Raw genomic sequence first — 69,431 nt, 5'->3', positions numbered from 1 at the left:
ATTTGATTTAGTCAATTTTAATTTGATTTAATCAATTTTAATTTGATTTAATCAATTTTAATTTGATTTAATCAATTTTAATTTGATTTAATCAATTTTAATTTGATTTAATCAATTTTAATTTGATTTAATCAATTTTAATTTGATTTAGTCAATTTTAATTGGATTTAGTCAATTTTAATTTGATTTACTCAATTTTAATTGGATTTAGTCAATTTTAATTGGATTTAGTCAATTTTAATTTGATTTAATCAATTTTAATTTGATTTAATCAATTTTAATTTGATTTAATCAATTTTAATTTGATTTAGTCAATTTTAATTTGATTTAGTCAATTTTAATTGGATTTAGTCAATCAAAAATGTCACGTGACGCGAAGATTTTAATTGGTCGAAAAGTGATTTTTTGGTTTTTTAGTAGTCACGAGCGCAATAATTTTCAGATTTTCAAAAATAAGGTGTTGACCTATTCTTGACATTCACACTTAACAAATAATGTCAAAAATTTTGCGATACGACGATCCATCATGAAATTATCGTCGATTGAAAATGATCCGAAACTTATTTCCGCGACTGTACCTACAAACTCCCACAAGTACCCGGGGCAAGTACCCACAAGTACCTACAAGCACCCACAAGTACCTACAAGCACCCACAAGTACCTACAAGCACCCACAAGCACCCACAAGTACCTACAAGCATCCATAAGTACCTACAAGTACCCACAAGTACCAAAGGCAGTTGGTTACATAATTTATTAGTGTGGGGGACCTTTTCCAACTTAACTTGTTAGCTCACACAAAGCTAGGTCCCCTTGTTTTTCAACCACCACGAAATATGAACCAAATAGGTTTAAAAGTGCTAACATCATAAACTGACTCTTTACACTGCTTAAATATCGCAGATTGGAATGGTTTTGAAAATTTAAATTTAAACATACTTAGACTTAATTATAGTCAATGAAAATTGCTTAGCGGAATGTTAGGTGTTGTACCTTCCATTTAAAACCGTTTTCAAGTCTAACAAACGTATAGTTTTTCTAAAATCGAATTAACCGGAATGTTTTTTTCTTAAAATTTCCCATGTTATTTCTATGGGAAAAATTCCTGTTTTTCATCGAAAGGTGTGATTAATTTTATGGAAATGAAAACCACCCTTAGCAACTTTATTTTTTATAAAATTAACTAATTAATGGATCTCTTTGAAATTTTAACCACATATTGTGGGCCAGAATTGTAGTTCTGTGGAATTTTTTCAAAACAGTTAATGCCATACAAAAAAATCTACATCCAAACAAAAAACCCTCCTTATACATTAAGAGCAGTATGAAGTCATATCTAAGAGAGCTACCGCTCTCTCAGAATTCTCACGTTAACTATAATCATTCATTTGAAGTTGAATTTAACGTACCTATTGGAAGACCAAGAATCAAACAATATGACTATCTGAGGTTAAATTTATTTATTTATTTATTGAAGTATACATATTCGCTAAGCCTTTTTATGCCTAGGCTTCTGTGCAAATAGAAAAAAAAGTTATGAATGAAAACATGTATTTAAATAGCAAAAAAAAGGGGGGGGGGAGTGGGAGAACAAAATTTTAAGAAGTTAAACTATAAAGAATAGAAAGTTTTTGACGAAACGTATGACGATTTTGAATGTGAACTAAATTAGATGGTAGATTATTCCAGTCATGTATGGCAGTGAAGGTGAAATGATTGAGGCGAAAATTTGATTTAACGAGAGGCTTGACTAATTTGAGAGCGTGACCACGGGTGATGGTGGTGGATTTGGTGAAAAATTCACCAGTCTCCAAATCGAGGCGCCCGTAGAAAAAGTCGTGTAAAAGGCACAGGTTGTTCACGCGATGTCTCAAAGAAACTGATTGAATCCGCAATGCAGCTAGGCGATCGGGCGCGGGAAGTCTTGATAGGCGTTGCGGAAGCTTAGAAAAAGCATTTTGAGCCTTTTGCAGGATCTTGGCATCACCTAACAGAGATGGTGTCCAAATCGGCGATGCATAGTCGATTATCGGAAGAACCAGAGAGTTATATAACCCACGAATAAGTTTCTCCGACCGATGGTGTATATTTCGTCGAACCAATCCAGTGGTGGATTTGAGACGCTTACAGACTTTGTTGGATTGGCTTGAAAATTTCAACTTGGTGTCCACAAGAACCCCTAGATCCTCTTCCGTCGGGAGCGAACGAATTGGGGTACCATTTATGAGGTATACGTTGTTCGGGTTATGACGACCAAGATGAAGAACCGCACACTTATTGGCATTGAAGCGCATATCGTGATCAAGTGCCCAATTCGCAACAGCGTCCAAATCATCTTGTAGGAGGCGACAATCAGCCATATTGCGAATGCGAAAGGATAATTTAGTGTCGTCCGCGAATAAAAGGACAAGAGCATGTCGCACGACAGACGGAAGCGAGTTGATGTAGATGTTGAATAATAGGGGCCCAAGAATGGAACCTTGGGGTACCCCACGCTTCACAGCACCCAAAGAAGACATTTCGCCGTGGAGAACCACTCGCTGGGTACGACCGCATAGGTACGACCTCAACCATTCCAAAGCGTCTCCAGTGACGCCCGCTAATTCCAGTGTATGCAGCAAACCAGTATGAGAGACAGTGTCGAAAGCCTTTGAAAAGTCCAAATATATTACGTCAACACCTGAACCATCGTCTAGCCATTTCGTCCACGTAGTTGTGGCAACGAGCAAATTGGTAATGCAAGACTTCGAGGAAGGAACCCATGTTGAGCCGGGCTGAAGAAGTGGATGGTTTCCAAATGAGCACGCAACTGAACGTGAACAAGCCGTTCGGCAATTTTAGGAATGTGATTCAACACACTTATAGGTCTGTAGTTTGAGGGATCCGTACGCGACCCATTCTTATGTAAAGGCGTGATGTTGGCCTCTTTCCACTGGTCCGGGAGAGTGCAAGTAGAGAAGGAATAAGTCAATAGCTGATGAACTGGTGCCAGTAACTCAAGTGCAAGACGTCGTAGCAAAAGAGGGTGAATACCGTCTGAACCAGGAGACTTATTCGTAGGTAATTGATGGAGTTCGACGAAAATAGCTTCAGGTAGACAATAAAAATGGGCAAGAGTACGGGTAGGTACAGTAGAGGGAAGCATAGTGCGGTCGACAAACGAGGGACAAGAAAGGTGACCAGAATCCGAAACCACCGATACGAAGAACTCATTTAAAGCATCAGCCGCATCCCGAATAGATGTGGTTTGAGAGCCATCTGATCGAGTTATCTGTGTAATTTTGTGACGGCATTTTCTAAAACGATTTATGTAATTGTAGAAACTTTTCGGATTTTCCTTTAAACGGGTGGCCAATATGTTTTCTTGCTTCCGTCGGAGTTTGCGAAGATGATTAGTGTTGGAGTTTCGAAATGTCTTATATAAATCGTACTGGGCATTCACAACGCGCTCACTGGCATGCTGACGCTTTAGTTTAGAAAGTTTATTCCAAGCTGCTTGCTTAAGTTGACGGGAACGAATTGTACGAGCAGCTGGTAAGGGCTTTGGCAATTCCCTGCGAAATGGGATAAAAGCAGTTATCCTAGCCTGCAATACCGAATGGAAAGCAGTCCACAAGGCATTGATATTGTCAGCGGAAAAGACGTTGCCCCAGTCAGTGTTCAAAAGGTAGCCGGAGAAGGAATCATAATCTCCCTGGTAGAAGTTGCGTGTAGGGCGAAAAGTATCGGACTTGGCACTAAGGCTGGTTTCAAAAAGCACAACGCAATGATCACTAGTACCCACAGGAGCATGTATCGTCGGGTTGAAGGATAGAATGGGATCCGAGCAGAAGATAAGGTCTAGGACAGAGTCATTCATAGACGCTCCGCCCAAACGCGTGGCATCCAATACGATTTGGGTCAAACTGTTGTCGATAATGCACTCTAAAAATGACTTGGCATGCTGGGAGGCCCCCGGGTAGGGAATAACCGATGTCCAGTCCAGTCCAGGGTAATTGAAATCCCCAAGAAGAAGAAGCATATGATGGTTAACGTCACAAAAGTCTGTGAGGGCCTTGATGTAGTTGGTAGTGAAGACATGATTGTTGTACATCGGATTCGGTGAGCGATAGACAACAGAAACAACCAATGTAGTTGACTCCAGTACAAGTAAAACGGCCAATGAGTCAACACCCGCATAATCACCAGCCTGAGGGAGAATAGGATCCAATGCCCGAGACTTAAAAGAGTCCAATAGGTATAGGGCAACACCACCACCTCTTGAAACACCGCAGCGGTCCGCACGGTAAAGCGTAAATGAGGGGATGTTGAATTCACTATTTAAATGCTCGGATGTCCACCAAGTTTCAGTTAATGCGACAATAACGGCGTTATGACGAGAAATTAGAGTCACAAGTTCAGTAAATTTATAGTTATTGGCGATACTGCGTGCGTTTGTTAACAACCCCGAGAAGGAAGACCGAGTATCATCACTTGATAGGCGCTGGAGCGGAAGCGACGATAGCGGTGAGTAATGCGAAAGAGAAGGTACTTGATTATGTCGTGTAAATTGTGGCGAGGAAGAACTGTAAGTCGACACGCATCGTAAGAATAAATCAGGTGAGGGTACGAAAGGTGTAGCGAGATAGTTTAGGTGAGACCCTTTCGAAATAGTAGCAAACGGAATTAGTTTTTTGGCGCAGACGCAAACGGTGGTAAACTTCCCAACGGCACAGCAGCTAGCGGTGTAGCACGTGACAACATAGACGTAGTGGTAACAGTAGCAGCAGTGGTCGAAGTTAATGTAGCACGGGGCGAATGAACGATGGATCCCTGATGTATTACAAGAGTGGTTTCGCCCCCTGCACTGCGACGTTTAAGCTCCTGGCGCAGTTCAAAAAATCTTCGTTGTTCTTGAGGCGGTCTATCCAGCGAATAAGAATAATTGAAACCGTAATGACGATCCTTGCGTAAGGCATGTAGGCGCGAGAAAAAGTATCGACGGTCATGAACTGTCAGAAAACGAAAAGCCAATGGACGCGGCCTTTGAGAATCCTTTGAAAAACGCCCCAAACGAGAAAAGTGAACCTGTTTGATGTCCGAGACGGTGTAACCGCAGTCACGTAGAAGGGTCCTGCAGAAGTTCTCGTCATCATCAAGTGAATCAGTATCAGCTACGCCATAGATCAAAATGTTACGCTTCCGCCGCTCAACATCAAAACGATCAGTGGTATGGGACCCATTAACGACGGATCTCCCATCAGCTCGAGGAAGTAGATTCTCAGCGCAAGGTGACGGAGTCGAACGAAGAGAAGCCTTGAAATTGGCCGACAATTCTTGTAGACCGTGCGAGTTTGATTCACTTTTAGCACCCACCGAGTGTATCTCATTTCTCAGGGACTTCATTTCACTGCGAAACTCATTCAGGTCAGATACAGCAGTTGAGTTGTTACAGGACTGAATATGTAGATGCAACGAACGAGAAGTATTCTCGCAAAGGACTCGGACAGAGTTAATGTCACCTTGCAGAGTAGTCAAAGAGGTGGTAATCGAACTTGAGTGTTTGTAAAACTCCTCAGAAAGGTTGGACAGGACCTCAGGCAGCTTCGCTATTTCGGGAGGCAAAGAACCTCCGGATGAAAGTCCGGCACTTGAAGTTTGAAGCGTTGCGAGAGATTCTTCGATGCGTCGTATGGCAGATACATTGTCATTCACAATTGTACGCAGGTCTGGAACCAGGAGAACACAACTTGGGCAAAGAAACGGTAAATGCTTTGCCTGGGTGGCATCCAGACTGCAATGGTCCTTGCAAAGGCTGTCAGGCAAATGAACGCATCCGGAATGGCAAAGAGAACGACACAAACCACAAGTAAACGCAGTTTGTCCATCGGCAACACTTAACGAACACATCGAGCACACATGATGGTCACTTGTGGTAGTACATGACTTGGTAGTGACGGACGACAACGCCCTGCGAACCGAACGACCCCGAGTCATAATGGTAACATCAAGGTCAGAATCCGCAAAAGTGGAGACAACCGAAGTGGAAAGAGAGCGTCTTCGAGGCATATTAATGGGTGCAAGGTTGTAAAATTGAAAGAAAACACTAAGCCTTGGCTCGAGAAGAAACGAGTTTGAAAGTTGAATTTAAACTTTTTTAAAAAACGGCACGAGCAAAAAAAACATGCGACCGCGCGCCGCGTGAGTTTCCCGCTCAATGACATCAAATTCCCTTCTAACAAACTCAATTTCAACATGGATAATTAATATACCCATGGATTAAATAACTCGACATTCAATAGTTTACAATTACGTTTCGGCTTAGATTCAATTTCTCGAGTTACCATTAATTCAGTTCTTTTTAAAATTAATTTCAATATCAAAATTAGTTAAATCCTCACGTTAGTCCTTATTACCGTTAATTTTTAGTTCTATTTAACATTAGTTTGACTATAAATATTAATTCTAACATACCGAGGCAACATTCATGATTAATCACAATTAAATATCTCAAACCAATAACCACTTTGTCAACGTGACCAACCAAGGCTTAACTACGCCAATTTTTTTCAACAAGCCTGATAACCGAGGCTTAGGTACACTTGTATTTTAAGTAAACAGCACACTCACTAAACATTGCAGATCATTCGTAACTAATAATTACGTGGCCCCTTACATACCCTTTCAATTTCAGAAATTTATGTTTAACCCACTTTTTAAAAGAAACGAAACCTTGGGCACTGCCATTCCAAGTAACTGCCAACTAACACTTTTTGCGACTCTAGTTCCAGCAACAATGAAAAGGTTATTTTTTTCACAACAATTTCTTTCCACCCCCACCCCCATAAAAAAGGGTGAAGCGCCACCTAATAGAGATATGTTACTGATCTTTAAAAATTCACATATCATTAAACATATTTTCCAAAAATAATAACAATTAACATTATTTGTTAATTAGTTTCCGTTCTGAAAAAAATAACCAGCAGTTCAAAGGTTTGAAACTTGTTAATATTACTTATGTTTTAAAATGAAATGTGAAAATTTTCAAATATAAGAATCTTCTGACACCTAGAACGTTCATGCTTCAAGTTGATATATAATTAGTATACTTTCGAACTTTTATACTTTATCATTAGTTTTGGCTAAAATATACCCGTGTCTTTGACTTTGTGCTCCGCTTTTAGAAATATTCTTAGTAGTCTTTGTATCACAAGGTTGCTTTTAGAAATATTCTTAAAAGTCTTTGTATCATAAGGTTTTTAAATATTTTTAGGTTAATAGTTTCAAATATTTATAACTACACTAGTCTTAAATGGGTAAATTTTGTTTAAAAGTTCTTTCTTTAAGGGAGACTAAATTTGTCAGCCATTTTTTATCGATTTATATTGATAAAATAACCTCAAATCATTAACTTAACAAAACGTTTGCGTTAATTATATATATATAGATGTTCAAAGTTTCAAAAGTTGAAATGCTGAGTTTAACTCTCATTTTTGGAAATAACTTTCTTCTACATTCTAGCTGCCTAAAATATTATTTCAACTTATGACCCATGGAGGGCAATGTTTCACTTGTTGCTATTCATGTAAAATTCAGCATTTGGGTAACTTATTCTAAAAACATTTTACCGTGAAAAACTGAGACATTTTAATAAAGGTTAGATAGACTTACCCCTGAGATATAGACGTCATTTTGATTTTTATTGAAGATTATTAAATAAATGTTGATCAACATTTCTTTTGAATCTTCATAAACACTCTTGGTAACAGAAATTTTTCCATACGGTAGTATATATCACAGTGTATTTAATTTGAGGGTTAATTAACACCGCACACTTTGTGTGATTGATGTAAAATTCAGCATTTAGGTAACTTAAAAGACTGATAACTGATAATTACGTGGCGCAATTATGGGTTCGACAACGTGACCAACCAACACGAATTTTCTCAACAACGACATAACCGAGACGACTATTAAATAAATGTTCATTAATTCTCACGTTATCAATTCAACAATTAGTGTTAACAACTCCGACAATTTGAGGGTTAATTAACACCGCACACTTTGTGTGATTGATGTAAAATTCAGCATTTAGGTAACTTAAAAGACTGATAACTGATATTTACGTGGCGCAATTATGGGTTCGACAGTGTTAACAACTCCGACAACGTGACCAACCAAGGCTTAAATACACCTATTTTTAAACAGCCGTTCAAACCGACCCTGTCCGTCAATCCGGTAACTGATAATGACGTGTCGCAATTAAACTATACTAACTTCCTCAATCGGTTAATTTTAATTTTAAACTTAGACTATATAATCATTTATAAAATTATCACTAATCTAGCTAAACTTGGGGTCTTGGACTGCTCGCTTAACTATCAGACGAGTTTGACTTTGACTCTTTATAAACACGTACCAGGGATGCCAGATTGAAAACCTTGAACCCGCCAAAATGAAATTGGAAACAAGCCCCAAAAAACCGCCAATCGGTATTTCGAAAAGAAGCCCAAAAAAACGGACTAAAATTCAATTCAATTCAATTCAATCAAGTGTTTATTGCGTGTCCATAACACCTTTCGGCTTTTTACAATGGGTCACGACGTCTTAAATTAAAAATCTAAAATTTAAATTAATGTAAAACAAAATGTAAACGTTTCGTATACAATATCTAAACAAATAAAATAAAAAAAAGAAAAGAAAAATATTCAATTAACCAAGTAAAATAATTTTCAATATAAAAAACAAAAAATAGGTCCAAATCTTTATAATCTTTCTAGTCATTAGTTTTCGTTGTTGCGGATTATTTTTTATTCAATTAAATAAGTTATCCTTCTTTTTAAAATATGTTTTTATATAAAAAATTGAGTGAGTAAATAAGTCTAGATCTTTATAAAGGTTTCCAGTTACTTGTATTCTAGAAATTGGATTGAGTTGCTGCGGTTTGTTGTAATAAAAATTGGATTTTAGGCGCGTGGGACGGTTAGGGACATTAATACAAATTTTCGATAGCAAATAAGGACTGTTTATTTTGCTTATTAATAATTTCTTTAAAAAACATAATTCAAGCATATGCCGCCTATATCTCAACGATTGGAGTCCCAAGTATTCCATTACCTTATTATATTTATATTGAGTTTCACATTTGAAATTAAAATAATAGTACTCTATAAACTTTCTTTGGACTCGCTCAATTTTATCCAGATTTGTCTTGCAACAACCTCCATAAATTAAAATATTATACTCAAGTATGCTTCTAACGAGAGACATGTATAATAGTTTAAATACTTTTCCTGAATTTAAAGATTTGGCAATTCTTAGGGACATTGATAGCGTCTTTAGACCACGAGAAGTAACTTGAGATATTTGTTCATTAAAGTGCAATTTATTATCAAGAATTGTACCTAGATCTTTATGGTAATCAACTCGAGATAAAACAATACCATCAAGAGTGTAATTAAATAAAAATTTATTAGTTTTTCGTGTATAAGAAACAATTGTAGTTTTCTGACTATTAAGAGGTATTTTGTTGTCTTTACTCCATCTATTAACGCCATCAATGTCACCTTGCAAGGCTAAGAAATCAGTATGCGACTTAATAATCCTATAAAGTTTAGAGTCGTCAGCAAACTGAGAAATCTCTGAAGAATTAATATATTCCGACAAATCATTAACATAAATCGTAAATAGTAAAGGTCCTAAAGCAGAGCCTTGTGGAACACCAACAGACGTAGCATACGACTGCGTAGTCATTTGTCCGTTACACTTAATTATATTAAGTCTGTTTTGTAAAAATGATTTTAAGATTTGCAAGATATCACCACTCATTCCATAATTGCCAAGTTTACTAAATAAGATTTCATGGTCCATTAGATCAAAGGCTTTACTGAAATCAAGAAACACACAATCGACTTGCTCACGCTTAGTCAGACTGTGTGTTACCTTGTCCATAAATTCCATGATATTAGTAGCTGTTGAACGACCCTCACAGAATCCATGCTGTGTTAAACTCATTACTGGTTTAAACCAGTAACTAATTGACTTGTGTAATACCATTTCAAAAATCTTGGCAATATGCAGATTAGGGCAATTGGCCTATAGTTACTACTATCTAATTTAGAACCTTTCTTAAAAACGGGAACTACAACCGAAGTTTTCCACTTATTCGGAAATTTGCCTTGACTTAATGACTCATTAAAGATATGCGTCAGGATTTTAGCTAAAATATCCGAGCATCCCTTAATTATAAAGGCCGGTATACGGTCAATCCCTGTGGAAAACTTAGGTTTTAATTTAGTAATGGCCTCTCTTACATCCAATTCTGTAATCGTTAACTTATTGAGATAAGAGCAAATCTTAGGTTTGTGTATAAATTTACTAGTGTTAACATCAGTATGAGCGACATTAGTGATATTATTTACATCTTTCTCTAAATTAAATTGTTCACGAAATACTTCGGCAATTTCATCAGGAGCGGTAAGTAGTTTTTGTCCACTCTTGATCGATATGTTATTGTCAACTGGTTTCAGCCTGGAATTAGCATAGGTCCATAGTTTTTTTGGGTCTTTTTTAATATTATCGACTATTGTGTACGCATTCTGTTGTTTGTCGTTTTCTAACAATAAAGCCGCTTCCTTTCTTAGTGCCTTATATTTTAGAAAGTCAGCTTGATTTTTTCTCCGCTTAAATTTTCGATGAAATACTTTTTTCTGGGCAAGCACTTTCCTTAACTGTTTGCTAAACCAATGAGGGTAGCGAGATTTAGGTAAATAGGATTTTACTGGAATATATTTCTTCATAGAATCGCGCACTGTATCAGTTAGCGTGGCCACCGCCACATCAATGTTTTTTTCACGCAGCGTTGAGGTCCAATCGAACTGATCAAGATACTGTACAGCCCATGATAATCGCCTGCTTTGTAAGCTAGATATTTCTTTGACTCGTGTTTTGGAGAAAATTCGGCTAGTATATTGATAATCATTGGTTGATGGAATTTATCCGGCTTAACCAAAGGCGCCGAGAGTGTTTCGCTACTGATATGGTTAATGTTGGTAAGTATTAGGTCTAGAATGTTACCGTGACTGTTCCGCAACTCGTTAACTTGTGTTAAATTTAGTGTGTTTATAAATTCAAGTAAAAGCTGTGCCTTCGGTTTTACTGCTGATATGCATGCCGTTGCATCACCATAGTCCCAAACTACGCCCGGTAAATTGAAATCTCCAACAATAATGACCTCTCCTTCAAATGCCATTAATTTGGACTGAATGGATTCAAAATAGTTACCAAACTCCCATTTGGAGGCAGAGGCAGGTAAGTAATGATTGCCTATAAGTAGCTTTCTATGTTTACTTGTTTGAATCTCGATCCACACGCAGTCGTTTATATGTTCTAGGTCAGATCGGCGAGTTACTTGAATGTTATTACGGCATGCTATTAATGAGCCTCCGCCTCGAACATCTCTATCATTTATTGAAGGACGATCTGCACGAAAAACACGATAAGTGCTTGGGAAATAGTCTTCATTGAATGACGTCAAATTGAACCAAGTCTCAGTGAGACATATGATATCACTCTCACTCAATGTAGCATTTAAATAGAATACTTTAGACTTTGTTCTTAGCCCACGGACATTTTGGTATGTTATACTTAATTTACCATTTAAGTTATTTTTTAATTTAGTCATAAAAGATGATGGCATATTATTCAAGTAAGGTTAGAGGTTCATATTCCTTTAAGATTAATCTTTTTCCTCTTCAGGGTTTGTAGAGTCAATTGATGTGTTACTTAGGGCTATTGGTTCTTCTAATATTAAAGGGTCACCTGTATTATTGTTGTTGTTTATAAAAGGTAATACACATGTTTCGTCCAATATTTTATCGTGATTTTCATTATATTTTTGACTTTGTCGGAGCCAGCCTCTGTATACGGAATATATAGAGTCAGAAGGCCAAGATTCCTCGTTGTTCAGTTTATCAAATTCATCGTTACCAAGCGCTATGTGGTACGACGCGTAAGATGGAAACCTAGTTTTCAACCTTGTGACTACCTACGTTTTTAAAGAATGTTCTTTAATAAGCCAATTCTTAAAGTCCATCTCTGAAAGATTTGGATCAATACGTGATACGAAAAAAGCCTTTTTCCGAATGACTTTTATTCTTTCAGGCAAAGATTTTATAGCCGAAGATGTGTTTTTACCAATTGAGGTAGCATTTTTTTTCTGATTAGATATTGTTCTCGTTGCTGCGTATTTTGATCCATTATTATTAAACCCAGTATTATTATTATTAGAGTTTATTGTTCTCCTCAACGGCCGATGTGAAGTCTTGTTACTTACGGGGTTTTGTTTGTTTCTAGTTACCACGTCACTATATGTACACATTGGAGAAGTAATATCTGAGTCATCTTTTAACAAAACTTTAACAATATTATTCACACTATCTGTAAGTGTGCTAATCTGTCCCGTAAAGATGGAATTTTGTAATTTTAGTTCCTTTAGTTCGTTTGTAAGAGGATTCAAATCTGTAGACGTTTTTGGAGCTACCATATGACTAGTTGAATTATGTATTAATATGTTTGTTTGTGTTTTTAGTTCCTTGATTTCTGTATGAACAGCTGCTACGATTTTAGACAGATCATTGTTCAAATATGTGGTAATTGTTTTGTATAGTATAATATTAATTAAATTAAAGTATAATATTAATTAAATTAAAGTAATAATATTAATTAAATTTAAAGTATAATATTAATTAAATTTAAAGTATAATATTAATTAAATTTAAAGTATAATATTAATTAAATTTAAAGTATAATATTAATTAAATTTAAAGTATAATATTAATTAAATTTAAAGTATAATATTAATTAAATTTAAAGTATAATATTAATTAAATTTAAAGTATAATATTAATTAAATTTAAAGTATAATATTAATTAAATTTAAAGTATAATATTAATTAAATTTAAAGTATAATATTAATTAAATTTAAAGTATAATATTAATTAAATTAAAGTATAATATTAATTAAATTAAAGTATAATATTAATTAAAGCATAATATGGTAAACTTTGCCTGCTTATTCGTTTCTCTCTACATTCAAGACTGATAAGGTATTAGGAAAAGAACTCTAAGCTTCAGACGTGACTTTGAGGCCGACTTAACGTCATATTAACGTGGTAGTGGGCGATTATTTAATTTCTCTCCCTTAGCGCGAAACACGCCTAGACTCGAGATGGATTTCTATCCCAGCTCATATCTTATAAAAGCACTTGTACCTTACAAGAAACGGTGGCGCAGTTCTAGCGTGCCGGGTTTCCGAACCGTAGCGTTGACGTTGGTGCGTTCGAGTCCCGTCGGGGATTTGGAAATTTACGAAATAAAATAATATGAAGGTTAGCTACCCTAGGTCCATCTGTTAGCGTTTTAGAGCATTATTTATGAATTATGAACAAATTTGAATAAATTAACGCGAAAATGGACAGGGTTAAGACGCCCAACCAGCCGTAACATAGGTAATAATGGGGGTAATATAGGGGGGAAAGGCACTAAAAAAAGGGGTAAATGGGGGTAAAAGAGGGGGGAAAGGGGGAAAAAGTGGGAGTAGTAAATCATCGGTATAAATGCATTACTTTTTAACGCCATCTATGGCGGTAAAAAGTAAAAATGCGATTCACTTGTCGGCGTTACGCTATCACGCGTTATCATAGCGCCAAATGTCGGGGATATCGTATCGCCATCTGTTTGCTAGCGTTAGAGCTTTATCACGAACGTTATAAAACGTTTTTCCGATATTATACCCGCAAAAATTCAAAATGGCTGCCATCCGTGATGCTTGTTCAATTATTGCGCGCTGATTAAATTGAGGAAAGAACAAATTTAAATAGAGAAAGAGTTTTTAGAGATGATACCCAAGCGTTTGAACTGCCGGAAAAATATTTTCGAATGATTTTTTTGTTAGCTACCACTAACCATAGTTTAATTGAGGCTCTGCGAGTCTTACTGGGCCAAGGCCCACAATTTTTCAATCGATAGTTCAGTAAGCATTTGTTTTCTGCTTTTATTATGTAGGTTCAATACTTATAATAGATTTAAAATGTTGCTATTTTATTATAAGAAGCTATTTATTATAGTACTGAATAATAATTCCAATGAATGAATGAATGAATATTTATTTTCTCTCCATTACTACAAATGGATCCCTTTTAGATCAGGGAGGAACAATGGTTCGCAAGAACGATATCAAAATTAATAAGCGTTTCATGTTACAGGTTTAAAAAATAAAAATAAAAATCGTGTACAATGAACAAACAACTGGGAAACCCTCTCAACATCAATAATTAGTCCGTAGTATTGCGGGAACGGAAATTATACCAAGACAATAGTATATTTTTAGCACAGTCAATAAAATCAAATTTCAAGTGTTGAGTAAAACCAAGAAACTGTTCCATATAAGCCCTTTCATTTTGACAAAGGATCTGAAATCAGAGTATGAACTTAAACTTGAGATTATAAAGGAATGTAGAAAAGAATTTCATAACGAAATTGACGAAGCGGCCATTGAACAGGCTGTCCGAGATTTCGAAAGTGAAGCTATTGAAGCTGATCTTACTAATATTCAATCTGAATTGGAACATCGAAATGAAAAAGATAGATCTTTAATTGTTGAAAATTCTGAATTTCCAACTAATACGGTTCAGGAGTCTATAGGAAATATTACCCGTGATATTCTTGATGGTAATGCGGAAAGAACTATTGCTCCGTCAGTGACGTTAGTCAGTGATTCTGAGTACAATGTACTTGTTAGAATGCTGAATGTGAAACAGAAAGAAATATTTTATGAAGTTCTGCATCATTTAAAATGCAAAGAAACGCCTTCACTGCTATTTGTTACCGGTGGCGCTGGTGTTGGAAAAAGAGTTTTGAAGCTGTTACTAGATTTTACATTAAGCAGCCAGGGTCTAATCCCTCGGAAGTTAAAGTTTTGCGATGCGCCTTTAATATAGGTGGCACTACTTTGCATAGTACCTTTTGTCTACCCGTTTGCCAATTTGCCGGAAACACTTCCAGGCTAGAAAGTGAAACTCTTCACAATTGTAGATTGATGTATGGTCAAGTGAAATTGGTAATTATTGACGAAATATCAATGGTTGGAGCCAAGTGTTAACGCGAGATTGCAAGAGATAATGGGTGGTCCAGATTATTTCGGTGGTGTATCTGAACTGTTAGTTGGAGATTTTAACCAACTTAGACCAGTCCGCGATCATTTCGCTTTTCAAGGTCAAAGTGATAATGACAATCCCTTTGCGTCGTTAATTGGAAGAACTCCAGTTTGCTTCATTTGCTGCAATTATCTCTGCTTCAGTGGTAGAGGATGCTACTGCTGCTTGTCTTTGACTTAACCAGGAGATTGCTCCTCCGGAGTACTTGGCTACAACCCCAGAAAATGAGCGTCCTGTCTTCAGACACAAAATCTTTAGGCGTGTTTTTGGTAGTGGTTTTTTCATGTCTGCGGTCTGTTGCTCCGTGAAGATTTGTTGAATAACAAGCTCTCCTTTGGATATCTTTTCTCGGATGAAAAAGTGCTTGATTGAGATGTGCTTTTTTCTACGATGAAATATCGGATTTTGTGCCAGTCCGACTGCTGCAGAATTGTCAACTTGAATGATTGGAACCTGTCTTAGTTTGACAATTCCTTCAAAGAGCCTGCTAAACCAAATTGCTTCTTTAGCTGCTTCATTTGCTGCAATTATCTCTGCTTCAGTGGTAGAGGATGCTACTGCTGCTTGTCTTTGACTTAACCAGGAGATTGCGCCTCCGGCGTACTTGGCTACAACCCCAGAAGTTGAGCGTCCTGTCTTCAGACATCCTCCATAGTCTGCGTTGCTGTAAACCTCCAGAATGCCTTTCTTTTTATCTTTATGATAAACTATTCCCAGGTCCAGGGTACCTGCTATGTAGCGAAAAACTCTCTTGACTCGTACAACACCTTCAGATGATGGATTTTCAAGTGATCTTGACATAAACCCTACGCTGTACGCCAGATCTGGTCTTGTACCGAGCATTAGGTACATCAGGGCTCCAATTGCTTGTCGATATGGGAATTTCTGAACCTTTTGCTCAGACTTCTGCTCATCTTTCCCTGCTTTAAGGTCTCAGAACCTTTTAGCATCGGAGTTGAAACTGGTTTACATTCTGTAAAATTGAAGCGCTCTAAAATTTTCCTTGCTTGCATCTTCTGATGAATTTTTATTAAATTTTCTTCTTGTTGAATTTCAAGTCCCAAAAAATACGATGCTACTTTTGAGACAATCTTGAATTCTGATTTCAACTTTCCAATAAAGCCATCTAATTCTTGTATGTCTGTAGCTGCAACTAGACCGTCATCGACGTAGATCACCAGTAGGATCCTTTGTCCATTCTCCTCTTTGACGTATAAGTATGGATTGGCATCACTGACCTTGAATTCAAGCGCGTGAAGGAAGGTTCCAATGCGCTTGTTCCAACATCTTGGTGCTTGCTTGAGTCCATATAGGTTCCTCTGAAGTGCAAAGACCCTTTCAGATCCGTCTTCGTAGCCTTGGGGCTGTTTCATAAACACTGTTTCTTCAAGTTCCCCATATAGGAAGGCTGTTTATACATCGAACTGTCTTAGATGCTGTAACGTTGACTAAATCTTTTGGCTACCACTCGTGCTTTGTACTTATCAACTGTGCCATCAGGATTCCTCTTCAGTCGGAAGACCCACTTACAGGGAATCGCCTTTTCACCCGAAGGAAGGTCTGTCAAGCTCCAGGTCTAATTGTTCTTCAGTGAGTCTATTTCTTGATCCATGGCTCTTTTACACTGACTCTTGTCCTCACTTGTGAGAGCGTCTTCGAAAGTCTCAGGATCTTCAGAGATGTTGACAAGCTCCTCGAGTGAAAGAGCGTAGTCGTCAAGATGTTTTGGCTTCTGGAGCTTTCATCTGTCTCTCAAAACTCGTCCTTTTGGAAGATTAGAGAGTTCCTCTTCTTCCGTGTCCGACGCATTGGTGGGTTCCTTTTCTTCAGTCTCGGACTTATCTTCGGTTTCAGATTCTTCTTCACTCTGATCCTGACTTTCTGGTTTGACATCTTTGATTTTTAGATCGGCTTCGTTATTGCGTACCGTTGATTTTTCTTGGAATTGAACGTCTCTTGATAAAATTATTTTATGCTCTTCTTGGATATAAATTCTGTAACGTTCGTCTCCGTCGTATCATACAAGGTATCCTTTTGTTGCTTTCTTGTCCATCTTTTTCCTCTTGCTTGCTGGAATATGAACGTAGCATGTAGATCCAATGATGCGTAGGTGCTTTATTCTTGGCTTCTTTCCCATCCATAACTCGTAGGGACTTACTCCTTCTATGGAAGACTTTCCTGTTCTGTTGAGAGTGTATGCTGCTGAGCAGCTGAGGACACTAACTCCGCCCATATAGCATGTGGAAAATGAACATCAGAATTTGAGTGTTTAAATGTCCTTGGCATCTCAACAATTGTTCGGTTTTCTCGCTCGCTAACACCATTCTGCTCCGTCAGCCTCTGTGTGATTCCTTCTTCTGCAAGGATTACTTTGACATCTACGCAGAAATTCTCCGCCAAAGTCGCTTAACAGTTCTTTTTTGTTGTGACCCAATGTTTTCGAATGCGCTAGAAATCGCTTCAGTGCAACGCTGACGTCAGACCTTTCTTTTAGGATGAATGCATAGCGAAATTTCGTAAAACTGTCCTTGAACACGACCAAAAATCGCTTAATATTGAAAGACTCTAGAAATGGTCCTACTACGTCCGTTGAGATCAGTTCCCCAGGATTCATTTTCTTTACTCTGGTTCAAAAAAGTGGACGATGTGCTTTGGCAAAGATGCATGGTTCACACATTTCTTTATTCTGTTTGACTGTGATTCTCAGTTCTTTCTGTAATAGCGCACTTTCATGCCGTTTGTCTTGGTGTCCCCACCTCTAGTGGTATAATTGTAAAGTGGAACTTTCTGCCTCAGTGATATTTACTGTTTCTACTTTTTCTGGTGGAACTGGTTCGATGGCTGCCTTGTAGAGATTGCCGCTTACTTCACGACTTCCATACAGTACTTTTCTCTCATTCACTTCGAGCCAGCACTCGGTTGCCTTGGAAGTGAATTTACTGTCTCTGTTCCGGTCTTGGGCTGCCAAAACAGAGAATAACTTTCTCGCGGTGTTGGGGACAAACCAGACATCATTCAGAGTCATCTTCAAGGTTTCTTCTCCTGTGAATGACATGATTTGAATGGTGCCTTTTCCAACGGCTTTGAGAGCTTCTTTTCCAGCTGCTTTGATGACGCATGGGCTTTTAAACTCCTTAAATTCGATGAATAGATCCAGACAATTTGTCACATGCTTCGTGGCTTCATTGTCGATCCACCAGCCTGTTGCATTCGTCTTAGCTGTGTAAACTTCGTTGCTGATGCTTTCGTCACAAGTAGAGACGAGTGCTACATTGCTGTCAAGGGTATTACTCTGAGGGGTGCCCTCTTTCTTCTGTTTTGGTGGTCGTCCGTCCACAATCCATTTCGTACAGTTTATTACCCAATGTCTTTTCCTTTTGCAGTAATTACACGCGCCCTTTCTTCGATCTCTGTGCACTTTTGTTAAGTGACTTGCCTGATTTTGCCACTAGCGATACTTCGTGAAGCTTTTCACTTGCTGCATTCTTCTTAAAGGTCCTCTCAAACATATGAAGCTGACTAGTTAACTCATCAAAAGTTTCGATAATAGCATCCAGCTTGACTGAAAATGTGCGAATTCACTTGGCAGAATTTGGAATGTTTTGCACATTAGAATGAGATCGGGAAGTGGACTTTGATCTCTTGCTCTTAGCCCATTGTTTAACTCAATCCATAGATTCTTTAACTTACTGACATCATCTTCAGTCACCCAACTGAAGGCGAAGAAATCTACTCAAATCCGGAACAACTCATCCTTTGACGTGGCTTAAAATTGCTGTTTCAAAGCTTCCCACGCCTCTAGTGCAGACTCTTTATCCATAATCTTTTGGTAAACTGCATCTGTCACAGAGCTTGAAATCATTGATTTGGCGTAACTATTTGCTTTTCGATACACAGTGCTTTTCACCTTGTGCTCTTTAGCTTGCACCTCACTTGCGTCATGCGACAGAGGGTTTGGTTTTTCTAATTTCTTGTCAATGACGTCCAAATCTCCCTCGTGATAGTCTAGCAAGTCGCGACTTTTTCTTTTCCAAATTGGCCAGTCTGTCTCACCGACCAAAGGTTTAATATGCTTTGTCATTGTCAACTCCACCTTGAAATGCTGGATACGAAGCCACGCTAGGCCTAACTTGCCTCACCCTTTTACTATAGTTTTTACTTCACACGACTACTGTTGCAGGGCTGCGTACACTGGTCCCATAACCTGTTGAATTTACTTGTATAAATTATAACTCTACAAAACTCTCTATTTAGTAGAACTGTGTTTTATTTTTAGTACAGAGGAAAAGCAAAAATAATATAGATTCTTAAGAGTGGTGTTCGTACGTTCTCTTCCTTAGAGAGAGAGCGAGTTAACAAAAGAAAAGGTAAACAACATGACTTTGGTAAAACCTATCGATTGATTTTGTTGTCGATATAGTATCGCAATCTACACGTAGAAAATTATCAACACTTTCCCTCGTTGACTACTTTTCTCAGACAAGTCCCATGTTTCCACACAAAATCTTTAGGGGTGTTTTTGGCAGTGGTTTTGTCATGTCTGCGGTCTGTTGCTCCGTGAAGATTTGTTGAATCCCAAGCTCTCCTTTGGATATCTTTTCTCGGATGAAAAAGTGCTTGATTGAGATGTGCTTTGTTCTACGATGAAATATCGGATTTTGTGCCAGTCCGACTGCTGCAGAATTGTCATCTTGAATGATTGGAACCTGTCTTAGTTTGACAATTCCTTCAAAGAGCCTGCTAAACGAAATTGCTTCTTTAGCTGCTTCAGTTGCTGCAATTATCTCTGCTTCAGTGGTAGAGGATGCTACTGCTGCTTGTCTTTGACTTAACCAGGAGATTGCTCCTCCGGCGTACTTGGCTACAACCCCAGAAGTTGAGCGTCCTGTCTTCAGACATCCTCCATAGTCTGCGTCGCTGTAAACCTCCAGAATGCCTTTCTTTTTTGTCTTTCTGATAAACTATTCCCAGGTCCAGGGTACCTGCTATGTAGCGAAAAACTCTCTTGACTCGTACAACATCTTCAGATGAGGGATTTTCAAGTGATCTTGACATAAATCCTACGCTGTACGCCAGGGAGTCAGACATCTGTCAGACCTTTGAATACTAAACCACACGAGGTATACTACCAGATACGCAATCGACAACCATATCCGCGGTACTCATCGACAGGATATGTCCTACGAGTTAGTTAGCGTATAACCTTCGACAAGACGCAAGAAGTTGGGCTAAGGTTCTACATTAGAGCGCAGGCCGCCATGAAATCTGGACGGAAATCACTTCTAAAGGAAGGGTCAAATACATTCACATTGCATCGAGCCGCCTCGAGTTATTTCGCAAGAAACGCGCGCTAATTTTTTTAGAAAACCGGGCATTACCGACGCCAGCTAGGCTTACTGTTCCTACGCCTTGACGGGGTTCGGCCATTCTCAAGATGTATCCGAACCATGGCGGTATATAAACTACCTAAGAACTTGCCCCTCAGTTGCAGTGTCTAGGCTCACCAAAGGACTGGCAACGCAAGCGTAGCGGGCGTTTTTCGGAAGGGGGGGGGGTATGGCGAAGCCAAAAGTGCCGTTGGTTGGAAGACGACCCCTGAAATTGTTACTCTCATGCCGATGAACAACACAGAGCAGGACGCTTTACCACCAGGCAACTGAACGTTAATATTGAATTTCAATGGGAAGGAAGTAGTTAAGGTTTACTTGGGAGGTGACGAGAGGGGGCGGTTGGGTCATGTCACCTCCGGCAGTCGGCACCTGGAGGGCTAGGATCGCCGACACGTGTCGTATTCCCTCAAACTTTGTCGCCCAGATGCTTGGTTTACAGGAGTGCGCCAACTCTACTGACTTGAACGACTTTCACACTTTCGCTCGCAATTATTCGCCCGCCGACGCGATTTACAAATAATGCCGTTGCTTGGAAGTCGAACCCTGAAATGGTAACTCTAATGCTTTTGAAGCAACGCAGAGCAGGAAGCTTAACCACCAGGCAACCAAACGGTATATATTAATAAGCTCCTTTCACACTCTTGTGAGGGTTTGTACTTTGATAAGTACGCGCTGCCGCAGCCCGATGGGAGCCTCGAGAAAAGGAAGTAGTTTAAGCTTACTTGGGAGGTGACGAGAGGGGGTGGTTGGGTCGTGTCACCTGAGGCGGACACGGGGCAGTCGGCACCTGTAAGGCTAGGATCGCCGACACGTGTCGTATTCCCCTCAAACTTCGTCGCCCAGATGATTGGCTTACAGGAGTGCGCCAACTCTCCCGACACGTGAGGGCAAGTCAAGCTTAACAAATATTAGGCTGCGCGGAAAAGCCAAAGCTAGCACCGGCAAACCTGACGAACGTAGGAAGGACCGATCTCGCGTTTCATGTCGCTACTCAATAATCTCTAGGCAATGTGGACGGAATTGAGACCCTACGAAGTACCACTACGTCCGTAATTTCCGAAGAGATTTCAAAGGGGCTGGGCGGCTCCCGGAGAAGCCGGTTCCCCCTAGGCACGCTCTGATGTAGGATCGCAGCTTGGCTTTGTCAAAGGTTACAGCGCTGGGATTCAATCCCTTAGCTAAGGCGTAGGCAAATCCTAAGGACAAGGGACCTCAGTTAAGGACGTCTTGTTGATGCTGTACCCTGACAAACTCCACGTTTAAGACAGGGCCCGGATACTTGACGATATTGCATATCTGGTAATACGCTTTGTTCGAAAAGAAGCTGGGTGAAGTATTTAAAATCCGGACAGTTCTCTCGACACAACCAACTGTCGAGATAACCATCCAGTGATCCGCAATTAAACATATCGTCACGTACTGTTCGCAAATGCAAGCCCTGGCCCAAGACAGTGGGTTGAAAGACCCGTTTGTCGGGAAAACTATTCGCTATTAATTGGCAAAAGACATCGATAATGGTATTCGAATACAAACCGTCAGGGCTGTTGAGTATTTCCACTTCCTCTCGTAAGAGAGGGGCGCTTTTAACCGCGGTCCGGTCCTCTAAGACTTCAATTTCGGAAGAATCCGACGGGGGCCCTTTAGTACTTAGCAAGTTTCTTAACTTTTCCCCCTAATCTAGCTGACCCGAAAAGGAGAGCAAGACCTCGTATTCCTCCAACCCCTCATGGCTAACTACCCGCTCGAGAACCCGCGTGGCAATTAGGGTGTCGGTCTTTTGCCTGACAGTTAAATCGTGAGGTTCTCTGATATTTGAGCCTGAGGAAATATCAGCGGCGCTAAGAGGCTCGAGTGGAAAACGGGCAAAACTGACGTAGAAGAAACTAGGTCATGATTATGAACTAAATTCGCCATGGCCATGGCCCACGCGCGATAAGCGCCTCTAATCCGTTTCAATGTAAAGCTTAACTTGCAATTACTTGCATTGTGGATTTTCCTATTAGCGCTAGTCGCTCGGTAATGCGCGCAAACGTAAGTATCCTTCTCGTACTGGCCTTTTCGCGACTTCATGAGCGAGCTTCTACGAATAACTAAATTATGGCGTTTAAACAACTCACCCGAACGGGTCTTGAAATCCTGGAACGAGTGAAATTCGTCTCCAACGGAAAATGAAGTAAGAGGATTCATAATGGCAATCGTGAACAAAAGCGTCAAGCTCAGAAAGACTTTCTAGTCTCAATTTTAGTTTCGAGGAAACTTGAGACTTTCTAGTCTCAATTTTAGTCTCGAGGAAACTTGAGACTTTCTAGTCTCAATTTTAGTCTCGAGGAAACTTCGCCTCGATTCTTATCTCACGAATATCGCCGCTATCGTTGGTCAATCAAAAAAAATTCACATTCTTAAAAAAGTCGTTTCCGCTCTTTTAAAAACCTGCTTCCCCTGACACGTGACCTCTTCTTGTAAGCCAATGTTTTTTGGCCTAATTATTTAGAACTACTATACACTTGATATCAGCGTCTAAAAAACCCACCTTTAACAACAAAAAAATGAAGTGAAAAATGAGATGAAACACGTCGAATAAAGGGGAATGGTGGTTCTTTCTTAAGCGAAAAAACAGAATGAATAAATATTTTCGAATGTGAATCGTTTATTCCCATCTACTTTTGAATGTTTCTTTCTCCTTAGGCACTGACACTGCAATTCTTCAACGGATTTCAATGAATCATATAGTTAGAGGAAGATTTTTGACGTAGTTAATTTCGTGGGTACGGAGGTGAATTCCTCTTAACAAAGGAGACAAACCAATCTTGACCTTTAATTCAAGTACTCAAAGCTTATTTAAACCCTTAACGTCTTGTTTCAATTTTGCGTTGTTTCAAAAATTGTTCTTGGGTCTTGTTGAGGGTGGTCTATCGTATCTTTCTACTCCCAATGATTGTTAAAGTGTACAGCCACCATGCTTCTTATGGCGTAGGGTTTTACAACTTTTGCAGCAACGAATAACAATGTTCCGATAAAATATGCGGAGTTCATACAAGCCTGGAAAAACTCGAGGAAAACTCAAGGAGATTGTAAGCCTCGTTAAAGCTTAATTATAATTAAATACTTAATTTCAGGCAAGGGTATTCGGAATAGCTCTCTGACCGTAGCTCTTTTGATTGTAGCTTTAGGCGAAGAATGGGCTATTAGTTTGACATGGTGTGTAGAAGAAGAAGAAGGAGAAGAAGATGTTTCGTTCGTTATTTTTAAATAGTACTTCGTAAAACCACTTCTAGGTGGCGCTAGCTCCATAATTTTTTTGTCAACGATTTTTAAATTCATAATATTTTTTTTTCTCCACCTTCACCGGGATTCGAACGCGGGACCTACGGCATGCCAGCCCGATACTATACTTCTTCCTCTACAGCCGCTTGGTGAAAGAGGGTTCCAGACATAGTAGGAGAGAGAACGAAAGTATATAAATACCGGTCCGAGCGGGCAAGATCGATTGGCAGGGAGGAGGGAACTTGACAGGCTGTATTAAAGTGAATAGGCACGTTCGTTCGCTTCGTGGCTAAACTCGTCTCTCCGGCGCTGACTCTGCCAACCGTCGTGGTGTCCGCGCGCTTACGTCAAATTTAAAAACCGGCTTTGAACTGGAATGGGAAGGTCATGTTTGAATTTCTGCCATGGTTAACTATAAGAAGCGTTGTTTTTTTAATTGTTGAAGTAACTCTAAGTATATAACAAAACCGGACATGGTAAATATCATTTTCAAACCATTTCCCAAACCTAAAACAGCTTGAAATTTATAAAAAGGCGATATAGTACAGGAAAAATAGGTTTTAACCCGGAACACATTGAAACAAAGCGGAAAATTTCAGATCTTATAGATGTTTGGGCGCTCTTTAACGTGGTGTGGTCTCCCACACTCTCCCATTGGAGGAATTTCCGCCATATTGGAAAATGGCGGACAAAATCGAAAAAACGTTTAATAACTCCGGTTTTACTTAGCCAATTAACACGTTATTAGGCTTCCTTTGTAGAATACCTTCAAACACATAATTCATCTATAAACATATTTTGCCCTACAACTAACCGGAAGTTCACAATTTGACCCTGAAGATTAGACTCATATAAAAAATTGGAGATTTAAAGTTTTTATGGTTTCTATTTTCAGAATACATTTCCAAAATTAAGCATATAGTTCCTATTACTGACAAATTTTGTTTCTATTCTGACCTGAGCTATAATGTTTAGAACGGGAGAGGGTAAAACAGCCTTTGTATCATCATAAAACCTAATCTTTAAATATATACCATTGTTCGCCCACACTTGTCAATACGGCTAAAGTTGAGTTCAAGCGTGTGAAACGAAGTTTACATAACCAAGTGTATACTTTAAATGAAGATTATAGAATTGAGCTTTTGAATTAGCTTCTCTTCCACCAACAAGTGCGACAGCAAAGCAGCATTCAAATAGTTTATCACCAAGTTCTAACGTGCCTTTGAAGCAGCCTAAATGCTAGAGAATGGGGTTGGAGCAGGGTGGGCAAAAATCCGGATTTTTCTTGAAAAAGCCACTGGTATGGTTTTTTGCAGGTTTAAACCGGATTTTATTGGATTTATCTGGCTTTTTTTTAAACTACTCTCTAGTGTCTAATTTTAGCACTTCTTTTTACATTTAGCGCGCTAGTTGTCTTCTGCTAGACCGTCTAATTGAGAATAATTTTTATTGTACATAAAAGTTGATAAAACTATAGACATTTCCTTAGAGATGAGTAGGGCCCCTGATTTAATCAGGATTTTTCAATCCAACCCGACCCATATCGGGTCGGAAAATCCTAGGTGTGGTTTAGTTAGAAAATTACTTAAAATGTTTTGCTGGTCGAGTCGGGTAGGGTTATCATTCCGTCTACCCGGGTAGACATTTTTATTATCTTCAATGGGGCAGGGTTGGGCCCGGGTAGGCTTTTTTGTGATCTTCAATAGGGCAGCTAGGGTCGGGCCCGGGTAGGCTTTTTGTGGTCTTGAAAAGGGCAGCTAGGGTCGGGCCCGGGTAGGCTTTTTGTGATCTTCAATAGGACAGGGTCTGATAAAGATTTTTCTAAATGCGCGGTCCGACCCAAAAATATAGCGTTGCGAAAAATTCAACTCAGTATCACGAGTTTCGGATGGGCAGTGGGAGAAGGGCGCGTCAAACTAACCCACAACATATGGGAATCGACCATTTCGTTGAAATAAAGAGGTAAAGGCATGTGGGTCAAACGTTTCCTTCCATCTCACTTTATGGTGACTGCACTGTACTCTTTTATTATGTTTTGAAAAATCCACTGGCTTTTTCATCGTGGTTTAAACCGGTTTAATCCAGGTGGATAAAACCGGACTGGATACCAGCGTGCCAACCCTGGGTTGGAGACAGGTAGGATCTGAAGTTCTGAACTCAAACCAATCATTACCACTCTACAACCTGCTCCAGGTGAGCTCTTGCAGATGATCTCTCGTAAATGCAAGGAAGTCTGCGAATTGAAATGTGAATGCCGTAAAACTGGTCCAGTCTGTTCTTCAATTTGTAGACACTGCAAATGAACATAGAGAGAGGCTCAACATCAAGAAGAGGACTATGATTAATCTTAAGCTTAACCAATATTGATAAATATATCAATATACAAGTTGGTAAACCAAAATAAACCTCTCCGATTCGAGACGCAATTAAGAGGTTATTCTTAAATAATTACGAAAATATAATTGATATTAATTACTTTAGTCGTCAGTAGTTTAACGTAATTCTACTGATGTCATTTTAAGAAACTTAATTCCTAAAATAATTTTAAACATAGCTGTTGTTGACGTTTGAATTCTAGCGTAAGCCTCTTTAACAATTTTTGGAAATTTAGGGTATATAAGGCGACTGATTGACAATAAATGATAATAAATCCGCAATTGCATGAACTTTTGGTTGAAGCCCTGCAATTGGGAGGCTAGACGTTTCTTGTAACCCTAGCCGATCGCCACGCACTTCTTGATCCTAACGTTGGGAGTAGAAGCCAAAAACTACTAACTGCGAACACGTTTGCTCTGATATGCCAACTGCGAACCCGGTGACCGGCTAATACACCCACACGTCCAGTGTAATACCTCTCCGTGACGTCATCGTCACTCGGAGAGGTAAAAACGGATTTATGTACTAAGAACGTCGGCTCATATCTTTAGCCTCTAGGACCATCATTGCATACTTTATTGAGAAACTTCGTCTGCTTATATTTTAAACTCCACCCACAAGTTTTGTATATAGCGACTTCTAGTGGTCGAAAGTGTCATTCTTATCTCTATTTTCGTGGTTAAGTAATTTTTTATTTATTTTTTCGAAATGGCGCCAGTGGTAAAAAACAAAGTGGACAACAATGCGATATAACTCCAGATTTAGTGGAATTTAGTTTTAAAGTTAAGAATATATAAATAATTGATGTTTCTTTAAATATTCACTTTAAGTATCTGGTTTTTCTTTCTTTGTACTCAAATTATTATTGTAGTACATTTATAAGTTATTATTAATATTTACTTGCCTTATGCAGTATATATATTTAAAGCCCAAAATATAAGAGAATAAGGCCGATAGATGGCGAGCGCGAGTTTTGAAATTATAAGCATCACATACACAGTAGTAGTCGAGGATGGGTAGGGAATTTGCTACGTTCAACGTTTTTCTTACATAAATCCGTTTTTGCTTAAAGTTAAACAAAACTTTTTAAACAATACCAGAGTGATATTTACAAAAATTATTTTGTTAGACCTCTACTCCTCAAACAACAAAATGGCGCGGATTTTACTAGGGTTTGGTGAAAAACTTCCAATATCCGCTGCCACAGCGCTAGTGTCAGGCGTTGCTCTAACCAAACCTAGCTCCCTTTTCAATTGCCTATCCGCTGCTGGCCCATTGGGCCGAATCCCATTAGAACGCATGTCCCATTGAATCGAATATAGCCAAAATGTGCGGGTTTATTATCTTAAAATTTTCAATGCTACCATTACCCTTAACACCGGATTTGGAATGCGTAGTGGATTGGAGAAAATTTCAACTGAATCGTTTAGATTTAGATATGGTTGGGCCAGCCTACTTCGCGTATGTCAGGGATGTTCAACCTTTATTCGCGGTGGTCCAAATTCAAAATTAGAGACCATCAAGCGGGCCACACAATAAAAATTCACCATTTTTCATTTATTTGATAAATTTTACCATTGTTTTTACCAGTTTTAGTGAGAAACCTGACATTTCTTTTGTTTAATTATCTCATCAATATTGGAATCCAGTTTAGAAGTTGAAATACGCAGGCAATTTTCAAGATGACTATTCGACAATCGATTTCTACCCTTGCTTTTGGTCTGTTTCATTCTTGAAAACACTTGCTCACAAATGAATGTTCTACCAAACAGTGAGCTCATAAATAGAGCGTTTTCGCGAATTTCTGGATATTTTTCATTAGTTACATACGTTTGTAGAACTCAATGAGCTCCGTTTTGTTGAATTTTTCTTTCAGTCTTGAATCACATTGCATGTCAATAATTTCCATTAGTAGGTTCTGTGGTACAGATTCAACATCCTGAGAAAACGGACGTGAATAGATATCGAGAAATAGTTTGTTTTCTCTGAAATCCTGGAATCGAAGTGAAAATTCTTCTCTAAGCCTCGATACTAATTTTGGGTATTCCTGGGGGGTAATGACGCGCTTCAGACCCGATAATGTGGGAAAGTTAATGTAATTTTTGACTTTCAACTGATTTTCCCACAATCTGAGTTTAACTTCAAAAGACGTGATATGTTCGAACATAGAACTGATTAGTTGGTTATTGCCTTGCATACGCGAGTTAAGCTCATTTAGAAAGGCAAAATCACAAATCCATTTTTCATCATTAAATTCTGCCACTTCCTTTCCTTTCTCTTCCATAAAAGTTTTGATCTCATCTTTAAGGCCAACTTATAGGTGGGCCCGTAGAATTACCTCGGCGGGCTATAAATACTCAACTGGGGCCAAATTAAAAAAACCTTAGTTGGACATCACTTGCTTATGTAGACGACACTAGTGACGAAAATGAGGATATACCATTCATGAGTAGGCATTCAGCTTTCAAATAAGATAGGCAGGCCATTACGAGGATTTTGTTGCTTCAAGTGACCTGAAAACTAAGCCTGGTGACGATTTTATTTTTATGCGTTCTAGATATTTTGCTTATCGGCAATTATTACCTGTTCAAATTCAGTTGGATGAACAATTAAAACTTATCTTTCATTTGGTTTTTAAATAAATTAAAGTATTAACACATGTTATCACTTGTTTGTCTCCTTTTATTTTTACCTCTCCGAGTGACGTATGTCACGGAGAGGTTCTAATTTCAATTTCACCCTCCTTTTGAAAACGAGAGAAGAAACGGGCACGAACTTCACGAAGGTATGGTACGTTCTTTTCGAGAACGAAATGTCCTTCAAATCTGGCCAAAATTGTGGCGTAAATCTTGGCATCAGCTGCTGACATGTTAAATGGCAGAAGGATGTCTTTGGCCTGATCCCCATCATATAAATAAGAGCACTTATTTGTTCTTCTGAATTTTTGCTGAGGCCAGTCGCGGTGCGAAACCGTTCTAAACGCCTTATCCACCGAGACCACTCACCCGGTGTAGAAAAAGAATATGGTTCCAGAGAACTAACTTGAAATGTCGGGGCTGGGTTAGCAGGGATGGTTGGTTGAGCCATATTGAAATATGACGCAACAACGGAAAACAATGGGAACGTGAAGCCTTGGCCAGTTTGGAACGAGTACGACGCTAGAGGTGGAGACGGCAAAAAACAATTGCGCGAACACTGGGCAAAATAATGCGGAAACTAATGGCACACTTCTGACACCATGTTATATTTGAAAGTCAATAAAATATATTTAAGTTAATGAGCAAAAGTATTAGGCTTTATTGAGAAGGCTATGACAATGGCTTTATGATTTACATGTCTAGCTTATACTAGAGACTACTACATGCATATATTGTCTGTACTAACACCTTTTTCTAGAGATGTCGCTTGAAACAGGACAAACTTGCTATACCGCCACTTTTAAAATTATTACGTAGTTGTGATTGTTTCCTGCTATATAAGTCGTTATTCGAGAAAAAAGAAGAAATATTGTAAGTCTGACTGTTGTTGTTTGATTTGTCTTATATTTTTGCTTTAAAACCACGGAGAAAGGTTTATAAATGTAGAAACTAAATTTACCGTATTGCCTGGTTTCATTAAGAACGTTCAGCTAGGTGTACCATTCCGTTACCGGTTCCGTATAAAAATTACAATCCGGCACTAAACCTAGTACTTGGTAGTGGTTGCTGAACGCACATACACTTTTCAAACGCTGACGCGAAAAACCAGTAAGCGAATTTAGTTTTATACTTTTTGTCATGGAATATGATTTTAAATGGAAAATTTATTAAAGGAATACCGAACTGATTTAAAAATTATCTCAAATTTAAAAAAACCTTACTTTTTTGAGAGTTTAAACTCTTCTGATTCCAAAAATATACTTAATAAATATTTAAATATGAGGGAAAACACAGAAAAAACACTTCGAAAACTTGAATTTTGGGGGAAAAAGCAAATTTGCGGAGAAAATATTTGGCGGCTTTTTCTCCTCGCTACGTCACTCACGGTATCTAGCGGAAAAGCCAAGCGCGTGCGCCCGAGACTGTTATAATAGGTCAATATTCTAAAAGTATTTCCTTATCTATTCTTATCAGTAGGCATCAATTCTTGTTATCTAATCTATACTTGTAACACTGATGTGATAAGGAGGTCAATTATTTTTCTGTCGGCTGCTACACGATGGTTAAGCAAGTTACTAGAAAGAAAACCTGTGTTGAGGCCGGTTCGTGTATTAATGAAATGAAAGATATATATAATAACTATTATACGGTGGAATAACGTATTAAATAACCGCGACAGTTATGTACTAATTAGAGATAATCATTTATATTAACTTTATTAATAAACTAATTTAATGCAAAGTCGGCTATGATTATTGGTAACGTTAACATAACAATTCAACATGGTAGCATAGCGTGGTTACCAATAATCTAGTGGTGAGTTAGAATTTATAACATCGCGGAGTTCATCTACGGTAGCCAAATAGCAAACCAGCATGTGTCGGGAACATTGAGGCGATAGTATCCGTGTGCGATATACAAGACAAAAATCGGGCCTTGGACATGATGAAAGCAGGAACGGACATAACCGAAAGCGAGCAACAAGGATGATACACGTGACCTAGGAGTGACATTGACTGGAGTAAGGTTCAACTGTAGATTGAAGATTAACAAGGTAACGAATTGCAACAAATAAGACTGTGATAGGAGACTCTTGAACAATGACAATAACTATACGTTACTTACAATAAGAATAATAGTAGTATGGTATGAGTATAAGACAATTTATATAAGACAATAGAATATATGATATTAGTAATCAGTTAAGATGTCCGACGACGAAGAGGAGTATGGTGCTTCGAATAATTCATTTTCATTTCGTAAATTACGAGATGGCAATTACGACTCATGGAAAATGAATATCCGAGCAGCTTTGCTAGATTTTGGATTATGGGGCATAGTTGAGGGTACGGTAGTAGAGCCAGCAAACACAGCCACGGCCACGGCAACGGAAAAGGAATCATATCAGAGACGAAACGAAAGAGCGTTGTCGAAAATAACCCTAGCCATTAGCGATTCAAATAAAAGGTTGATAGCGAAACAAAAGACAGCAAAAGGGGCGTGGGACGAGCTTGCTAAAATTTATGAACCCAAATCAAAGGCGAGGAAGGCAGAGTTGCGAGAGGCGTTTCTAGAATGCCGATATTCTAATAAGGAATCAATGGCATCACATTTGGCGAAAATTACCAGTATTGCAGAAGAACTTATTGACGCAGGCCTATCACTCACAAATGAAGAAATCGCATTTCAAATGTTGTTAAATTACCTGCTGAATATAATCAAGTATCATCGTTAGCGTATCATTGGAAGGACTCGGACTTTACCCTGACAATGTGAAGGCATTACTAATAGCGGAACATGATAGACAAAAACGATTAGAAGTAGCCGAGTTCAAGGAGCAAACACAGGCAGGTTTTTCTTCTTTGGCAAGAAACAAATCCAGAGGGCGTCATAATAGTAGGCATAGAAGTACATCTAGATCTAGAAGACAAGAAACTCCTAGACGATGTTACAATTGTAATGAAGAGGGACATTACGCTAGAGATTGTCGGAATACGAGGCAATATAAACGAACTGAGACAAGGGAAAGTAAAAGGGACGGAAGGAAAGAATTTTTTGCCTCAACACTAATTGTAGTCAAGAGTACAGAAGATTGGGTCCTCGACACCGGGGCAACCCACCACTTTTGTAATAATAAAGCTTGGTTCGAAAGCTATAGGGAAATGGAGTCGGAAGTAGAAATCGCGGAAGGTGGGGCGAAGGCACAAGGTTGTTTTGAAGTCTAAGAAGTAACGTAAAAAGGAAATATTTTTCCACAATACTTGACGATCGTTCTTCGCCTAAGCTTCCGTGGCGCAATGGTTAGCGCGTTCGGCTGTTAACCGGAAGATTGGTGGTTCGAGCCCACCCAGGAGCGTTGTTTTGAAGTCTTAGAAGTAAAGTAAAAAGGAAATATTTTTCCACAATACTTGACGAACATTCTTCGCCTAAACTTCCGTGGCGCAATGGTTAGCGTGTTAGGATGTTAACCTAAAGGATGGTGGTTCAAGCCCACCCGGGAGCGTTGTTTTGAGGTCTTAAAAGTAACGTTAAAAGGAAATATTTCTCCACAATAATTGAAGACCATTCTTGCTTAAGCTTCCGTGGCGCAAGGGTTAGCGCGTTTGGCTTTTAACCGAAAGGTTGGTGGTTCGAGCGTTGTTTTGAAGTCTTAGAAGTATCGTAAAAAGGAAATGTTTTTCCACAATACTTGACGATTATTCTTTCCCTAAGCTTCCGTGGCGCAATGGTTAGCGCGTTCCGCTGCTAACCGAAAGGTTGGTGGTTCGAGTTTACCCAGGAGCGTTGTTTTGAAGTCTAAGAAGTAACGTAAAAAGGAAATATTTTTCCACAAGTCTTGACGACCGTTCTTCGCCTAAGCTTTCGTGGCGCAATGGTTAGCGCGTTCGGCTGTTAACCGGAAGATTGGTGGTTCGAGCCCACCCAGGAGCGTTGTTTTGAAGTCTTAGAAGTAACGTTAAAAGTACATATTTTTCCACAATACTTGACGATCAATCTTTGTCTAAGCTTCCGTGGCGCAATGCGATAGCGCATTCCTCTGTTAAGCGAAAGGTTGGTGGTTCGAGCCCACCCGGGAGCGTTGTTTTGAAGTGTTAGAAGTAAAGTAAAAAGGAAATATTTTTCCACAATACTTGACGAACATTCTTCGCCTAAACTTCCGTGGCGCAATGGTTAGCGTGTTAGGATGTTAACCGAAAGGATGGTGAATCAAACCCACCCGGGAGCGTTGTTTTGAAGTCTTAAAAGTAACGTTACAAGGAAATATTTCTCCACAATAATTGAAGACCATTCTTGCTTAAGCTTCCGTGGCGCAAGGGTTAGCGCGTTTGGCTTTTAACCGAAAGGTTGGTGGTTCGAGCGTTGTTTTGAAGTCTTAGAAGTATCGTAAAAAGGAAATGTTTTTCCACAATACTTGACGATTATTCTTTCCCTAAGCTTCCGGGGCGCAATGGTTAGCGCGTTCGGCTATTAACCGAAAGGTTGGTGGTTCGAGCCCACCCGGGAGCGTTGTTTTGAAGTTTTAGAAGTAACGTAAAAAGGAAATATTTTTCCACCATACTTGACGATCGTTCTTCGCCTAAGCTTCCGTGGCGCAATGATTGGCGCGTTCGGCTGTTAACCGAAAGGTTGGTGGTTCGAGTCCACCCGGGAGCGATGTTGTGAAGTCTTAGCAGTAATGTAAATGGAAAATATTTTTCCACAATGCTTGACGATTATTCTTTGCCTAAAAATCCGTGGCGCAATGGTTAGCGCGTTCCGCTGTTAACCGAAAGGTTGTTAAATCGAGCCCACCCAGGAGCTTTGTTTTGAAGTCTTAGAAGTATCGTAAAAAGGAAATATTTCTCCACAATACTTGAAGACCATTCTTGATTAAGCTTCCATGGCGCAATGGTTAGCGCGTTTGGCTTTTAACCGAAAGGTTGGTGGTTCGATCCCACCCGGGAGCGTTGATTTGAAGTCTTAGAAGTATCGTAAAAAGGAAATGTTTTTCCACAATACTTGACGATTTTTCTTTCCCTAAGTTTCCGTGGCGCAATGGTTAGCGCGTTCGGCTTTTAACCGAAAGGATGGTGGTTCGAGCCCACCCGGGAGCGTTGTTTTGAAGTCTAAGAAGTAACGTAAAAAGGAAATGTTTTTCCACAATACTTAACGGTCATTCTTCGTCTAAGCTTCCGTGGAGCAATGGTTAGCGCGTTTGGCGGTTAACCGGAAGGTTGGTGGTTCGAGCACACCCAGGAGCTTTTTTTTGAAGTCTTAGAAGTAACGTAAAAAGGAAATATTTTCCACAATACTTGATGATTATTCTTTGCCTAAAATTCCGTTGCGCAATGGTTAGCGCGTTCGGCTGTTAACCGAAAGGTTGTTAGTTCGAGCCCACCCAGGAGCTTTGTTTTGAAGTCTAAGAAGTAACGTAAAAAAGGAAATATTTCTCCACAATACTTGAAGACTATTCTTGCTTAAGCTTCCGTGGCGCAATGGTTAGCGTGTTCGGCTGTTAACCGAAAGGTTGTTAGTTCGAGCCCACCCAGGAGCTTTGTTTTTAAGTCTAAGAAGTAACGTAAAAAGGAAATATTTTTCCACCATACTTGACGATCATTCTTCGCCTAAGCTTCCGTGGCGCAATGGTTAGCGCGTTCGGCTGTTAACCGAAAGGTTGGTGGTTCGAGCCCACCCAGGAGCGTTGTTTTGAAGTCTAAGAAGTAACGTAAAAAGGAAATGTTTTTCCACAATACTTAACGGTCATTCTTCGTCTAAGCTTCCGTGGAGCAATGGTTAGCGCGTTCGGCTGTAAACCGAAAGGTTGTTAGTTCGAGCCCACGCAGGAGCTTTGTTTTGAAGTCTAAGAAGTATCGTAAAAAGGAAATGTTTTTCCACAATACTTGACGATTTTTCTTTGCCTAAAATTCCGTGGCGCAATGGTTAGCGCGTTCGGCTTTTAACCGAAAGGCTGGTGGTTCGAGCCCACCCGGGATCGTTGTTTTCAAGTCTTAGAAGTATCGTAAAAATGAAATGTTTTTCCACAATACTTGACGATTTTTCTTTGCCTAAGCTTCCGTGGCGCAATGGTTAGCGCTTTCGGCTGTTAACCGGAAGGTTGGTTGTTCGAGCCCACCCGGGAGCGTTGTTTTGAAGTCTAAGAAGTAACGTAAAAAGGAAATATTTTTCCATTATACTTGACGATCATTCCTCGCCTAAGCTTCCGTGGCGCAATGGTTAGCGCGTTCGGCTGTTAACCGAAAGGCTGGTGGTTCGAGCCCACCCGGGATCGTTGTTTTCAAGTCTTAGAAGTATCGTAAAAAGGAAATGTTTTTCCACAATACTTGACGATTTTTCTTTGCCTAAGCTTCCGTGGCGCAATGGTTAGCGCGTTCGGCTGTTAACCGGAAGATTGTTGGTTCAAGCCCACCCGGGAGCGTTGTTTTGAAGTCTAAGAAGTAACGTAAAAAGGAAATATTTTTCCACAATACTTGACGATCATTTTTCGTCTAAGCTTCCGTGGCGCAATGGTTAGCGCGTTCGGCGGTTAACCGGAAGGTTTGTGGTTCGGGCCCACCCAGGAGCTTTGTTTTGAAGTCTAAGAAGTAACGTAAAAAGGAAATATTTTTCCACAATACTTGACGAACATTCTTCGCCTAATTTTCCGTGGCGCAATGGTTAGCGCGTTCGGCTGTTAACCCGAAGATTGGTGGTTCAAGCCCACCCAGGAGCGTTGTTTTGAAGTCTAAGAAGTAACGTAAAAAGGAAATATTTTTCTACAATACTTGACGATCATTTTTCGTCTAAGCTTCCGTGGCGCAATGGTTAGCGCGTTCGGCGGTTAACCGGAAGGTTTGTGGTTCGGGCCCACCCAGGAGCTTTGTTTTGAAGTCTAAGAAGTAACGTAAAAAGGAAATATTTTTCCGCAATACTTGACGATCATTCTTCGTCTAAGCTTCCGTGGCGCAATGGTTAGCGCGTTCGGCGGTTAACCGGAAGGTTGGTGGTTCGAGCCCACCCAGGAGCTTTGTTTTGAAGTCTTAGAAGTAACGTTAAAAGGAAATATTTTTCCACAATACTTGACGAACATTCTTCGCCTAATTTTCCGTGGCGCAATGGTTAGCGCGTTCGGCGGTTAACCGGAAGGTTTGTGGTTCGGGCCCACCCAGGAGCTTTGTTTTGAAGTCTAAGAAGTAACGTAAAAAGGAAATATTTTTCCACAATACCTGACGATCATTTTTCGCCTAAGTTTCCGTGGCGCAATGGTTAGCGCGTTCGGCTGCTAACAGGAAGGTTGGTGCTTCGAGCCCACCCAGGAGCTTTGTCTTGAAGCCTTAGAAGTAACGTCAAAAGGAAATATTTTCACAATACTTGATGATTATTCTTTGCCTAAAATTCCGTGGCGCAATAGTTAGCGTGTTCGGCTGTTAACCGAAAGGTTGTTAAATCGAGCCTACTCAGGAGCTCTGTTTTGAAGTCTTAGAAGTAACGTTAAAAGGAAATATTTTTCCACAATACTTGACGATCAATCTTTGTCTAAGCTTCCGTGGCGCAATGGGATAGCGCATTCCTCTGTTAATCGAAAGGTTGTTAGTTCGAGCCTACTCAGGAGCTTTGTTTTGAAGTCTTAGAAGTAACGTTAAAAGGAAATATTTTTCCACAATACTTGTCGATCATCCTTTGCCTTAGCTTCCGTGGCGCAATGGTTAGCGCGTTCGGCTATTAATCGAAAAATTGTGGAAAAATATTTCCTTTTTACGTTACTTCTTAGACTTCAAAACAACGCTCCCGGGTGGGCTCGAACCACCCGAGAGCGTTGTTTTGAAGTCTAAGAAGTAACGTAAAAAGGAAATATTTTTCCACAATACTTGACGATCGTTCTTCGCCTAAGCTTCCGTGGCGCAATTGTTGGCGCGTTCAGCTGTTAACCGAAAGGTTGGTGGTTCAAGTCCACCCGGGAGCGTTGTTTTGAAGTCTTAGCAGTAATGTAAACGGGAAATATTTTTCCACAATACTTGACGATCGTTCTTTGCCTAAGCTTCCGTGGCGCAATGGTTAGCGCGTTCCGCTGTTAACCGAAAGGATGGTGGTTCAAGCCCACCCAGGAGCGTTGTTTTAAGTCTTAGAAGTAACGATAACAGGAAATATTTATCCACAATACTTGACGATCATCCTTTTCTTTAGCTTCCGTGGCGCAATGGTTAGCGCGTTCGGCTATTAACCGGAAGGTTGGTGGTTCGAGCCCATCCAGGAGCTTTGTTTTGAAGTCTTAGAAGTAACGTAAAAAGGAAATATTTTTCCACAATACTTGACGATTTTTCTTTCCCTAAGCTTCCGTGGCGCAATGGTTAGCGCGTTCGGCTGTTAACCCTAAGATTGGTGGTTCGAGCCCACCCAGGAGCTTTGTTTTGAAGTCCAAGAAGTAAAGTAAAAAGGAAATATTTTTCCACAATACTAGACGAACATTCTTCGCCAAAGCTTCCATGGCGCAATGGTTAGCAAGTTCGGCTTCGAACCGAAAGCATGGTGGTTCAAGCCCACCTGGGAGCGTTGTTTTGAAGTCTTAGAAGTAACTTAAAAGTGAAATATTTTTTCACATTACTTGATGATCATTTTTTGCTAAGCTTCCGCGGCGCTATTGTTAGAGCGTTCGGCTGTTAACCGAAAGGTTGATGGTTCGAGTCCACCCAGGACCTTTGTTTTGAAGTCTAAGAAGTAACGTAAAAAGGAAATATTTTTCCACCATACTTGACGATCATTCTTCGCCTAAGCTTCCGTGGCGCAATGGTTCGCGCGTTCGGCTGTTAACCGAAAGGCTGGTGGTTCGATCCCACCCGGGATCGTTGTTTTCAAGTCTTAGAAGTATCGTAAAAAGGAAATGTTTTTCCACAATACTTGACGATTTTTCTTTGCCTAAGCTTCCGTGGCGCAATGGTTAACGCGTTCGGCTTTTAACCGAAAGGCTGGTGGTTCGAGCCCACCCGGGATCGTTGTTTTCAAGTCTTAGAAGTATCGTAAAAAGGAAATGTTTTTCCACAATACTTGACGATTTTTCTTTGCCTAAGCTTCCGTGGCGCAATAGTTAGCGCTTTCGGCTGTTAACCGAAAGGCGGGTGGTTCGAGCCCACCCGGGATCGTTGTTTTCAAGTCTTAGAAGTATCGTAAAAAGGAAATGTTTTTCCACAATACTTGACGATTTTTCTTTGCCTAAGCTTCCGTGGCGCAATGGTTAACGCGGTCGGCTTTTAACCGAAAGGCTGGTGGTTCGAGCCCACCCGGGATCGTTGTTTTCAAGTCTTAGAAGTATCGTAAAAAGAAAATGTTTTTCCACAATACTTGACGATTTTTCTTTGCCTAAGCTTCCGTGGCGCAATGGTTAGCGCTTTCGGCTGTTAACCGAAAGGCTGGTGGTTCGAGCCCCCCCGGGAGCGTTGTTCTGAAGTCTTAAAAGTAACGTAAAAAGGAAATATTTCTTCACAATACTTCAAGATAATTCTTGCTTATGCTTCCGTGGCGCAATGGTTAGCGCGTTCGGCTGTTAACCGAAAGGTTGGTGGTTCGAGCCCACCCAGGAGCGTTGTTTTGAAGTCTAAGAAGTAACGTAATAAGGAAACGTTTTTCCACAATACTTAACGATCATTCTTCGTCTAAGCTTCCGTGGCGCAATGCTTAGCGCGTTCGGCTGTTAATCGGAAGGTTGGTGGTCCGAGCCCACCCGGGAGCGTTGTTTTGAAGTCTTAAAAGTAACGTAAAAAGGAAATGTTTCTCCACAATACTTGAAGACTATTCTTACTTAAGCTTCCGTGGCGCAATGGTTAGCGTGTTCGGCTGTTAACCGAAAGGTTGTTAGTTCGAGCCCACCCAGGAGCTTTGTTTTTAAGTCTAAGAAGTAACGTAAAAAGGAAATATTTTTCCACCATACTTGACGATCATTCTACGCCTAAGCTTCCGTGGCGCAATGGTTAGCGCGTTTGGCTGATAACCGAAAGGCTGGTGGTTCGAGCCCACCCGGGATCGTTGTTTTCAAGTCTTAGAAGTATCGTAAAAAGGAGATGTTTTTCCACAATACTTGACGATTTTTCTCCGCCTAAGCTTCCGTGGCGCAATGGTTAGCGCGTTCGGCTTTTAACCGAAAGGCTGGTGGTTCGAGCCCACCGGGGATCGTTGTTTTCAAGTCTTAGTAGTATCGTAAAAATGAAATGTTTTTCCACAATACTTGACGATTTTTCTTTGCCTAAGCCTCCGTGGCGCAATGGTTAGCGCTTTCGGCTGTTAACAGGAAGGTTGGTGGTTCGAGCCCACCCGGGAGCGTTGTTTTGAAGTCTTAAAAGTAACGTTAAAAGGCAATATTTCTTCACAATACTTGAAGATAATTCTTGCTTAAGCTTCCGTGGCGCAATGGTTAGCGCGTTCGGCTGTTAACCGAAAGGTTGGTGGTTTGAGCCCACCCAGGAGCGTTGTTTTGAAGTCTACGTAAAAAGGAAATATTTTTCCACAATACTTGACGATCATTCTTCGCCTGTGCTTCCGTGGCGCAATGCTTTGCAGGCGCGTTCGGCTGTTAACCGGAAGATTGGTGGTTCGAGCCCACCCAGGAGCGTTGTTTTGAAGTCTTAAAAGTAACGTTAAAAGGAAATCTTTCTTCACAATACTTCAAGATAATTCTTGCTTATGCTTCCGTGGCGCAATGGTTAGCGCGTTCGGCTGTTAACCGAAAGTTTGGTGGTTCGAGCCCACCCAGGAGCGTTGTTTTGAAGTCTAAGAAGTAACGTAAAAAGGAAATGTTTTTCCACAATACTTAACGATCATTCTTTGTTTAAGCTTCCGTGGCGCAATGGTTAGCGCGTTCGGCTGTTAACCGGAAGGTTGATGGTCCGAGCCCACCCGGGAGCGTTGTTTTGAAGTCTTAAAAGTATCGTAAAAAGGAAATGTTTTTCCACAATACTTGACGATTTTTCTTTGCCTAAGCTTCCGTGGCGCAATGGTTAGCGCGTTCGGCTTTTAACCGAAAGGCTGGTGGTTCGAGCCCACCCGAGATCGTTGTTTTGAAGTCTTAAAAGTAACGTAAAAAGGAAATATTTCTCCACAATACTTGAAGACTATTCTTGCTTAAGCTTCCGTGGCGCAATGGTTAGCGTGTTCGGCTGTTAACCGAAAGGTTGTTTGTTCGAGCCCACTGTAGATTTTGTTCTTTTGTTTTCCGAACTTTTCCGATTAGGGGAATTAATTTAATTTTTTAGTTTAATTTTTTAGCTGGGAGAGCTTAATTTGACTTGATTTCATCTTATCTTTTAAACCGACTGAAAAAATTTAGAAGATAAGGCAACTTTTGATTTCAACAAACATTTTATTTTTTGTGTGCTCTTTGGTGAGCAGCCCTTTTACTTCGGGCTCCGAGAGAATTCTGCCGATTAGCGGGCATACAGGTTATAAAAAAATAAGGTACACTTTGAGGAACATTTTACAAAACTTTCCACTACTTGCAATGGCTATAGGTAGGGAGAAAGGGTTAAAAAAAAGAGGGACAGTTTGAGATGTTTTTGAAAGAAGTAGGCGGGGTAGTTCGGATTAAAGGTTGAGAATTTGTGGTAGGGTTTTTTGAACATGGCTATAGGTAGGGAGAAAGGGTTAAAAAAAAGAGGGACAGTTTGAGATGTTTTTGAAAGAAGTAGGCGGGGTAGTTCGGATTAAAGGTTGAGAATTTGTGGTAGGGTTTTTTGAACTAGTTAAAGGGATCGTGTTACAATTTTTTTTAAAGGGATAGCGAAATAAATTTACATCAAATTTAAAAATAATTATAAAATACACAGAATTATTTACACTCCGCCCCGAAATACGATAGTATTTCCAGTTGATAATTGGTTTTAAATGTTGTTTTTTCTTTTTGACAATTTAATTAGTTACATTTTATTTAAATTTTTTAAGAATTTTAGATTGATATTTAAATTTTAGTCATTTAAATTTTTGTGTACAGAGATCGCGTCAATTTCCAAAGGGTACAACAACTGAATTGGCCTTCTAATTAAATTTCCATTTGAGGTCCTAACCATACATGATCTAATTTTCCCGTCTCTACCTTCGAAAATTTCTGTCACTAGGCCTAATTTCCATAAATGCTTTTTTACATTGTCTTCATGTATCATCATTACATCTCCAATTTTAATTTTACATTCATTTTTAGCTAATTTAATTTTATGAGCAGATCTGAGTTCTAATAGGTATTCTTTTTTCCATTTGTTCCACAATCTGGTCATTAGAGCGGAGCGATACTTTTGTCTGTTATTTAATTCTAATTGGGTTTTAGGTACATTTTCATTTTTAATTACTTGAGGGGGTAGGCTAGTTATGCGTTTTCCGATAAGAAAGTGAGAGGGGGTCAAGGGTTGGGGATCGTTAGATTCACTTGTCACATAAGTGATTGGCCTTGAGTTTATGGCAGCTTCAGTTTGCGTGAGTATAGTCTCCATCTCTACATAAGTAAGAGATGCTTGGCCCAAGTTTTTTCTTAATATAGATTTGGTACTTCTGACCAATATCTCCCACCATCCACCGTACCAGGCGGCCCTCTCGACTATAAAATGCCATGAAATACCTTTTTTCCCGTAGAAGTTTAAGACTTCATCGCTTTTTAGATTTTGCCAAATTTTTTCTAAATCCTTGTTAGCTCGGTTGAAGGTTTTCGCGTTATCCGAATAGATTTTTCGCGGTATCCCTCTCCTTGAGATCATACGTGTGAGTGCCAATAAAAATTCTCGCGTTTTTAATGATGTCACTAGCTCCAAGTGTATCGCCCTGGTCACGGCGCACGTGAAAAGGCAGATGTAAGATTTTTCCACGCCGCCACCCGGCATTTTGACGTAAAGAGGTCCGGCGAAGTCGATTCCTACTATTTCAAAACTTTGCGTTTGTTCGATTCGGTCCTTCGGAAGGGGGGCCGTGGGGGCGTCCCCAGGTTTTGCTCCGGCTTTTCTACATTGTAAACAACCTTTAACTGTTTTTCTTGCAAGTTGTCTTCCGGCGGATATCCAATACGATTCCCGCGATTGCGTCAGAGTACTTTGTATCCCTCCGTGCATCATTTGGTGATGGCACCTGTCCATGATTAATCTGGCTAATCTTTGCTCCTTTCTTAGTATGACTGGGTGTTTTATTTCATAGGCAAGACTGGATTCTGCTAATCTGCCTCCCACGCATAGAATTTTGTTTTCATTTAAGATTGGTCTTAAATCCGCGATTTTTGAGGTTTTTTCTATTTTCCCATTATTTTCCAACGATTTTATTTCTTCTCCAAAGTCCTCTTTCTGGACGCATTTTATCCATGTATTTTCTGCCATGTGTATTTCTTCTGTCTTGATTACTCCCGTGTTAATTTTCATTTTCCTAGCGTAGTCTAAAAACCTGTAGACGTAAGCCGTTATTCTAAGGACATTGTCCATATCATTCCATTTATTTAAGTCAATAATTTGACTGATTCCTGTCTTTTCCTTTTGCTTGATTATGAGTATCAGCTTCCGTTTTTCTTTTTCAACTAAGTCCAGATTTATTTCTGGCAATTTGTCCGCGGGCCAATTTGATTTACTTAATTTGAGCCAGGTAGGGCCCTCTAACCATAACTCGCTTTTTTCTAATTCTTCGACCTTTGCTCCTCTAGTGGGGATGTCCGCGGGATTTTGACTCCCTGGGCAGTGTTGCCAATTTTTCGGGTTAGATAATTTTTGAATTTCTACCGCTCTGTTTTGGATGAATGGCTTCCATGCCTTGGTTGATCCTTTGGCCCAGTGTAGCGCGATAGTTGAGTCGGACCACATGAAGGTTTCAACTTCTTCATCTCCGAAAATTTCTTTGATATTATTTACAAGGCGTGCGCCTAGTAGGCAGCCCATAAGCTCCAGCCGCGGTAGCGATAGCTCATTTTCCGAGGGGTCAATCATCTTAAGTGGCGATACCCTCGCCTTTGATGTTACTAGGGCTACACCGATCTCTCCTTTGGTCGTCTCGTACCTCACGTATACTACTGCAGCGTACGCTCTTTTGCTCGCGTCGCAAAAACAGTGGATTTGTTTGTTTTTGATATCTTCGGTTGGGATTTCTTTGAAGTAGTGTCGTCGGATTTTAAATTTTCTTAGATCGCTTAGCTCTTTGCACCATTTCTGGAATTCGTTAGCGATTTCTCCGCTCAATTGTTCATCCCATTTGGTTTTCTTCTCCCATAGCTGCTGTAGCATGAATTTCGCCCTGATGGTAAAGGGGGTTAGGATCCCGATGGGGTCAAATATCTGGGATACGGCGCTAAGTGCGTATCGTTTAGTCAGTTTGATGTCCTTTAAAATTTCGATTAGATTTGATAAGTCGAAACTAAAACTGTCAGACACTAGATTCCATTGTAGTCCTAAGATTTTTTGATCAGTTGGTGCTTGAACCTCAAATTTCGTGACTGCGTTAGGGGTAGCAGCGGCTTCTCCCCACATCTTACGTAATTCTGGCGAGTTGGATTGCCATTTCCTCAAGTTCATTTTTGCGTCGCTTAGAATTTCCGACATTCGTTTTGAGAGTGAGAATGCGCTTTCGATCGTGTGTTCTCCACCAACTAGATCGTCGACATATAGTTTGGTATTAAGAGTGTTTACGGCTTCTTTGTCGGTGACTTCGTATTTTAAAATGTGATGCTTGATCGTAGCGGCGAGCAAATAACTGCTTGATGTGACGCCAAATGGAACGCGCTTCATTCGCAGAGCGGTGAAGTCGTTCTCCAAAACCTTTCCATTTGCTTCTTCCTTGACCCATAGAAATCTGCAAGTGTCACGTTCTTCTTTAGCTAGAGATACTTGTAGAAATGCCTTTTCTATGTCGGCTGTTATGGCGATTGGGTACGTTCTAAAGCTGAGAAGTAGCAAGAGCAAATCCGGATTGAGATTTGGTCCACTTGATAGGCAATCGTTAAGTGACGGGAGGCCATTTTCGTGGGCGGACCCGTCCATTACAGCTCGTAATTTTGTGGTCGTACTATCTGCTCTACTGACACCTTGATGTGGCATGTAGTACGTGCCCGGCTTGCTTGTTTGTTCTGTTTCCGGTACAGGTTCTACGATTCCAAGTTCGAGTTGTTCGTTGATAATTTTCTTGTAGGCTTGGTGATAATCTGGATTATTGTTAAATCTCTTGGCTAAGCTGGTAGCGCGTTTGGTCGCCATTGGTAAATTATCGGGTAGGATTTCCTTTTCCGTGTTCCATGGGAATTTAACTTCATAACGCCCTTCTTCTTGATTAAATTGGACGTCTCTCTCAAACCTTTCCAATACGTCGTATCCCTCTGATAATTTTTCAGGCTTCGCTTGAATTCCAATGGATTCAAGATTCCAAAAATTTTGAACGATTTTCGTCAGGTCGGCATCTTGACATTTAGTTGTCATCACGGTGATTAAATTGTTGCTAACTTCAACCCTTTTGACGTTGGTTTGGGGTGAGCTCATTGGGCCTTCTATGGTCCATCCAAAGATAGTATCCATGGCTACGAGTTTGTTTTGAAGTCTTTCCGTTTTTCCACTTACTATGTCCCAATAGTAGTCACCTCCGATTAATAGGCTAATCTTTGAGGAACTTGGACCTTCTTTTCTTGGATCATCCGCCAGTACCACTCCCGTTTTCTCTATAAAATTTCTAATCTCTTGGCAGTTTTGTGTTTGCGCGCGGCAAATGAATGGCACTGCGACGGCCTCCACCTCGATCTTCTTTCCAGGGTCCGAGAGGTTTTCAACGGTTAGCCTCACGATTTTTCTCTTTTTCTCCACGGCGGCCTGGTTTCCAAATTCGCTAACCAAAACGGTTGTCTCTCCTACGACCGGAAGCTGGTATGTTTCCGCTACCTCGCTCAGTACGAACGTGCCTTGACTTCCGTTGTCTAAAACCAGTTTTAGAGGTTCTGACCCTTCGTTTCTTGGGTAATCTGGATTTTTAATCAAAATTTGGGCGGTTTGCAAGAGAACGTTTCTTCTCTCATAGTCGAAGATGGTATTTGTGGTTATGTTTTGCGTTTCGCTTGTGGTTGCGGGTCTGTTTGGCTCCTTTTTGTGGGCTTCATTTTGTTCACAGATGGCTTGATTGTGCCTTTTGCTGCAAATTCGGCAATTTTGATAGTGAGAATCGCATCTCCTGGCGTCGTGACTTGGCTTCAAACAGATAAAGCATCTTCTCTGATCGCGCAGAGTCGATTTTTTCTCTTCCATTGTGTAATTCTTGCAATTAAATGACGCGTGCTCAGTGTTCTTGCAAAAAATGCAGAATACGGTTCGCGGTGTAACGTTGGTGATAAGCGCGTTTGACGTTGGTACATAATTTCGCCCGTTGGTCGCTAGGGTGTTGTTGTTTCGCGTGTTTTCGTAACGATTATTTTGATATGAGTTTTCGCGGCGATATTCTTGGTGGCGTGGTCTTTCTTTGTTTTTCGATTCATTAAGACCGAGTAACGCGCACGTTTCGCGACCTTCAACTTCACTTTGTAAAAACTGGGTGAAGGCTTTTAAATTCCAATCACCATCTTTAGCATGCTTTTTACTATAATCCAACCTTATTTCTTTAGGTAGGCATTCAATTAAACGGGGGCAAATAAATGTGCCACTTAGGGTAGCATCTACTCCTAAACCTTTTAAACATCTTACATTTAATTGTATTTTATCACATAAATTACGTAGGCCTTTAGTATCGCTCGAGTCCGACACGGGCTCTAAATTCATTAATCGTCTTCCATGAGTATGGATAACTAAATCTGTTCTATCAAATCTCTCTTTTAAAGTTTTAACTGCCTCATCATAATTTTCGTCACTAGCTTTCATGCCAAATAAGGATTCTTTGGCTTCACCATCCAATAAGGAATACAAATAATTAAACATTTCTACCTTGCTAGTTTTCGGCTTGTCCTTAAAGGTGGTTTCAAAACGGCTCCAGAATCCAGCCCATTCCGTGAAGTCCCCTGAGAATTTAGGTAGGACTAACGCCGGTAATCTGCTGGTTTCCTCCCTGACGACGGTAATGTTGCTGGCCGTGTCCTTTGATGAATTTACTGATCCCGTTGCCGAAGCGTTGGCTCCGTTGGCCTTCCTTACGATGCGTTGGGCCTTGATCTTCAATGACTTGAAGTTGTATTTTTCGTAATAACTGTTTATTTCCGTCGCCTCCTTTTCTATAACGTCCGGGTCGGTCATTAGTCCCAGGATTGATTCGTCCAGCTGAATTAGGTTTGCTTCCCTTGTTAGCATGAGCGTTAGCTGGTCCTCGATTTCTTCGATTGGTGTATTTTGATCGCTCAATAATTGATCCATTGTTTTAGTAGCTTTTGTTAGATTAGTGCGAGCCGGTGTTCTCAGCGCCTTGAATTTGACAAACTCCACGGCTGCGTTTGATTTTTTCGGTGGGTTTGTTTTACCCGACCCTTCGGCGTTTTTACCGCTCGCCGAAGCATTATAATCCGTCGGATTTTCGTCCGCCATTATTTTTCACTGATACTGTTCCTTTAGTCCTTGATTTTCACTTTAATTTCGAACCGATTGTTACTTTAATTTAATGTTTTGAACCGCGGGTTGTTTAATAACCCTCTCACGTTTAATTTTCCCGGTTGATTTTAACCGTACTCGATTGATTAGTAATCGCACTTAATTTTAATCTAAAGGTAATTTTGTTCGTAATCCCGGCGTTTCGACGGCACCATGTAGATTTTGTTCTTTTGTTTTCCGAACTTTTCCGATTAGGGGAATTAATTTAATTTTTTAGTTTAATTTTTTAGCTGGAAGAGCTTAATTTGACTTGATTTCATCTTATCTTTTAAACCGACTGAAAAAATTTAGAAGATAAGGCAACTTTTGATTTCAACAAACATTTTATTTTTTGTGTGCTCTTTGGTGAGCAGCCCTTTTACTTCGGGCTCCGAGAGAATTCTGCCGATTAGCGGGCATACAGGTTATAAAAAAATAAGGTACACTTTGAGGAACATTTTACAAAACTTTCCACTACTTGCAATGGCTATAGGTAGGGAGAAAGGGTTAAAAAAAAGAGGGACAGTTTGAGATGTTTTTGAAAGAAGTAGGCGGGGTAGTTCGGATTAAAGGTTGAGAATTTGTGGTAGGGTTTTTTGAACATGGCTATAGGTAGGGAGAAAGGGTTAAAAAAAAGAGGGACAGTTTGAGATGTTTTTGAAAGAAGTAGGCGGGGTAGTTCGGATTAAAGGTTGAGAATTTGTGGTAGGGTTTTTTGAACTAGTTAAAGGGATCGTGTTACAATTTTTTTTAAAGGGATAGCGAAATAAATTTACATCAAATTTAAAAATAATTATAAAATACACAGAATTATTTACACCCACCCAGGAGCTTTGTTTTTAAGTCTAAGAAGTAACGTAAAAAGGAAATATTTTTCCACAATACTTGACGATTTTTCTTTGCCTAAGCTTCCGTGGCGCAATGGTTAGCGCGTTCGGCTTTTAACCGAAAGGCTGGTGGTTCGAGCCCACCCGAGATCGTTGTTTTCAAGTCTTAGAGGTAACGTAAAAAGGAAATATTTTTCCACAATACTTGACGATCATTCTTTGCCTAAGCTTCCGTGGCGCAATGGTTTTCGCGCGTTCGGCTGTAAACCGAAAGGTTGGTGGTTCGAGCCCACCCGGGAGCGTTGTTTTGAAGTCTAGGAAGTAACGTAAAAAGGAAAAATTTTTCCACAATACTTGACGATCATTCTTCGCCTAAGCTTCCGTGGCGCAATGGTTAGCGCTTTCGGCTGTTAACCGAAAGGATGGTGGTTCAATCCCACCCGGGAGCGTTGTTTTCAAGTCTTAAAAGTAACGTTAAAAGGAAATATTTCTCCACAGTACTTGAAGACCATTCTTGCTTATGCTTCCGTGGCGCAATGGTTAGCGCGTTCGGCTTTTAACCGAAAGTTTGGTGGTTCGAGCCCACCCGGGAGCGTTGTTTTGAAGTCTTAGAAGTAACGTAAAAAGGAAATATTTTTCCACAATACTTGACGATCATTCTTTGCTTAAGCTTCCGTGGCGCAATGTTTATCGCGTTCGGCTTTTAACCGAAAGGTTGGTGGTTCGAACCCACCCGGGAGCGTTGTTTTGAAGTCTTAGAAGTATCGTAAAAAGGAAATGTTTTTCCACAATAATTGAAGACTATTCTTGCTTAAGATTCCGTGGCGCAATGGTTAGCGCGTTCCCAACGGTTGTTAGTTCGAGCCCACCCAGGAGCTTTGTTTTGAAGTCTTAGAAGTAACGTAAAAAGGAAATGTTTTTCCACAATACTTGAAGACTATTGTTGCTTAAGATTCCGTGGCGCAATGGTTAGCGCGTTCGGCTGTTATCCCAAACGGTTGTTAGTTCGAGCCCACCGAGGAGCTTTGTTTTGAAGTCTTAGAAGTAACGTAAAAAGGAAATGTTTTTCCACAATACTTGACGATTTTTCTTTCCCTAAGCTTCCGTGGCGCAATGGTTAGCACGTTCGGCTGTTAACCGAAAGGTTGGTGGTTCGAGTCCACCCAGGGCCTTTGTTTTGAAGTCTTAGAAGTAACGTAAAAAGGAAATATTTTTCCACAATACTTGACGATCATTCTTTCCCTAAGCTTCCGTGGCGCAATGGTTAGCGCGTTCGGCTGTAAACCAAAAGGTTGGTGGTTCGAGCCCACCCGGGAGCCTTGTTTTGAAGTCTTAGAAGTAACGTAAAAAGGAAATGTTTTTCCACAATACTTGAAGACTATTCTTGCTTAAGATTCCGTGGCGCAATGGTTAGCGCGTTCGGCTGTTAACCCAAACGGTTGTTAGTTCGAGCCCACCCAGGAGCTTTGTTTTGAAGTCTTAAAAGTAACGTTAAAAGTAAATATTTCTCCACAATACTTGAAGACCATTCTTGCTTATGCTTCCGTGGCGCAATGGTTAGCGCGTTCGGCTTTTAACCGAAAGTTTGGTGGTTCGAGCCCACCCGGGAGCGTTGTTTTGAAGCCTTGAAAGTAACGTTAAATAGAAATATTTCTTCACAATACTTGAAGACTATTCTTGCTTAAGATTCCGTGGCGCAATGGTTAGCGCGTTCGGCTTTTAACCGAAAGGTTGTTAGTTCGAGCCCACCCAGGAGCTTTATTTTGAAGTCTTAGAAGTAACGTAAAAAGGAAATGTTTTTCCACAATACTTGACGATTTTTCTTTCCCTAATCTTCCGTGGTGCAATGGTTAGCGCGTTCGGCTGTTAACCGAAACTTTGGTGGTTCGAATCCACCCGGGATCGTTGTTTTCAAGTCTTACAAGTATCGTAAAAAGGAAATGTTTTTCCACAATACTTGACGATTTTTCTTTGCTTAAGCTTCCGTGGCGCAATGGTTAGCGCGTTCGGCTGTTAACCGAAAGGCTGGTGGTTCGAGCCCACCCGGGATCGTTGTTTTCAAGTCTTAGAAGTATCGTAAAAAGGAAATGTTTTTCCACAATACTTGACGATTTTTCTTTCCCTAAGCTTCCGTGGCGCAATGGTTAGCGCGTTCGGCTGTAAACCGGAAGGTTGGTGGTTCGAGCCCACCCGGGAGCGTTGTTTTGAAGTCTTAAAAGTAACGTTAAAAGGCAATATTTCTTCACAATACTTCAAGATAATTCTTGCTTAAGCTTCCGTGGCGCAATGGTTAGCGCGTTCGGCTGTTAACCGAAAGGCTGGTGGTTCGAGCCCACCCGAGATCGTTGTTTTCAAGTCTTAGAGGTAACGTAAAAAGGAAATATTTTTCCACAATACTTGACGATCATTCTTTGCTTAAGCTTCCGTGGCGCAATGCTTAGCGCGTTCGGCTGTAAACCGAAAGGTTGGTGGTTCGAGCCCACCCGGGAGCGTTGTTTTGAAGTCTAGGAAGTAACGTAAAAAGGAAAAATTTTTCCACAATACTTGACGATCATTCTTCGCCTAAGCTTCCGTGGCGCAATGGTTAGCGCTTTCGGCTGTTAACCGAAAGGATGGTGGTTCAATCCCACCCGGGAGCGTTGTTTTCAAGTCTTAAAAGTAACGTTAAAAGGAAATATTTCTCCACAGTACTTGAAGACCATTCTTGCTTATGCTTCCGTGGCGCAATGGTTAGCGCGTTCGGCTTTTAACCGAAAGTTTGGTGGTTCGAGCCCACCCGGGAGCGTTGTTTTGAAGTCTTAGAAGTAACGTAAAAAGGAAATATTTTTCCACAATACTTGACGATCATTCTTTGCTTAAGCTTCCGTGGCGCAATGTTTATCGCGTTCGGCTTTTAACCGAAAGGTTGGTGGTTCGAACCCACCCGGGAGCGTTGTTTTGAAGTCTTAGAAGTATCGTAAAAAGGAAATGTTTTTCCACAATAATTGAAGACTATTCTTGCTTAAGATTCCGTGGCGCAATGGTTAGCGCGTTCCCAACGGTTGTTAGTTCGAGCCCACCCAGGAGCTTTGTTTTGAAGTCTTAGAGGTAACGTAAAAAGGAAATGTTTTTCCACAATACTTGAAGACTATTCTTGCTTAAGATTCCGTGGCGCAATGGTTAGCGCGTTCGGCTGTTATCCCAAACGGTTGTTAGTTCGAGCCCACCGAGGAGCTTTGTTTTGAAGTCTTAGAAGTATCGTAAAAAGAAAATGTTTTTCCACAATACTTGACGATTTTTCTTTCCCTAAGCTTCCGTGGCGCAATGTTTAGCGTGTTCGGCTGTTAACCGGAAGGTTGGTGATTCGAGCCCACCCGGGAGCGTTGTTTTGAAGCCTTGAAAGTAACGTTAAAAGGAAATATTTCTTCACAATACTTGAAGACTTTTCTTGCTTAAGATTCCGTGGCGCAATGGTTAGCGCGTTCGGCTTTTAACCGAAACGGTTGTTAGTTCGAGCCCACCCAGGAGCTTTGTTTTGAAGTCTTAGAAGTAACGTAAAAAGGAAATGTTTTTCCACAATACTTGACGATTTTTCTTTCCCTAAGCTTCCGTGGCGCAATGGTTAGCGCGTTCGGCTGTAAACCGGAAGGTTGGTGGTTCGAGCCCACCCGGGAGCGTTGTTTTGAAGTCTTAAAAGTAACGTTAAAAGGCAATATTTCTTCACAATACTTCAAGATAATTCTTGCTTAAGCTTCCGTGGCGCAATGGTTAGCGCGTTCGGCTGTTAACCGAAAGGCTGGTGGTTCGAGCCCACCCGAGATCGTTGTTTTCAAGTCTTAGAGGTAACGTAAAAAGGAAATATTTTTCCACAATACTTGACGATCATTCTTTGCTTAAGCTTCCGTGGCGCAATGCTTAGCGCGTTCGGCTGTAAACCGAAAGGTTGGTGGTTCGAGCCCACCCGGGAGCGTTGTTTTGAAGTCTAGGAAGTAACGTAAAAAGGAAAAATTTTTCCACAATACTTGACGATCATTCTTCGCCTAAGCTTCCGTGGCGCAATGGTTAGCGCTTTCGGCTGTTAACCGAAAGGATGGTGGTTCAATCCCACCCGGGAGCGTTGTTTTCAAGTCTTAAAAGTAACGTTAAAAGGAAATATTTCTCCACAGTACTTGAAGACCATTCTTGCTTATGCTTCCGTGGCGCAATGGTTAGCGCGTTCGGCTTTTAACCGAAAGTTTGGTGGTTCGAGCCCACCCGGGAGCGTTGTTTTGAAGTCTTAGAAGTAACGTAAAAAGGAAATATTTTTCCACAATACTTGACGATCATTCTTTGCTTAAGCTTCCGTGGCGCAATGTTTATCGCGTTCGGCTTTTAACCGAAAGGTTGGTGGTTCGAACCCACCCGGGAGCGTTGTTTTGAAGTCTTAGAAGTATCGTAAAAAGGAAATGTTTTTCCACAATAATTGAAGACTATTCTTGCTTAAGATTCCGTGGCGCAATGGTTAGCGCGTTCCCAACGGTTGTTAGTTCGAGCCCACCCAGGAGCTTTGTTTTGAAGTCTTAGAGGTAACGTAAAAAGGAAATGTTTTTCCACAATACTTGAAGACTATTCTTGCTTAAGATTCCGTGGCGCAATGGTTAGCGCGTTCGGCTGTTATCCCAAACGGTTGTTAGTTCGAGCCCACCGAGGAGCTTTGTTTTGAAGTCTTAGAAGTATCGTAAAAAGAAAATGTTTTTCCACAATACTTGACGATTTTTCTTTCCCTAAGCTTCCGTGGCGCAATGTTTAGCGTGTTCGGCTGTTAACCGGAAGGTTGGTGATTCGAGCCCACCCGGGAGCGTTGTTTTGAAGCCTTGAAAGTAACGTTAAAAGGAAATATTTCTTCACAATACTTGAAGACTATTCTTGCTTAAGATTCCGTGGCGCAATGGTTAGCGCGTTCGGCTTTTAACCGAAACGGTTGTTAGTTCGAGCCCACCCAGGAGCTTTGTTTTGAAGTCTTAGAAGTAACGTAAAAAGGAAATGTTTTTCCACAATACTTGACGATTTTTCTTTCCCTAAGCTTCCGTGGCGCAATGGTTAGCACGTTCGTCTGTTAACCGAAAGGTTGGTGGTTCGAGTCCACCCAGGGCCTTTGTTTTGAAGTCTTAGAAGTAACGTAAAAAGGAAATATTTTTCCTCAATACTTGACGATCATTCTTTCCCTAAGCTTCCGTGGCGCAATGGTTAGCGCGTTCGGCTGTAAACCGAAAGGTTGGTGGTTCGAGCCCACCCGGGAGCCTTGTTTTGAAGTCTTAGAAGTAACGTAAAAAGGAAATGTTTTTCCACAATACTTGAAGACTATTCTTGCTTAAGATTCCGTGGCGCAATGGTTAGCGCGTTCGGCTGTTAACCCAAACGGTTGTTAGTTCGAGCCCACCCAGGAGCTTTGTTTTGAAGTCTTAAAAGTAACGTTAAAAGTAAATATTTCTCCACAATACTTGAAGACCATTCTTGCTTATGCTTCCGTGGCGCAATGGTTAGCGCGTTCGGCTTTTAACCGAAAGTTTGGTGGTTCGAGCCCACCCGGTAGCGTTGTTTTGAAGTCTTAGAAGTATCGTAAAAAGGAAATGTTTTTCCACAATACTTGACGATCATTCTTTGCTTAAGCTTCCGTGGCGCAATGTTTATCGCGTTCGGCTTTTAACCGAAAGGTTGGTGGTTCGAACCCACCCGGGAGCGTTGTTTTGAAGTCTTAGAAGTAACGTAAAAAGGAAATGTTTTTCCACAATACTTGACGATTTTTCTTTCCCTAATCTTCCGTGGTGCAATGGTTAGCGCGTTCGGCTGTTAACCGAAACTTTGGTGGTTCGAATCCACCCGGGATCGTTGTTTTCAAGTCTTACAAGTATCGTAGAAAGGAAATGTTTTTCCACAATACTTGACGATTTTTCTTTGCCTAAGCTTCCGTGGCGCAATGGTTAGCGCGTTCGGCTTTTAACCGAAAGGATGGTGGTTCAAGCCCACCAGGGAGCGTTGTTTTGAAGTCTTAGAAGTATCGTAAAAAGAAAATGTTTTTCCACAATACTTGACGATTTTTCTTTCCCTAAGCTTCCGTGGCGCAATGTTTAGCGCGTTCGGCTGTTAACCGGAAGGTTGGTGATTCGAGCCCACCCGGGAGCGTTGTTTTGAAGCCTTGAAAGTAACGTTAAAAGGAAATATTTCTTCACAATACTTGAAGACTATTCTTGCTTAAGATTCCGTGGCGCAATGGTTAGCGCGTTCGGCTTTTAACCGAAAGGTTGTTAGTTCGAGCCCACCCAGGAGCTTTGTTTTGAAGTCTTAGAAGTAACGTAAAAAGGAAATGTTTTTCCACAATACTTGACGATTTTTCTTTCCCTAATCTTCCGTGGTGCAATGGTTAGCGCGTTCGGCTGTTAACCGAAACTTTGGTGTTTCGAATCCACCCGGGATCGTTGTTTTCAAGTCTTACAAGTATCGTAAAAAGGAAATGTTTTTCCACAATACTTGACGATTTTTCTTTGCCTAAGCTTCCGTGGCGCAATGGTTAGCGCGTTCGGCTTTTAACCGAAAGGATGGTGGTTCAAGCCCACCTGGGAGCGTTGTTTTGAAGTCTTAGAAGTAACGTAAAAAGGAAATATCTTTTCACATTACTTGATGATCCTTTTTTGCTAAGCTTCCGCGACGCTATGGTTAGAGCGTTCGGCTGTTAACCGAAAGGTTTTTGGTTCGAGGCTCTACCGACTCATTAACCTGATTAGAAGTGGAACCATTTTCATTTTTGATAAGCACCAGCAGGCATTAAAACTAAAAAGTATTTATTCAAACGTTATAGAAAGTTGTGGTACACAATTAAACACTATTCTCTCGTTGTACCTCAATAATAGCATTAATAATTGCTAGCTTTTGTCCATACTGAAGCTGATTTGTCTCTAGCCTCATAAAAAGAGAATACGCACAAATATGGAAGCTATTAATCGTCTAACTGCGGCCATTAAGTCGGGGTCGGGTCCCTAGGTTCAATTGAAGGACCTAAAACTATTTAACTGTTTTTACGGATCACGCTAAATCGTTAAGGCCTCTCTAGAGAGGTCCATAGAGAAGTCGAAACTCAACGTCAATTTTAATCCTATTCCTCTTAGTTCACGCATTGGGTGTCTTAACTTTTCGGTCCAATCCGAACCGATAAGACATCAATGGGAGGAATAAATTTAAGCATAACTTTGTTAACTCTCAAAAGATGCTCTTGGAAGGTCGAAATGAAACTGAATTTTATAGCTACACAACTTCTAAAAGCATCAAAATTTCGCAAGATATTTCTCATAGTTTAATTTAGTATTAAAAATATTTAGTTTGGTATGATTCTTTAAAGTGGAGTTCGAATATTTTGAATGGATGGCGCTCAGATGAGCGGGGAAAACTCCACTCGCCTACCTTTGAAGTAGGGCTTATAGGGGAAATTTAAATGCTTTTTTTCCTATAAGCTATCCCATAATTGGAATTCAATTCTTCTTACTCATAATTGGAATTCAATTTTTCATATCCATATTTGGAATTCAATGATTATCACCTTCATTACAGGGAATTAATTTTCGTTTAAAACGGTCGCTAGGTTTCTCGAAGTCACTAAATTAACCACTGATGTTCAAAAAGAGCTGACTGGATTCTAATGTGGCATTATCACTAGAAATATGAAATATTTCACACTTGGGTTATACACGCTTCTGTCAGAACAGGTTATGTCAGTCTGACTCTGCGTATTCTTTAGTAAAGCAGTCACTTTTTCTTTTTCTCTATGCGTTTCATTGGGGCTAGGCCCAAATACGATAGGGTGTGTACAAGGCTTAGTAGATAACAGACCTATATCTTCACTTTTCACTTGAGTGCACTTGAAACAAACCTCTTTTAATGTAAGACCACATTGGGCGAATTGATTTTTCACTCCGACTAATTTTTTAAGAGGCATTTTTATTGCAATTGAAGGTTGTTTACTCGGATTCTTGTTAATCGAAAAACCGGCGACCAAAAACTACAGAGTCAGTGATGCCAGACTGCAAAAAAAGTAAATCCTCTACCCAGCTCTTTAACTTTCCCTGTGGAACCACAATTTCCCTACCAGAAAACTACTTTTAGTGATGTAATTGCTTTGAAGTAAGATTGGCTGCTCTAAACGGAGAAAAGTTCGAATACCACCAATCTGTTTTGACTTTATCTTTTACGCGTCGTCTGCTCAAGAGTTTTCTTTAAAAAAACCAAGAAAAGGCGCTCCAGACTTCAAATTCTACCATTTCTGTACGTAGTAGCCATTCACTTTTGTCATTACCAGGTATAACATTATCTAAAAGCGGTGCCTCCACAATGATCTAGGCCTGTGCGTGTCGATTTTTATATGGGGAAATATCCAGTTTCATAGAGGAAATATCTTCACCCAGTATGTGTACTAGATGGCGCTTCTACCTCAGTTTCGAAGGGGGTCTTTCATAAATATTCGTTCATATTTTAGGGGCCAATTATTAAAAATTTATATAAGAGAAAGGTTTCACCCTAAAATTAACGTAATAGCATAACTTTCATCCACGTATTCCTACAATATTCGGACCATTTTTATCGTAATCCTCGATATTCAATCTAGAAATTGAGCCCTTTAAATGGTATTTGAGCCGCCCAAAAATTAGATAAAAATATTTAAAGAAAAAGGGTTCACATTTAGTATCGTTCACATTTACCAGTACGTACCAACTATACCCTAAATTCCCAAAAATTATTAAAGAGACATACTCTTGAATTTAAATGTTAACAATAGCTATGTTTAAAATGATTTTAGGAATGAAGTTTCTTAAACCATTAAGCAATTCCATTTCCTCTCATTGGGTACGTTCAGTAACCTCTTTGATGATGTATGTTTTTCCCAACTGTACGCTTTTTCGCGTTTCCGGTTTTGACGTCATAGTGCTCGGCGCTTGCCCATTAAACAAATCATCTAATCGATATGATTTTTTGATGGTGTTACGTAGCGCATGACTGTTGAACACTTGACTGACGAAAAGTTAGCTCGGGACTTAAAACTTAAATTCCAATAATCCAATTCCAACAGTAATTGTATTAGTTTTCTTTACAAAGCTAATTCTACCATTCAAATGGACATAATTTTCTTAAATAATTTCATTATTTGCGAGCTTGTTAATAATTAAAAAGAGACATTTCAAAATTTCCTGGCCACCCGCGCGTTTTGTTCAAAAGGTTTCATGACACGTAAGACTGAGTTGTCTCTTATTTATCTGGCGCTCTCATAAAAATGGTTACTAACCCTTTACTGTCACTCGCTATAACTCACTAAAAACATTCCACAATTTCAGCACGGATGTCCGCAGAATTCTACTTAGCTACCGCGAGTGTTCGAACCTCAAACACTTCTCGATAAATAAAAAAAAATTTACACTGAATCGCATCCTGGTGCTAGAATTGATTTCAATACCCCCTCCCCTGAATATCTCATCCAGTAAGCCCCTTCGATGTAAGGAAGGTGGTAGTCAACCCTCAGTATCGAGTTGTACAAGAAGGTTGACTCTTAGCCGTCGCTGCGCGCTCTCAGAACCCAAAGTGCCAAAAAGTGAGATGGAAGTCAGAGTTTTACCCTTGCAGATAAGAGGCTTATTGCAAAACAAAAGGAACAGACCTTGAAAATGAACAGTAAAGGTTAATTTTCGCCAAGTTGGTTTCTATAAATTCGGACTGCACGCTGACTGTGATTCTATGAAAACGAACGCTGCTACTCGTTTTGTTGCGCGATCTGACCTATGACGAAGAGGAGATTAACGATTTATTCCAGGCTTCACGAAGCGAACTTACATAAAATGTTAAATCTCACTAAGAGGTCCGTTTGCGTGCCATTACTATGCATATATATTGAACAAATGCACTCTTTGTTTACCCGGAAGAGACAAATCGTCATCTTTTAAATTGTAGAAATGGGCCTCATTACAGCATAATGAGTATATTCAAGAAGGGATTTATATAAGAAGGCATAAGTCGCGAGATTTTACGCTAATACTCTTACGCCAGTGTCAGTGGACAAGAAAGCCCCACACCTTTCATGCCCGTCATTGTTCTGCGCTTTCCTGTTGGATCCCTTTCCAACATACAGTCGCGAATGACGTATTCCGACTAGAGATAAAACAAACCTCGAGCAAAGAAAACAGAAAATGGAGGCTGCCGCCGTTGCTGAAACTGTACGACGGTTGTTTCTGATTGGCGTTAAGAAGTTAGTTAAAGATTTTGAACCTATTTTGAGAGATATTGAGTATGTGTCTCTACGTGAAAATCGTTCAATCTAAAACTATTTCTAAATCGAATCAAGTGTCCTTTATTTATGATTTCGTGAGTTCCAAAAACCAAACCAAGGCTTAACGAAAAGGTAAAAGAGATAAATGGTGGAAAATATAAAGTAAGATAAAATATTAAAGTTCCGCATCCGATTCTACCCTACCCATGAAGGCGGATTTGTCGACTATCACGCACGCACCGGAGGCTATCATATGCCGTCTTATATAAATCCCTTATTGGCATATTTTTATTCCTTCAGATTTTAGTATTATTACTCAAACCATTACTATGCATATATATTCTTCAAATGAGCTCTTTGTTTACCCTAGAGAGAGATAATGATCGTTTTAAGTATCTTGATTTGAAATGCGCGATCATTACAGCAAATGCGAACTCTCAACTATTTTCGATTTTAGGAATATTGAGGGGATTTAAATTTATGGCTGATACCAGAAGGTGATAAAAGAAGAAGGATGACACTCTGAATCCTCTTAGTACTTTAGATACGCAACGTCATTCTTCCCAGCCTCTCACAATTTTTGTTTGCTCTCCCGCTCATCAAACTTCAGATGGGCATGGCTTCGTATAAGGCTGAATTCTATTTAAATGTTTAGAACTAAATCCTCAGATATCAACCCACAGACCTTGAATGTCTCGACATGGGACAAAAATCACCAAGTGCGCTTGGCAAATAGTTAAGCAGCACTGATAGAGTTATGATGAGGGTACACGTGGCAATGTGTCCGAACCTGTTGTAGGTGTAAGAAGTCGGGCCACGTAATGCGGGACTTCCCGCAAAACCGAGGTACTAAATATTTTCGATTGCTTTTCCTGGGGCTACCTTAAAACTTCTATGCACTTAGTTAAAGTTCTCATTTAGGGAAACGAGTTTTTAATTTAACAAAATGTTATAGAGAGCTTTCCGTTGGAGCTGAGTCTCGTGACATAATTTACGCTGTCATATTGGAGGGTTTAAAGCAGGAATGAAGCCGAGACCACCCAATATGGCTGCAAGAACTGCGGTAAGACTTGGGAGGGTGTGACGTCCTACTATCCCATCTGAAATTTCCCTACTGAAATTAAAAAAACAACGGTGAAGTTCCCTGCTATCTCTAGGTAGCCCTAATGCTAGCAATCTTAGTTAGAGCCTTTTATCGCCATGGCTTTCATAGCGTAATTTTGTTCTAATATTGGCAATGGGGTAAAAAGATATTCTATGGTAAAAAATTATCTAGAGAAAAGGGGACATTAGACTGAAATTGTAGGACAGAGAATCTCTGCATGTAAGACCAAAATGAATTATAAAAAAGTATATCGCACACAAACCAGCTAAAGGTGTTAAAGGCTCAAGCATATATAGTTGACTTATATACGGTTACATTGTAGACGACGCGTTGGCGGTCAACCAAACCACCACCACCACCACCAACAATACGGAAACCTCATTGTAAATATTTTTGAAGTATTAAGCCACATTTGTAACCGTCCACAGCCAGAACCTCCTTCCCGGGGGAAAACCGCGTCGTCTGCTTTACTCAATTTATATTTTTATACTAAATTTTGTATAATGCCAAATTGTCCCGAAGTGGCACCTTAGGCGCCACTGCTGTCAAATTTGTTTAAAAACGTTTTCGCGGGGATAAAAACCCCCGTCTACAATCTGTAAGGTCAGTTGGAGTCAGTCTTGTAACCACACTCAAGTTAAAACGTGTTTTGTTTGGTTTAAATAAAAGTACTATTTCAATTACCACGGCTTTTTCTTCACAATGGATCATTTGGTAAATATAGTTAGTCATGGACAATAAGTCCTTTAAACGGGTACCTGGGAACTTCTTCAATTGCTAGTTTTATTTAAATTCTTTGTGAGCCGTGAAATTAGGCCCCCTTTCCTAGTTTTAAATTTTACGGTTACATAAAGTCGCGAGCTTGCCAGGACTCGTTACGACTGACAATTACCAATTGTACTTATACGCGTACTTTTGAACACTACTTGTGCCATTGCTTGAATTAAGTGTCGCGTCATGAATCCCGCCGATCCGCAAGCTTTGTTCGCGGCGCTCAGCGCTCAGTTACCGGGATCCTATACTCCCCCGAGGAGGAACACTCCTCCTCCAAGCCTTGGTACTAGTCCTACCTATGGACAGGGACAAGTGGCTGGAGGAATCCCACCTCCGCCGCCGCCACCGCAAGGTGCAGCATCAAATGTTTTGATTCAAACTATTCAAACGCTTGCAACTACCTTAGCGAACATTGGAACTAGACCAGCCGCAAAAAATAGGCCAAAACCACCCCCGCACTTAATATTTAGTGGTGTTGAAGGTGAAAGCGCGCCGGAATTCCTTCGGACTTTGACGGAATTCGCTGAATATCACAGCATGACAGACAATGACATTATCGCGCTTCTCCCACAAATATTAAGGGGCCGTGCCTTAATTTGGTTTAGAGACATGAATAGGCCAAATCAAACAATTACGTGGCGTACAGTGAAAGGCGCGTTTAGAGACTATTTCTTTTCGGTGAGAGCGGAGGAATCCCATCGCCTTGAAATAGCGCAGTTTAAACAACCTGCTGGTGTCTTTTTTGACGCGTATATCGCCAGTATTACCGCGATGAATCAAAACCTACGCGTTCCGTACACTGACTCTGAACTTGTTGGTATTTACAAGAAAAACATCCTCCCCGAGGTACGCATTCATATCTTTAACGACAACATAAGGACAATGCGCAGCTTCATAGAGAAGGGCCGCGTAACAGAAGAAATTTTACGAGCGACCCCTTCTAGCTCATTATATCCTACCGAAAGGGCAAAGTCTACCTCGTGTGAATCCAGTGGGAGAAAAATTCTCCCACAGCCGCGGTTTTGACTAAACCGCCGGGGGGATTGGTCGAGATCACCGACGATGGGACGAGAACTTGCCATTTATTCAATTCGCCATCAAATCGACTACACATACCACAACAGGAAGAACTCCTTTCTACCTTAACATGGGTAGGGAACCGAGATTTCCCTGGGACTTGGACGTGGGTATGCCAGTATCGGACTTTGTTGAAAGGTCCGCATCGCTCTCAGCTTTAGCGAAGCAACTTGCTTTGTCTAAAGAACTTGCCAAGAAAGCGCAAGTACACCAGAAACGCTACTTCGATCAAAGGCGGGAAGGAATTGAATTTCCCGTTGGTGCGCTTGTCTGGAAGGAGACGCATCCCTTGTCTCAAGCGGCACGTGATGTCGCCGCTAAGTTATGTCCCAAATGGGATGGTCCCTACAAAATCGCAAAGAAGATAGACCGATTGCGATATCAATTAGAAGACCCAGAGACTGGAGAAAAGAAAAGAATCGAGAATATCGCTCATTTAAAGCTGTATTGGTCAAACAAAGATGTCTGCCAACTTCAAGCAGTTCCTCTTCAAGTTCTACAACGTCACAGTCCATGCCCATACTTCAGGACGCTGGAGTCAGTACTGGAGACGAACGTCGTGAGACTCGACGAGAACGAAGACAACGACTGTTGAGAGACCAAGAAGCGCAACCCGAGTCTCCTGGAGAAGAAACGAGGAGCAATCAGACCTCATCTTCATCAAATGATGGATCCTCTTATTTCCCCTCGGAAGAAGTACCAGATCTACCTGTGGAATCTGAACCAGACAGATTATAGTTATTCTCAGATCCTCCAGCGGTTTTCCGAGTGAATCGCATACCGCCAGACCTTTCTCCTCCTTCCTCTCCTGATAGGAGCTCGAGGGAGACTTCTCTCCCTCTACCCTCTCCTCTATCTCACCCTGACGATTCCAGTTCTTCCTCTGAATCTGAGGAAGACGATACGGAATTGTCCAACCCTGTTCCCATAAATCCGATGAGATTTGTCAATCCTTTCCGTAAAGAATGGATACGTGAGATAGTAATGAGGAAGAATCCAAAGCCTGGAGGTCCTGAACTGGACATAAATTATCACCCTCCAGCAACATATCCGCATAAAACTCTTCGTTCTCGCGCAGACGTAGTACAATATTTGCGCGTGCATGCAATCACCGATGTGACTTCGTGTGATTTTAACTTTTCGCGTCAAGCTATCTCGCGAGAACCATGGGAGACTGTTCGGAAAGAAATTTAATAACTTTTGACGCCATTCAGGGACCGATGGGCACTTTTGTGGTCATCCTTGAAACTAGTGACGAACCATATGCTACGGACCAAGTTCCCGCGACCATTTTGCTGTCAGCACCATTCTCTATGGTGTCTCACGGGACATTGCGGCTGCTACGGCGCCGCCAGGGGATCCGCCTGTTGGAATGGCAAATTCATCAATTCCGCCAAAGTTGGCCGTTTGTCCCCGCCGACCTCCTCATCGCCCAGTCTCCCGAACTAAGGGTTTCCCGCGTGGATGACGACACCTCCGCTGCCCTCTCACCCCTTGTAATCCAGGAGGAACGGCCAATCCTTATCCTGGATCTAGCCTGCTTAGGGCCATGATCTGGCCTTGCCTCCGATGTGAGGGCCTCCTATTTGCGCCGTGCGTCGCGCGCTCGTTGAACGAACCGCCCAGAGGATTTATATCCAAAGTTGTGAACACTTCCGTGGCCGAGGTCCAAACGGAACCCCAGGACCAAACGACGCAAGCTGTGTAAGCTAATGCGGAAGAGCATTTGGAAGCGGTAGCCCGGGCCGAAGCGGCACTGCACTGGACGCCTCAGTCCGAGGCGGCTGCGGCGGCCATACCACAGGCCGCCGCTGATGTTCCGAATCGCTTTTGCCGACCCTCGGACTTTGGCCGAGTCTCGCCCGTGTATGACGTCGTAGCTCTAGCCATGGAATCCACAGTTCCTCCCGGACGGGGACGGGCTAGGGGAACCATGCCTGACGCAGCGCCTCTCCGCCAAAAGGAGGTCCCCGGAGCCGCAGGACTCCCCCGAGTCCGACTCCCCATGACGCAGACGACTTTTTTGGGGGGGGGGAGGATGTAACGAAGAAGCCACCACTCCTTTGTCGTCTGCTCCTTGGTTAATCTTTTTGCCGCCTTAAGCGTCTAAAAAAATATTGTTATGTAAAATTTTCCCGGGGTGGCGCCTAGAGCGCCATCGCAGTATATTGTTTTTTATAACCGCCATAAAAAGGGCGCGGACGGAGGGAAAAAGACTAGTCTCTCATGTACTCGTTTACGCTCAAGTTCGGACGCGTTTTTTTTGTTAAATAAAGATTTCAATTATTATTTCTAATACGACTGCGTTATTCTTGCTACGATGGACTACCTGGCAAATATTGCTAGTCATGGACAATAAGTCCTTTTAACGGGTAACCTGGGAACTTCTTAGTTTTTCTAGTTTTAATTTAAATTCTTTGTGAGCCGTGAAATTAGGTCCCCTTTCCTACATTTAAATTTTACGGCTACAGGGCTATTCACATTTTATTGAATCTTTCGGTTGGATTGCATTGATGAGAACAAAATAAATTATTTCAATTAAAATAATTCAGTAAGAGTAACAAAAAACGTGTGCTTACAATCCGCGACCTTGGCCCAAATACTAAAGCAGTCGACAGGGTCACGGCGTTGAACTTTGTTTATTTTACGGTAATATAAGTGCCCCCAAGCGTAAAACCACGGCGAACTCAATTGGTTAAAAAAATATTCTCGCATCGCGACAAGCATGGGCCAAGTTCATTTCGGAGGCTCCGATTTCACTTTGATATTAAACGCTCTAAAAGAATTGACCAATAAACACTAAGTTAAATTACGTAATGAAAGAGGAAGTGACGTACATTTGGTTTCGATAAAGGTTTGGCGGGAGATCCAAATGTCGTTTGGATTTGGGTTAGAGAATACGGTTTTAAGCGCCCTGTCCAATTGGATCCGATCCAAACGTTTAGATTTGGATCCTCATCTAAATGATTTAGATTTTTAGAGAATAGGGTCCCTGGTTTTTTAGAGTATGTCTCTTAAATTTACAGTTGTATAATTTTACATTGAAGGTGTCTTTGAAATCTAAAACAGGTGTATTCTCAACTGATGGGATGTGTAAATATATAGGTACGGCATACCTCAATTTATCTGTAATAAAATTCGGCTCTAGGTCTAGATTTTTTTTCAATATATTTACGAATTTCTCTCATATTTTCCTCCATGAAAAAGAAGGGTTTGAAAGGTACCGGGACGCTACCTAGCAATCTCGGTAATTCCTCATGACTATGGCATTATGAAGCTTTTAGTGTTGGGTACCTTCAACTCCAGAATGCTCTCTGATTAGTATCGTCGTTTTTCATGGTAAAAAGGGGTAGGCAACGGTATTGAAAAAGCCCTACTCCTGCCACGAGCTTACAGTCACTTACTGAAATTGCTTCAGTTAGAGGAGTTCCTTTTTTTAATCAAACAAGCGGCATTACGTTTTCGAAAATGTAAGTTATTTTATATTTTGTATAAGAGTGGGTTTTAATAGTCTCCTTTGGGAATGTGCTTTAGGGATTTTGAATAAAATTCAAGGCGTTTATGAAATTTTTAAGTAATTTGAAAATTTTAATGGTGTTCAACAATTTTTCATTGAAAATTGATGGCTTTAATCAAAATTTTAATTGTAAATTCCAAATTTCAAACTATAAGATTTCTCTCGAAATTCGGAAATGAGTAAATAAGTGCCATAATTTTCCCGCGGAAAGGATATTGGGTTTTGGGCGATATTTGTGAAATTTTGGAATCTCTTAAAAAATGCTAATGAAAATAACCCCATATTAATTTGTTATTTATTATTTTTGTTAAGGGCTTTTCAAATCGAAGTTGGTATGTTTTGGACAAAAGCCAAAATAGGTACATACAACGAAGTGTCTTTGGGGTTTTGGAAATCGCAAAAAATCAACGATTTAAAACAGTTTCAGATTTCTGAAGATATTTCAAACATCGGAAATTCCGATTTTCCGGTGCTATATCCGGGGGGAGTCAAATTTGGTTCCAATTTTATGGTAAAACATAACTTGGAAATGGAACCTTTAACCGTAAGTACGTGACACGCAATTTTTCTCCACTTTGAACTGACGGGTTTTGCATACACATAATATTACTTTCATTAATTATAAAAATAATTCCAACAGCTGCGGAGTTATATGATGCCGTTAATGGTTTTATTATTGCGCCACCAATCATCCAGTCTGTGGAACACGTGTCCCGGGAAACATTCGAAAATTATGAAAATCCCTGTAACAAAATTAACCGAGGCAGCAGAAGCCAAAGAAACAGAAAACCCTAACCGTATGCCAAATCCGAGTCTTCTCAACGAAAAGATGGTAAAAATCACACAATTTTAGCAAGCAATAATTCCAGCTTTAAAATCTATTTATTTACCATGTTGAATTACACTATAATTTAGGACGAATTTTCTAACCAATTTAAAATTGAACTAATATGTTGCAGAATATGATCCTCAAACGTTTACTATGGGGAAAAATATCCTTGGCCGAGGTGCCATTGAGTTTTATCCAGGTTTCCACCCAAACGTCAATTTCGAAACACTCAGGTGGACATTGGAGGCAATGTTAGAAAACAAAAAAGCAATGAATAGGAAAGTCCTATAAATTTGCACCAATGCAGATTTTAAAGAATACGGTTACGGAACGGGCGTGACTCACGAAGCGCTCAACGAGTGGCCAAGAGAGTTATACAATATGAAAGTAAAGGTGAAACGAAAAACAAAGTTCCAATTCAACGCGGATGTGATAAATCTGTACAGAAATGGTTGGGTGGCACGCTGATGATGAAATGGGGGTTCATTCCGTCATAACTTCTTTATCTTTTGGAGCAACTAGAAAGTTTCAGATGAAGCCAGTTGGGGCAAAGCAAGCAGTTAGATCAGTTGACCTAAAAGATGGGTCCTTGCTTTTGATGAAAGGGACCTGCCAGCGTACTTGGTTGCACCGCATCCCAGTGCAAGCAGATCCCGATCATTGAGAAGCAAGGAATAATATCGCCTTCCGTTACATGGGGGATATGGGTTACTTTAAAGTTAAAAACAATCCTCCATGTTATTGAATGTATTTCAAATGATATAACAGTGTGCATAGTTACTGGCTTCATCTGAAACTTTCTAGTCGCGAAAAAGATAAAGAAGAGGTGACTGAAAGAACACTTTTTTCACCTGATCTGCCATAAAATATTGTTATCATAGCGGTACAGATATACGCTTGTATTTTTTATTAATGCGAAAAAAATAAGTTTAAATCTTGTTAAATAAAAATAAATTAAAACTTTGTAACATGGCTGCCAGAATCCTTAGAGCTTCCACTCCTTGGATCTGGCAGGGCTCTTGCCTCCATGTCACATGCTCCTCCTCTTTTTCTCACTACGATATTTTGAGTGATATTATTATTATGACAGTTGGCGGTTGAAGAGACTAGTACTCTCCTTTTTGTTTTGAATTAAAGTCTTCTAAGACGGAGCTACTTTGTATAAACCAAGTTGGGTTACGGGATCGTTATCCCTTTGTCTTTTGTGAATAAAATAGAGAAGATCAATCTTCTAATTTTTGGATATTTAAAGTAAGTTGTCTTTATTTCTTTTTATGGCCCTCGGGAGCTTTCTCCCTTAGTTAAATTATTCTACGGAGGGTTACATAAAATTGGCGCCCGAACAGGGACTCGACCGATACGACTAGGCCTTAAGCCTTGGTCAGTCCCGTATGCAAACTGTTTATCATTGTCGGTATATCCGCACCCCACGTGGTGCTAAGCCTCGGCTTCCACAATGGTAAATCGTTAAAGATAATTAACTTATTTTAATCTAAATTAATTACAATTAAATTAAATAAATTAATTAAAATTAAAATTATCTTTATAATAAATGTATTGAATTTAGATGAGTTGCTTACATATTTTTGTAAACTTAACTTGTTTGACATCTTTTGATTATCGTAAACTTAATTGAATTATTAACTTGATCATTAAATAAATAACTAATGGCTTACTCGGAGAACAATGAAACATGGAGGTCGCCTCGAACATCTGAGGATGAGGAGGATGATTTAATACTAAAGAAAAGGGAAGAACAATCAAAAGAAGATCTGTTTACGTCTACGGAAGACGATGGCGACACGTTAGCACCGCCAGAGACAGAAAATCCTTTGGAGGATTTCAACCGGATTCTTCAAATTGAGGATGAGAAAGACGAAGAGGATTCAGATACACGAAAGAGGACGGCCGCCTCTTCTGAATCGGAATTCTCTCCCTACCAACTATTCCCTCATAAGGGTATCCCTGCTCCTAAGGGAAGTTCAACTCCCTCTAATTTCCCTCCTGAAACTGGGATTGATTCCCTTGTTCCTCCCAAATCAACATCCAAAAGTGATAAGCCTAAAGTTAGTTTTTCAAACACTTTACCAAATTCTAGAGTTAGAGCTATCGGAACCCAAATATCTCCGTCTCGACAAATCTCTCAATTGGGACCAGAAACTACCGATGAGAAATTAAAAGCCTTTATATTACCCTTACTCCAAACACTGGCAGATAATTCTAACCAAAATGTAGCAATACATAAAGCTATAGCTACTAGTTTGGATAAATTAGTTAGGGACCTACCTACGTTAAGTCGGGGGAAGCCCAGACGGGAGAGGTCCCTCGTGGTCCCTCTCCCGGTGCCCAATAAATTCCCTTACAAAAAGCGTGTCGCGTTTCCCCTGAGGATTGAATCCGTCAGGAAGGGTTCAGTTTATAAAAGGGTTACCATTCCCGTTACTTTTGAACACGCGACAGTTCAAGCTAAGTTAGATAGTGGGGCAGATGCCTCTTTTGTCAGTCTAGATCAGTGGCAGAAAATTTGTAAACATAGAAATTCTTCAGAATAGACCAATTCGAAAAGGCAAAGGTAGAAGAGGGAATTACAGGGGCAGCCGCCAACTAGATAATTTTTTCATGCTAAAAGCTGCTAAGAGGTGGCGTTGCATGTACCTATTTTCTCGGTGTCCCTGATTGGATAAAAGCTATCGAATGTTCAAATATGGCCGTGGCCGTCGTGAGATTACTTAATAATATTGTTTTCGTTATATTTTTGTGCATTTAAACGGCTTAATTCTTCATTCGGGCTTTTTCAAACGTTGCGTTTGTCAAATTCGTTAAGTTTAATATATAAACATAATAAGATACCTTTGAAAAGGGATTGTGTATGAAAAGTTTTAATATTCGTTGTCAAGCCTTGGTCAAAATAAAATGAGCGGCCCAGGAAAAGTGTGTTGTGTTCTGTATTGTACTCAGAGATCGTCTTCGAATAATGTAAGTGCAATTTAATTATTCACCTAAAAGACATTATTAAATGCACATTCCTACTAATCAAACGATTTTCAGGTATCTTTTCATAAAGTTCCGTCACAAACCAACAAGGTGATGAGACTGCTTTGGTTGAAGCAAATCCGTCGACGAGATTACATTTACAAACCTGCGGATAACATTTTTGTGTGTTCCAAACATTTTCGATCCACCGATTATCGATCAGGCGTTCCTAGTGGCAGGAAATATTTGAAAGCTGGAGCTATACCTTCAGTATTTCAATGGAACTTTCATAATGAAATCAAATCCGATGACGCTTATGAGGAAAGATCCATTAGCTATGAAGAAAAGGAAGACCTGGAAATGATAGTCAAAGATACCGTAAATGATTTGGTGACAGTTGTTGTTTCTACAGAGGAGTCGATTACACAGTCACTAGGTTATTGTCAGTGCTCAAACAGAATAACAGAGTTGGAAACAAAAATTGCAGAATTGAAACGCATAGTATCAATCCAAGATCATAAAATATCTATTCAAAATTCCAAACTTAAGACTTTCAAGAAGGAACTACTTGAAGCAAAAAAACGGGCTGACATCGCTGAGAACCACTGCAACAAAATGAAACCGAGTCTGGATAGAATTAAAGATAACAGTGATGACTTGTTATTCTACACTGGCCTTCCCAATAATGATAAACTCGTTGCATTGTACAATCGTCTAAATCCAGGACCGAATGGGGAAAATTTAAACCTTTGGAATGGTGGTAAGGCTGTGCAGAAACCTTCGCCTATAGGCCGTCCTAGAAAACTGGGTGTTAAAGACCAATTTCTACTAGTCTTGATGCGCCTGCGATTAGGCCTCTTTCTTAAAGACTTAGCAGACCGTTTCGGCATTTCTTCAAGCACAGCATCCAATTACTGTATTTCTTGGATTAATTTCATGTATTTTCGCCTCGGGAAAATTAATATATGGCCAACAAGGGAGCAAATTGATGCGACTATGCCAGAAGATTTTAAAAAAGATTATCCGAGTACTCGTGTGATAATTGACGCAACTGAATTGAAATGTCAAGCATCAAAGTCGTTAGTTCTACAGTCAGCGTCTTATTCAAACTATAAATCCACAACCACATTCAAGGGTCTTATTGGTATAAGTCCTAATGGCTATGTGACATTTGTGTCACATTTGTTCACCGGGTCCATCTCTGACCAGGAAATAACTAGGCGAAGTGGTTTCCTAAATTTAAAATTTTCACCTAATGACAGCGTTATGGCAGATAAGGGATTTCTGATTGAAGGCATGCTAAAAGAAAAAGGCGTTATACTGAATATACCACCTTTCCTTGGTGAGAAAGGACAGTTCACTAAAGAAGAACTACAAAAGTCACAGAAAATTGCAGCCCTCCGCATTCATGTGGAACGAAGAATAGCGAGAATAAGAGGCTTTCATATACTTGATCGACCAATTCCCTTGACTCTAGCACCTGTAATTAATCAACTCTGGACAGTGATTGCGCTCTTATCAAACTTCCAAACACCTCTAATCAGAAATGTCGCCAGTGGCGCTGAAAATGAGCACAGTATTTTAACCAACGTTACTGATGAAATTGACAATTTCCAAGAAGAAATTCTATATTCCGCTAGTAACTCCAAAAACGAACACAGCATTTTAAAGAGTGCTAGTTATGATAGTGATGATTTTCAAGA

The 69,431-nt window shown here is 40.3% G+C and overlaps 3 protein-coding genes and 18 non-coding genes across 21 annotated transcripts in view; 19 read left to right on the top strand and 2 right to left on the bottom strand.

Moving 5' to 3' along the window:
- Window positions 1-8,566: 8,566 nt before the first annotated feature.
- On the bottom strand, window positions 8,567-11,677 carry LOC149644074 (uncharacterized). The gene is made up of 7 exons (XM_089850490.1): window positions 11,635-11,677; window positions 10,875-11,460; window positions 10,358-10,716; window positions 10,033-10,300; window positions 9,922-9,978; window positions 9,268-9,865; window positions 8,567-8,599 (listed from the first exon to the last, which is right to left on the bottom strand). The coding sequence occupies exons 1-7, from the start codon at window positions 11,675-11,677 to the stop codon at window positions 8,567-8,569; spliced, it is 1,944 nt and encodes a 647-aa protein (XP_089706616.1).
- A 21,620-nt stretch (window positions 11,678-33,297) lies between these two features.
- TRNAN-AUU (transfer RNA asparagine (anticodon AUU)) lies at window positions 33,298-33,370 on the top strand. Its single transcript has one exon. It is a non-coding gene; the product is annotated as a tRNA-Asn (tRNA).
- Window positions 33,371-33,884: 514 nt separating this feature from the next.
- Window positions 33,885-33,957, top strand: TRNAK-UUU (transfer RNA lysine (anticodon UUU)). Its single transcript has one exon. It is a non-coding gene; the product is annotated as a tRNA-Lys (tRNA).
- A 3,066-nt stretch (window positions 33,958-37,023) lies between these two features.
- On the top strand, window positions 37,024-37,096 carry TRNAN-AUU (transfer RNA asparagine (anticodon AUU)). The gene has a single exon. It is a non-coding gene; the product is annotated as a tRNA-Asn (tRNA).
- Window positions 37,097-37,317: 221 nt separating this feature from the next.
- On the top strand, window positions 37,318-37,390 carry TRNAR-UCG (transfer RNA arginine (anticodon UCG)). The gene has a single exon. It is a non-coding gene; the product is annotated as a tRNA-Arg (tRNA).
- A 1,394-nt stretch (window positions 37,391-38,784) lies between these two features.
- Window positions 38,785-38,857, top strand: TRNAI-GAU (transfer RNA isoleucine (anticodon GAU)). The gene has a single exon. It is a non-coding gene; the product is annotated as a tRNA-Ile (tRNA).
- A 1,931-nt stretch (window positions 38,858-40,788) lies between these two features.
- On the bottom strand, window positions 40,789-46,323 carry LOC149644068 (uncharacterized). The gene has a single exon (XM_089850489.1). The coding sequence runs from the start codon at window positions 46,321-46,323 to the stop codon at window positions 40,789-40,791; it is 5,535 nt and encodes a 1,844-aa protein (XP_089706615.1).
- Window positions 46,324-47,419: 1,096 nt separating this feature from the next.
- Window positions 47,420-47,494, top strand: TRNAY-GUA (transfer RNA tyrosine (anticodon GUA)). Its single transcript has one exon. It is a non-coding gene; the product is annotated as a tRNA-Tyr (tRNA).
- Window positions 47,495-47,714: 220 nt separating this feature from the next.
- TRNAK-UUU (transfer RNA lysine (anticodon UUU)) lies at window positions 47,715-47,787 on the top strand. Its single transcript has one exon. It is a non-coding gene; the product is annotated as a tRNA-Lys (tRNA).
- A 651-nt stretch (window positions 47,788-48,438) lies between these two features.
- Window positions 48,439-48,511, top strand: TRNAY-GUA (transfer RNA tyrosine (anticodon GUA)). The gene has a single exon. It is a non-coding gene; the product is annotated as a tRNA-Tyr (tRNA).
- Window positions 48,512-48,731: 220 nt separating this feature from the next.
- TRNAK-UUU (transfer RNA lysine (anticodon UUU)) lies at window positions 48,732-48,804 on the top strand. The gene has a single exon. It is a non-coding gene; the product is annotated as a tRNA-Lys (tRNA).
- Window positions 48,805-49,318: 514 nt separating this feature from the next.
- TRNAY-GUA (transfer RNA tyrosine (anticodon GUA)) lies at window positions 49,319-49,391 on the top strand. Its single transcript has one exon. It is a non-coding gene; the product is annotated as a tRNA-Tyr (tRNA).
- A 220-nt stretch (window positions 49,392-49,611) lies between these two features.
- Window positions 49,612-49,684, top strand: TRNAY-GUA (transfer RNA tyrosine (anticodon GUA)). Its single transcript has one exon. It is a non-coding gene; the product is annotated as a tRNA-Tyr (tRNA).
- A 220-nt stretch (window positions 49,685-49,904) lies between these two features.
- TRNAK-UUU (transfer RNA lysine (anticodon UUU)) lies at window positions 49,905-49,977 on the top strand. The gene has a single exon. It is a non-coding gene; the product is annotated as a tRNA-Lys (tRNA).
- Window positions 49,978-50,775: 798 nt separating this feature from the next.
- TRNAY-GUA (transfer RNA tyrosine (anticodon GUA)) lies at window positions 50,776-50,848 on the top strand. The gene has a single exon. It is a non-coding gene; the product is annotated as a tRNA-Tyr (tRNA).
- A 220-nt stretch (window positions 50,849-51,068) lies between these two features.
- TRNAY-GUA (transfer RNA tyrosine (anticodon GUA)) lies at window positions 51,069-51,141 on the top strand. The gene has a single exon. It is a non-coding gene; the product is annotated as a tRNA-Tyr (tRNA).
- Window positions 51,142-51,361: 220 nt separating this feature from the next.
- TRNAK-UUU (transfer RNA lysine (anticodon UUU)) lies at window positions 51,362-51,434 on the top strand. The gene has a single exon. It is a non-coding gene; the product is annotated as a tRNA-Lys (tRNA).
- A 945-nt stretch (window positions 51,435-52,379) lies between these two features.
- Window positions 52,380-52,452, top strand: TRNAY-GUA (transfer RNA tyrosine (anticodon GUA)). The gene has a single exon. It is a non-coding gene; the product is annotated as a tRNA-Tyr (tRNA).
- Window positions 52,453-53,113: 661 nt separating this feature from the next.
- Window positions 53,114-53,186, top strand: TRNAK-UUU (transfer RNA lysine (anticodon UUU)). The gene has a single exon. It is a non-coding gene; the product is annotated as a tRNA-Lys (tRNA).
- A 514-nt stretch (window positions 53,187-53,700) lies between these two features.
- Window positions 53,701-53,773, top strand: TRNAK-UUU (transfer RNA lysine (anticodon UUU)). The gene has a single exon. It is a non-coding gene; the product is annotated as a tRNA-Lys (tRNA).
- A 13,544-nt stretch (window positions 53,774-67,317) lies between these two features.
- Window positions 67,318-69,431, top strand: part of LOC149644054 (uncharacterized) — a 2,306-nt gene continuing 192 nt past the window's right edge. The window contains exons 1-2 of the mRNA XM_089850502.1: window positions 67,318-67,731; window positions 67,804-69,431. The exon at window positions 67,804-69,431 is cut by the window's right edge and continues 192 nt beyond it. Coding sequence (XP_089706628.1) covers window positions 67,669-67,731; window positions 67,804-69,431 — 1,691 coding nt within the window. The 5' untranslated portion in view covers window positions 67,318-67,668. The remainder of the gene's footprint in view (window positions 67,732-67,803) is intronic.

This window comes from Phalangium opilio, unplaced genomic scaffold (assembly GCF_054372755.1).
Source record: "Phalangium opilio isolate 3A_F unplaced genomic scaffold, DU_Popi_V2 ptg000091l_1, whole genome shotgun sequence".
Classification (NCBI taxonomy): domain Eukaryota; kingdom Metazoa; phylum Arthropoda; class Arachnida; order Opiliones; family Phalangiidae; genus Phalangium; species Phalangium opilio.
Note: the sequence above shows the minus strand (reverse complement) of the source record. Positions and strands in the feature narration are given on the sequence as shown.

Bases quoted from the DNA above. Each gene is read 5' to 3' on its own strand.
- LOC149644068 (XM_089850489.1), bottom strand. From the start codon at position 46,323: ATGGCGGACGAAAATCCGACGGATTATAATGCTTCGGCGAGCGGTAAA.
- LOC149644074 (XM_089850490.1), bottom strand. From the start codon at position 11,677: ATGCCATCATCTTTTATGACTAAATTAAAAAATAACTTAAATG. The intron at 11,461-11,634 runs GTAAATTAAGTA...TTTTTCGTGCAG, and splicing joins ATTAAAAAATAACTTAAATG to ATCGTCCTTCAATAAATGAT. The intron at 8,600-9,267 runs GTATTTAAACTA...TTTAAATTTTAG, and splicing joins AATCTTTAAATTCAGGAAAA to ATTTTTAATTTAAGACGTCG.